The following is a 71,597-nucleotide window of genomic DNA, read 5'->3' on the forward strand; positions in this document are numbered from 1 at the left end:
GATGGTAGAAATGCAACCTCAAACATAGAGTCCTACAGGTCTTATGTGTTATACTTCCAACTAAAATACCAATTTTTTGTCGCCAAGACAAAAAATTAGGGTAATTATGATAGAAAAACATTACATTCATGAGTCGAAAGTGACTTATTTTGTAATTTAAATACTGTCGATCCATTCTCATTTTCTTGGTACGAACCCACCGCTTCATTGGCTAGAACACAGAAATGACAGCCTTTGAGGCCCTAAAATTCTCTCGATCTAGTCAACTAGGAAATTAAATGCTCTTGCGGTCCCATCTCCTCCCTTTTTAAGAAATTCCAAGTCCAAGATTCTAATTTATTTATCTTGACCTGGTCTTTTCTTATCCCCTTCACCCACCCACCCCACCGCCTATCACGTGCCCATCTTCCTAGCTACAAATGAAGAATCGGCTAAATGTAGCTTTCACATCGGAAACATCTCTGGAATCAAAGGTGGAAACTCGCATAGATGGAGAAACTAAATAGGAGTTTTCTACGGACGATTACTGAGGAGCTTCCTCGAACAAGCTTTGCCCCTAAAATTAACAAAAAAAGTCAAGCACCCGCTCTTCATAGCAAGAGCTTTGCTCCTCTTCTAAAGAAGTGAATGCCTGCTTTTGGGGTTTCTTTATTAGTTATGCAATAAAATTGAATGGCACTCCATTTCACTTATCATCAGTTTTTTTTTCTTATTAATTGTTACACTGTGTCACCAGTACAAGCTAATCAAAAACTTAAGTATGCTTTATTTTTTAATTAATTAGATAATTTATACTCATCTAGTATGAATATATTCAGCAAAATTAGAAAATAATATATCTTGGAATCAATCGCCAAAGTAGGACGTCCATAAGATTTTCCTAGTGTTCAACACCAAAAATGATGCTCTATTCGCCTTGCACGAGTACCATTATTAAGGGTACTGGTTGGTGCCTTGCAGCAGCATCCCCAGCTCTAACGGAGGACAAACGGCGCTCCTAAACTCCTCGTCCGACTCCAGCACGCTCATCGACTCGGGAACCAGGCAAATCTCCAGATCCACGCTCCCCCCTCCCTCCCAACCCGAGTACGACGTCACCTTCCCGTCGAACTTGTTCGCGCTCCCGCTCCGCGCCGCCACCGCCTTCCCCCACCCGAACTCGCACCCATACACGTCGAACCGGGGCGAGCTCCCCATCATCACGCTGAACCGGTCGAACATGCTTAGCCGGTACACCACGGGCCGGGCCATCCAGGCCCTCAACTTGTCCCGGATCCCGCTGTCGTTGAGCTCCGCCACGGACCGCTTCAGCAGCCACGCGGCCCACCCAAGGTCGTGGTTCAATAGCTCGCCCACCGTCGTCGTGGCAATGATGGGGTAGATCGAGTTGCCGAAATAGTCGGGCGAGAGGGGCGGGCTCAACCGGCTCCGGTTCTGGGCGGCCAGCCTGCAGCTCGTCTTCTGGTCGGCCGGCAGGTTGCGGGTTCTGGTGATGGACCTCCACACGAGGGCGGAAAGAGCTTGGAAAGAGGAGATGGAGTTGGTGCCGCACGCTTGGTTGGCTCTGGCTTTCAGCTGGGCAATGGACTGGGCTGAGAAGTGGAAGATCTTCTCCCGGAGGGGAGGTGGAGAGAATCTCTCGATGAAGTCATCAGGGTGGGAGAAGGGTAGTTTGATGGGAGGGTTGTCATAGCCGTCGATGAACCAGCGGTCGTGGACAGGAGGGCGAGAGAGGGCGGCGACTCCTTTGGTCCGGGCGATCTGGGCCCATGCGTTGAAGAAGTTCCAGTAGGAGGTGCCATCTCCAACGGTATGGTTGAAGGAGCATCCGAGGAAGATGCCATCCGCCAGCTCGGTGAGCTGGACGGCGAGCAGAGGTTGAGCGTGGCCGTCATGGCCGACGGCACCGTCAAGGGGGAAGAAGGATCGGATGAAGGAGGGGACGTCGTCGGCGGGGGATAGCACGTCGGCGACTGTAGCTTCGTGGGCAATGGCGTGGATGAATTCCGCGCCTTCTCCGTTGCAATCGATGGACCAGAAGATGCCGGTCACCTTCTGGTTCTCATCGCGCGCCTCTTCGGTCACCAAACGGCCGGCGAGGGGATAGAAATGAAGGAGGGCCGTGGAGAGGGAGGATTTGAGGCGGTCAATGATTTGGTCGGTGGAGAGAGAAGGCGGGAGGTTGGCGAAGAGGAGGCCCTTTTGGATGTGATGGGCGGAGAACATGGCGAGATCCCATGGCGTCAGGTGGCAGCGCTTGGAAGGGAGTGGTGGGGGTTTCACCATGCATGTGGAGAGTTGGTGGACTGGAGGTGGAGGCGAAGGCATTATGTTGGCCAACCTGAAGTGCCGGCCGCCGCTGCTATTTTCTGAAAGCGGTTTGCCGGTTTCTTGCCCACCGTTTTCTCTACATCCTGTCCGTCCTCAACTCCTCCACATAAATAACATCCTCAGCCTACGACCGACGGGGTTTCACGTGCTTGGGTTTCGGATCGCGTGTTTGGGTTTAGGTATGGGTGGTGGACCGGATGCAGTTTCTCGGTGATTTCTTATCTAAATAATTTATAAAATAAATTACTAAATCTTGAATGAGATTGACGTTTACACCTCATAAGATATAAAATCCAATAAAATTATCCCTAAATAAGAAGAATGATTCATACTTTTTCTTGAATGATTGTTATATTGCATAAAGTTATTTTAGTAAGTATCAAAATTTTTTGTAATCTGAATCTTATTTAAAATTATCGGCTTGGCTAATATTCTATAAAATATTAGATAAAAATAAATTTTAGAAAGATAAGCCTGCTAAGTATAAGTATAATTTATTCTTAATCTTAAAAAAATATATAATTTACTTTAACATATACTTATAACTAAGTCCGTCAAGCTTGCTCAACTTAGTAAAAAAAGTTAAAAATATCAAACTTACCACGCTCAACCAGTCACCCTACCTGGTCAAGAGAGGATGAGGTAAAGTCGTTTCACTTCGTCTGCTAAAGCCAAGAGAAAGAAATAAAGAAAGAGATGGCTGTTCTACCTGAAATTTCCAAACGAGATGCCTACCTGCACCACGTTCTTCCCGCATACAAATTATTTCTCTTCAATTTGGATCCCCCTGATGCAAGAAGCCAATGAATTCTCATAATAATTAAGAACCAGCCAGAAAAACTGTAAAACCTCTGATGCATTCAGCCAGAAAAATTACTTCGGAAGTGCCTACTCGAGGGAGGAAGCAACTCAGGGGCTTCGACGGAGAGATGAAGACTGACACTATGCCTTTATTGCCTGGTCGACATCAGCATGTAGGCTACGTGCTTCTTTTTGCAGCTTGGACCCAGAAAATCAGGTTGGTATCAAAACGTTCCCCAGCCGGCAAAGTCTTGCACGACTTGGCCAAGGCCTGTGAACTTATTTTTTGGAGTAAAAAATGCTCATATTTTAGTATATAAATACTAACAGTCAAAAAGCTTCATTATAAAGTATCTTTTGGCCTCCACCCACCCACCACCACGCACAATGAATGACGAATGCCTCCATTGGCAAGGAAAGTTTTGCTATCTACTGAATTGTTGGAATTTGATGTGGCCTACACAAAAACAAAAAGTATTCAAGCAGCACTACTTACAAATCGTGAAAAGCAATGTATATAGTTGAGCAAATGCAAATTTTGCCACTATTTTGGTATTCACCTGTACATGTCCATAATTTTTTTCTGAAGACAAAAAAAAATAATCAAAAAGTGCGTTTGGGATTGGTTTTGCATGATTTCCAGATGCACATATAAATAAAAAAAACGGTCCATACTATACATGTTCAGTAATTTCATGGTCCTAAGATGGAATATTTTATTTCTATTAAAACATGGGAAAAATGAAGTCCTCTTGTGGCAAGAAGCAGAAGAATTTTCATCTTTCTGTTTGATGATTCCATTCATTATAGCCACTGTACTGCATGTAAAAGAATGCTTCTCGAACCAGATAGCAACAGATTCTCGTGGTTATTGGAATCCTATCCAATGGCAGAAGCAACCTTTCACTTGATATAAAATTTTGATCACCATAGAAAGATCAGAATACTATAATGAGAGGATCGATTTCGGGTTTGGATTTGGAGGGACTTCACGCCTATGATTTGTACTGTTCATTGTACCATGAACAAGATGTCGAGCTTGTTTCACTCCTTGATCACACATTCCACCCATCCTCTCTAAGCATTAGTTTAGTGAAATTCGAAGCTAAGTTTACAGGGGCTGTGTGATGACTTCTTAATTTGCCGCAGTAAAGCTCGATGCATCTGCCTGCTTCGAAGTACATGGTGAACGTCAGCGAGAACGACAGTCATGGTTGGACCACAAGGAAGTTTTCTATCTGAACTGGACAAATAGAAATTGCCAGTTCCAGTTCCCAGTTCTGGCAAGCCTTAATAAGTTGGGCTGCTTCAGAATTTTAGCTGCAGCAAAGCCTAGTTCAATATCATTATAATGGTAGGCCACCTTCCCACAGGATGTCTCATCAAGAGTGCCTATACGCCAGATGTGAAATCAGCTGGCCAAATCAAAAATTCCATTGCACAACAGAACACTAGAAGATCTATAATGAGATGATTGCTCTCTTTGTTTGGAACAGCATTAGGTGAAAGAGTCTTATTTATCTATGAATGGTGTCACCAAATTGGAGCCACGTTAGTCTAAGCAAAAAATGCGCACAAGATTAATTGCAATGCGCTTTCTTACCATACAAATCTCACCTCATCAAAATTAGAAGGTCGGAACAATCCGAAATCAGGATGACTAATATTCTCTCCAACACACTCAAATGTGCACAGTAAATAAAAGAATTTCTCTTATTGGTCTCCTCTATTGACACCAATCGCACGTATCAATCCATCTATTTCTTCTATTACATTGCATTTTCTTCAATCACCAAGTGCAATCTAAGTTTGTGGAATTGTGCGGGCTGCGTACTTGGTGGCCATACTTGGTGTAGTCAGTAACAAAGCTTAGTTTAGTTATCTTGGGGTGGCATGCCCATCGGTCAACTATGTTTTATATCTTCGAGGAAGAATTCAATTATTAAAGCTATACTTTAATGGTGAACCATAACATCGTTCTTTGCTATCACACACGATGGTAACGGGCATACTTTAGTGCTTTGTGAACAGACAAAATTATGAGCAATACTTGATAAATTTGTGACCGAAGCCACTTTATATGAAAGCAACACTTGATCTATTTTTTTTTTCCATCTTACAATTATAGTGCTATAACGGGCATGTAAGTGGACTTCACTCTAAGATATTTTTAAAATTTCCCCCTTCTCAACTCCAAATGACTCTGCCTCCAGTCCATTGCTTCCCCGCGAAGCTGCTTTATACGCAAGCAAACCTTAATCTACATTTTGTTTTAATTTTTATTGCAGTTTTTAATAGGGATGTGAGCGGAAGGCCTTTCTATCTGAACTTGCTTCTCGTGACTTGAAATACGTTGCTTCTTGTGACTTGAAATACGTTTTTTCAAAGGTACTCATATAACATAGGCCTTTCACCTTCGTTTGCTCGTTTGTACTTGAGGACTCAAAAAGTGGCATGTCTGCTTCCTGAAGAGTGACCTTACAACATTCGTTCAGGGGGTATGAGTATGACTAACCTAGTAGTTTACTACCTCTTCCCTCTCTTAGTGCTTATATTCTCGGCTTCAGGCTCCTCTAGCTTGTTCGAATTTGCGACAAGTACAAATGAAAATGAATTGATAAAACATTTCTGGAAAAAAATTCTATTACTTCTACTTATGCAGTCTTGTATAGCCTATAAAAATTGATCCAATTTCTATCTATTATTATGATATTACGATAAGATTGGGTACCAAAAAAATAAATGGATTCAGAATGAATTCTACTCTTTATGAATGAGATAAGTAGATTTCACTTCTAAGGTATTTTCAAAATGAAATCTGGTAACATACTCAGATGAAGTTCATTAAGTAAATAAAATTACACAGTATTATGGAGGAAAGAGGGTAAATAAGAAGGACATGGAATTGTGTAGGAAAGAGAAATGAAAGAGCTACGGGACACGCTTACGACGGTAAAAATGCACTGATTTTCCTGATCCGAGATTCTTGGGACGAAAATCGGCTAACAAAATATTGCATAATAATTGTTACGCTGTGTCACCAGTACAAGCTAATCAGAAACTTAAGTATGCTTTATTTTTTAATTAATTAGATAATTTATACTCATCTAGTATGAATATATTCAGCAAAATTAGAAAATAATATATCTTTAAATCAATCGCCAAAGTAGGACGTCCATAAGATTTTCTTAGTGTTCAACACCAAAAATGATGCTCTATTCGCCTTGCACGAGTACCATTATTAAGGGTACTGGTTGGTGCCTTGCAGCAGCACCCCCAGCTCTAACGGAGGACAAACGGCGCTCCTAAACTCCTCGTCCGACTCCAGCACGCTCATCGACTCGGGAACCAGGCAAATCTCCAGATCCACGCTCCCCCCTCCCTCCCAACCCGAGTACGACGTCACCTTCCCGTCGAACTTGTTCGCGCTCCCGCTCCGCGCCGCCACCGCCTTCCCCCACCCGAACTCGCACCCATACACGTCGAACCGGGGCGAGCTCCCCATCATCACGCTGAACCGGTCGAACATGCTTAGCCGGTACACCACGGGCCGGGCCATCCAGGCCCTCAACTTGTCCCGGATCGCGCTGTCGTCGTGCTCCGCCACGGTCCGATTCAGCAGCCAGGCGGCCCACCCAAGGTCGTGGTTCAATAGCTCGCCCACCGTCGTCGTGGCAATGATGGGGTACATCGAGTTGCCGAAATAGTCGGGCGAGAGGGGCGGGCTCAACCGGGCCCGGTTCTGGGCGGCCATTCTGCAGCTCGTCTTCTGGTCGGCCGGCAGGTTGCGGGTTCTGGTGATGGACCTCCACACGAGGGCGGAAAGAGCTTGGAAAGAGGAGATGGAGTTGGTGCCGCGCGCTTGGTTGGCTCTGGCTTTCAGCTGGGCAATGGACTGGGCTGAGAAGTGGACGATCTTCTCCCGGAGGGGAGGCGGAGAGAATCTCTCGATGAAGTCATCAGGGTGGGAGAAGGGTAGTTTGACGGGAGGGTTGTCATAGCCGTCGATGAACCAGCGGTCGTAAACAGGAGGGCGAGAGAGGGCGGCGACTCCTTTGGTCCGGGTGATCTGGGCCCATGCGTTGAAGAAGTTCCAGTAGGAGGTGCCATCTCCAACGGCATGGTTGAAGGAGCATCCGATGAAGATGCCATCCGCCAGCTCGGTGAGCTGGACGGCGAGCAGCGGTTGAGCGTGGCCGTCATGGTCGACGGCACCGTCAAGGGGGAAGAAGGATTGGACGAAGGAGGGGACGTCGTCGGAAGGGGATAGCACGTCGGAGACTGTAACTTCGCGAGCAATGGCGTGGATGAATTCCGCGCCTTCTCCGTTGCAATCGATGGACCAGAAGATGCCGGTCACCTTCTGGTTCTCATCGCGCGCCTCTTCGGTCACGAAACGGCCGGCGAGGGGATAGAAATGAAGGAGAGCCGTGGAGAGGGAGGATTTGAGGCGGTCGATGATTTGGTCGGTGGAGAGGGAAGGCGGGAGGTTGGCGAAGAGGAGGCCCTTTTGGATGTAATGGCAGGAGAACATGGCGAGATCCCATGGCGTCAGGTGGAAGCGCTTGGGAGGGAGTGGTGGGGGTTTCACCGTGCATGTGGAGAGGTGGTGGACTGGATGTGGAGGCGAAGGCATTGCGTTGGCCAACCTAAAGTGCCAGCCGCCGCCGCAGTTTTCTGAATGCGGTTTCTTGTCCACCGTTTTCTCTACATCCTGTCCTCGGGTGCTCCATATAAATAACATCCTCAGCCTACGACCGACGGGGTTTCACGTGCTTGGGTTTCGGATCGCGTGTTTGGGTTTAGGTACGGTAGGTGGACCGGATGCAGTTTCTCGGTGATTTCTTACCTAAATAATTTATAAAATAAATTACTAAATCTTGAATGAGATTGACGTTTAAACCTCATAAGATATAAAATCCAATAAAATTACCCCTAAATAAGGAGAATGATTCATACATTTTTTTTTGAATGATTGTTATATTGCATAAAGTTAATTTAGTGAGTATCAAAAATTTTTCTCACTTGATATTTGAATCTCATTTAAAATAATCGGTTTGACTAACGTAAATTTTAGAGAGATAAGTCTGTTGAGTATAAGTATAATTTATTTTTAATCTCCAAAAAAAATTATAATTTACTTTAATTTATGCTTATAACTAAGTCCGTCAAGCTTGCTCAACTTAATAAAAAGAGTAAAAAATATCAAACCTACTACGCTCAACCAGTCACCCTACCTGGTCAAGAGAGGACGAGGTAAAGTTGTTTCCCTAGGTCTGCAAAAGCCGAAAGAAAGAAATAAAGAAAGAGATGGCTGTTCTACCTGAAATTTTCAAACGAGATGGGTACCTGCACCACGTTCTTCCTGCATACAAATTATTTCTCTTCAATTGGAATACCCCCGATGCAAGAAGCCCATGAATTCTCATAATATGAAAACCTCTGATACTGCGATCCATTCAGCCAGAAAAATTACTTCGGAAGTACCTACTCGGGGGAGGAAGCAGCTCAGGGGCCTCGACGGAGAGATGAAGACTGACACTGCCTTTATTGCCTGGTCGACGGCAGCGTGCAGGCTACGTGCTTCTTTTTGCAGCTTGGACCCAGAAAATCAGGTTGGTGTCGAAATGTTCCCCAGCCAACGAAGTCTTGCACGACTTGGCCAAGGTCTGTGAACTTGTTTTTTGAGTAAAAAATGCTCATATTTTAGTATGTAAATACTAACATTATAAAGTATCATTTGGCCGCCAGGTCAAGTATACGGAGCACCCACCCACCCACCACCATGCACAATGAATGGCGAATGCCTACATTGGCAAGGAAAGTTTTGCTGTCTACTAAATTGTTGGAATTTGATGTGGCCGACACACAAAAAAAAGGGGTAATCAAGCAGAACTAGTTACAAATCATGAAAAGCAATGGACATAGTTGAGTAAATGCTAATTTTGCCACTATTGTGGTATTCATTGTACATGACCATAAATTTTTTCTAAAGAATTTTTTTTTTCAAAAAGTGCATTTGGGATTGGTTTTGCATGATTTCCAGATGCCCATATAAATAAAAAGAACAGTCCATACTATACATGTTCAGTAATTTCATGGTCCTAAGATGGAATATTTTATTTTAATTAAAACATGGGAAAAATGATGTCCTCTTGTGGCAAGAAACAGAAGAATTTTTATCTTTTTGTTTGATGATTCTGAAATCCTTTTTGGGTTTGCCTATTTTGGTCCTACAGATTCGCTAGGCTATGCAGTCCATCTCTGGTTGTGAGATGTTTTCAACACTATCTACCAACAAAAAAAAGGAAAAAAAAAGGAGGGGGAAAAGAAACTCTTTTATAGGTTGACCCTAAGGAGCTCTCCCTTGCTTGGGCTACATTAAACTCACAATCAGAACAGATCCACTCTGATGTTGGTCGATATAATATTTCAAGCACTGAAATTTGAAATTCTTAAGAGCCTTTCAGTTCTTGATGCTTCAAATGTTCCATTTTTCTCTTTTTGACTTAATTGCTCCTGGGTTTATTGATCTGCAACCCTCTCCTAAATCATGTGCAAGAATTCCTAAAAACGAAGCAAACCTGAATCAGCTTCTCAGTCATGTTGATATATCATCTTGTGATAGGGTATGCAGATTTTGTGATTTATGAGCATTTGACTTTGACGATCTATATATAGATCAAATCTTTGGAAAATTTACATTCCCTTTAATCAAAGTTGCTGTCTCAAATTAGCTTGGCATGAGATGTTATTGGTGGAATTATGGTAAAATCCGTGGAAAGTGGGATGCAGAAAGCATTTACAGAACAAGTTGATTGGCATCCGTCATCTGAAGGTAACTGGAGAATGGGATACTATGATTATGATAACAGGAAAATGTCACAGTCAAACACCATTTTAGCCCCCTCTTTTTTTTGTACATGACACCATTGTAGTCTACTAGTGTACAATTTCAAATCCTTAGGAGCAAGCCACGTATGGCACTTCTGGGACAATGATGCTAGAGCTTCTTCAAAGTATATGAGCTTTAGCAATTACCACAGCTTCCTAAGGAAATATGGAAGTCAGGAATAGCATTAGCTTGTTTGCTTAACCTCCCTGTAAGAGATGCATGGAACATAGTTTGAGTCCTTCATCCTCAAGGTAAGTTTTCTTTAAATACAAAACCTAAAACTACCATTTTTCATAGTAATGATGATCAATAATGCTCATCTGATTTGTTTGATTTGCTGGACATTTCTTCTACATCTTAGTCAAAGCAGTCATTATAAATCCCTACTTACATCTCTCATGCAAGTCATCTTTGGTATCTGCAGCAGCAGAAATCCAAGCTTGACATTTCAAACTTCTTTGGACATGTTAACTACCATCTCAAATACTGCTAGTTGAACTTCTCAAGTTCAAAATGCCCAACCCATCACCTGCCTAATTTTAACACATCCACCTCAACAATCCCATTATTGCAACAATAATCTTATATGCATGTATATTCTTCACTGCTTAACGCCAGTATATTGCGGATAGTGGAAATATCGATTCAACTCTAGATTGTCTAGTTCTTCAAAGCATACCTTAACACACTAATGAAAGAAAACGAGAGCCTGTACCTTGAAATGTCTATTCTAGACTAAATTCAATGCTATTGAAATCTAGCATCCATAAGCTTTAAATGTTAAAAATCAGCATGCTAGACTCATCTTGGACATCCATGTTAATATTGATGAACATAGCAAACTACATTTATTACATCCTATTGTTAGTTCTGTCTCAGAAACTAGCACCAACAAAGCAATGTGGTACCAAACATAGCAACTAGCATGATAAGAATTTAACAAATCTTTTAATCAAATAGTCTATACTTCTCAATGTGAATAAACATTAAACAAAAGTTCTATTAGAAATACAAACACAAGCTTGAGCACTATAATTGTAAAAGGAGTCTTTTCAATGTGGGTTGCTCGATAGGTCTCTCAGAAGGTCTATATTTGTTAAGTGAAATCCATGAAAGCTGACATTAGACATTTCTCTCAGGGGCAAATGCCTTTGATAACTTCTATTCTAAAGCCCCTTCTCTCTTAATGGGCTTAAAAGGCCGATCCTGCATGAAGGTTAAATGCTTCTTGATAGGAAAGCCTTTGAAATTGTGCTTTCAGAGTTCTGATGACTGCTAGGAAAGGGTTTAGATACATAGGGTTATTATTTCCTCAAGAAAAAACTGTCAACTCCATTAAGGGCGATTTCAATGATCGATCACCTGGGGCTAAATATGTAAGGCATTCTTTCGATAAATGGATTCTCAGCTAAGTCATTGAGTTGTTTGTTCCCCCCCATCACAAGGTATTCTTTCGTTCTCTCCTCCAACTTATTTATACTATATATTTTATTGTCTTTAACCATTTTTTTTTCTCTTTCTTTCGAAGCATGATCCAGGTAATGCAGAGCGGGAAAACTTTCTCATTTCAACATTAATAGAATATCCTTAATGTGAAGGCACGTGTGTATTTGCATGAGAAAATTTAAAGAATAGCATATTACCTGTGATTATGAAGTCAGTAAGCTACCAGCGTCATCTGATCCCACAGTGCTGGCTGTAGAATTATCTGACTCTAACTCAACGAGTTTTGTTGCGGCAATTTCACCATAACTTGTATTCCCATGAACCCTGCAAGCCCCCAAGAAGGCCTCCCAAGTGCCCTTGTCATCTCTCAAAGCTGTACTTTCAATTGCTTCATATGCTTCTTTTAATCTCCCATCCTTTGCAAGCAAACCTCTCAAACAAGCATAGTGCTCTTCCCTTGGCTTCATCGTGTAATCTAGAATCATCGAATTAAAGTAGCTTAATCCATCATGTAACATACTGGACGAACTACATGCAGAAAGGATTGCTGTGAAAGCAACAGAGTCCGGACAAACACCTGCTGCTTGCATGTCATTAAATAGTTGGAGTGCGGCATGCCCTTCTCCACTGCGGCCATAGGCCAATATCATGGTGGTCCAAGACACCACATTTTTAATGAACATTTGATCAAAGAGCTGCCGACAAATATAGGAGGGAGCCCCACATATGCTGTACATGTCAATCAGACCGCTCAAAATATGATCATCCAACTCAAACTGTCTTTTAACTATATATCCATGGATCTGAGTCCCAATTCGAAGAAAACCCAGTTTGGAAACAGCTCCGAGAGCACAACTGATGGTCCTCTCAGTTGGTACAATGTGAGAACTAACCATCTTCAGGTATGTCTGCAAGGCGCCATTCATATCTTGCACACGAGTGTAGCCTGTCATCAATGCGGTCCAGGCCACAACATTAGGTTCGATGGTTTGACTCAAAAACCGATCCGCACAATCCATCCTACCAAGCTTGGCATAGAAATCTACCAGTGAGCTGATAGTAGCTTTGCTTAATTTACCAAACCTTCTCATCAAGTAGCCATGGACCTCGGAGCCATGCCTTAGCCGACCACAATGTTTCAAAGCTGACAAGATGCTAACAAGAGCAACATCATCTGGAGACACACCTTCATCGATCATCGCTCTAAAATAATGAATCGCCTCGTCAAAGTTCCCGCTTTTGTAACTATGGGATATGACAATGGTCCAAGAAACAACATCTCTGCGAGGCATTGTGTCGAACAGCCGGTGCGCTGCCTCAGGCAATCCACATTTGAAGTAGCCATCTAGTAGGCCAGCAGCGACGGAGCTATGGGACTCCAGTTTGAGGCGTAAGATGTCATTGTGCACGAGCCTCAAGTTTTTGAGGTCTGACAGCGAGGAGCAGGCCATGAGGACATGGACTACTGTCGCTGGGCTCGGCGCGATGAGTTCATCTACGATTTGGTAGTACAAGGAGATGCACTTCTGGTAGTTGCTCTTCCGCAGTTGAAGCTCGATTCTGGACTCCCAGAGCTTGGTTTGAGTTTGGGAGGATGGAAGCGGGCGAGTGCTTTGGCTTTGGTTGTTGTCGCAGTTATGTGCATGGACAAAAAGCAAAGAGTTATAGGTGAGCGAAGGAACAATAGTTAGACCGCAGGCATGGGAGGTCCTGCGAAATCCATGGCAATCGATCTTGAACGGATTTGGAAGGAGGGCGGTGTGGCGAGAGAGAGCCGGTGGAGGGAACTGGGGATGGTGCATCCTCGGGCCGCCTTGGCCTTGTCTTGGGGGCTCCGAGTTTGGGAAGACGACACTGCTGTTCAAAAATATCAGTTAAATTAAATTTTTCAATAATTTTATTGGATCTGCAAAGAACGCCGCTTGAGAACTGGAGAAGGTCCATCCTAGGTGGAGGACAGCGGTGACAGACGACGCCATCGCCGTCGTCGTCCGGCGAGAGGGCGAGTAGGAGAAAGGAGGAGGAGAGGGCGGAAGGCGAAATCGAGTTCGGATTAACTTGTCGGGAAAATTAACTAAAGATTCGTAGGTAGGGTTTTTTTAATATATATATATATAATATTTTATATAAAATTAGGAAATATGGCGTTTAGCCAATATATGACTGGCACCCCAGGAGTGCTTTCTAGATCAGGCATGTATTTCTGAAGATGAACAAAGCTACTGCTTAGGTCGCTTTATTTGCTGCTCATCATTTTGAAGAATTTTTATGGACCTTTTGCTTTTTTTTTTTATGTAACTTTCTTGCTAGTAATATAGCTATCCATGCTCATGCAAAATGAGCGTGAATCGGTGGTTAAAAAAAAAAAAAATCTAGATATTTAAAATATTTTTATCTCAATAGATTAGCATGTAGCCTCTAAGTACCAGCCTTCTTCCTTTTTTTTAATTTTTTAAGAAATGATATTTTATTATTTTTTTTTTTTGCTTAAGCGGGTTATTCATACCTCACAGGTACGAATACACCCTAAAGAGTCAGAATACAAAATGTCCCGAAGAGCTCCGGGCATCTCTCTCTCCCCAGCCCATAGGGTGCCTCCAGAGTGGCTCGCAACAAACGCGGCCACCCAATCGGCCGCCCCATTGGCCTCACGATATACATGCATAGCCTGTAGCGTAACACCCTCCCTCACCATCATCCATATGTCACGAAGCAGAGGATGAGCATCTCCGTGACCGACCGGGCCCCTACGAATCCAGCTGATCACCGTAGCCGAGTCGCCCTCCAGAAGGACCGAACTCGCCCGAAGTACTCGCCGCACATAGGACAAGCCCAACCAGGCCGCTCGCAACTCTGCCCCTGGGACAGAGATATCAAAAATCTGACGGCCCCCTGCTGCCACCACATCCGACCTCGGGCCCCTAACAACAAAACCGGCCCCTCCCTCCTACCACCGTCCAAGACTAAACCATCAAAATTGACCTTGAGGAAACTCGGGGGTGGGGGCTCCCAGGTAAAGAATACCCTGTGTGGAGCTGCCGAAGCACTATGGGATCCCCAGATGTCCCGAGCTATCAAAGGTCTATGAGCTGGCTCTGCCTGGATAATCTCTGTCGCCTGAGCACAGGCCCGCTCCATCACAAACCGTAGGGACAGCCGACGCTGACAAAACACCCGGGCGTTCCTGGCCAGCCATATCTGGTACGCTGTGCAGGACGCCCTAATAGCCGATCCCCGCATCTGAGTAGAACCCGCCCAAAGCCGAACCTCCTCCAAGTAAAACTCCCTACTCCTCCAGGTATCCTCCGGTATCCCAGTCAGCCTCCAAACACCTCTCGCCCATGCACAGTGGAATAGAACATGATCCACCGACTCGTCCACCCCACAGTCCGGGCATAAGGGTGAAAGGCCCATACCTCGTCTACACAGCTCTGAGCATGTCGGCAATCGCGCCCAGGCCACCTTCCAGAGGAAAAGAGCAACCCTCTGGTGTAGCCCAAACCTCCACACCCAACCACAATCTAGCCCCGACTGTGAACCTGGCTGAATAAGCCGGGTAACATCGCCGACCCCAATGCTCGCTCTACTGGTGGTGCTCCAGACTCTGACATCTGGACCTCCTGACCCCGGAAGGGGAATCGACCAGACCCGCTCTACTAGATGCTCTCCAAACAGCTGGCCCAGCCTGTCACTATCCCACTCGGCTCCTCCTGGTCGGAGCAGATCGGAAACTCGGAGACCCTCCCCCGCCTCAGCACAGAGAGTCGTCGGCCATAGTCTCAAAGGAAGTGCATCCACCCATGGGTCCGCCAGCACATCAATACTCCGTCCATCACCGATCAGCCACCTCGAATGCGCTAGGACCATAGGCACATGCCTCTCAATCTCTCGCCACATAAAGGATCTCCTCCGCCGGGCTATCCCCTGACCCTCAAGGCCCGCCCGGCTGTACCTGGCTATCATAACCTGGCTCCAGTGACCATGCGGCTCCAGGACAAACTGTGCCGCCCTCCGTGCCAATAGGGCCTCGCGTCGCACCAGGGGTGACTGCACCCCCAGCCCGCCCTCCCGCAGTGGTAGACACACCCTCTCCCAGGCCACCAGATGTATCCCATGCCCCCCTCCGTAGGAGCCCCAAAGAAAGCTCCGCATGAGCCGCTCAATCCCCACCAGCACAGTCTTCGGCACTACTGTATGAGCCATCAGATAAAAAGGCATGGAACATAGAACTGACCTGATCAATGTCAACCTCCCCATCATAGAAAGTGATGATGCCCTCCATCCCTCTAATCTGCTCCGCACCCTCTCCAGTAGGGTAGAGCACTCTGCCACCCGTAATCTCCTCCCTGTGATGGGAACCCCAAGATACACCAGAGCCCCTGTCTGCTCCTGTATCCCCAATGTCGCCCTGATCTCCCGGCGCACCCTCCCCACAGTGCTTGGGCTGAAGAAGATGGCGGACTTGTGTAGATTGACCCTCTGCCCAGACATCACACAATAATCGGATAGCACGCCCTGGAGGGCTCTGGCGTCCGACACCCTCGCCCTAGCAAGTAGAAGGCAGTCATCTGCAAATAGTAAATGAGAGATAGGTTGGGAACCCGGGGCTGGACAGTAGGGTGCCAGCCCCCGATTCCCACAAGCAGTGTGCAAAGCTCGGGAAAGCACATCAGAGCAAATAATGAATAGAAACGGGGACAGAGGACATCCCTGACGTAGCCCCATAGTAGCACGAAAGAAGGGCGATGGTGAGCCGTTGATCAAAATGGAGAAGCTAGGCCCATGCACACATCCAAGAATCCAATCAATCCAAACCTGGTGGAACCCAAAACTCTCTAGTGCCCGCCGCAGAAAATCCCATCGGATCCGGTCATAGGCACGCTCCATATCTAATTTCACTGCCATCAAGCATTGCCTCCTCGAGGCTCGCTGCAGATCCCCCATCATCTCCTGGGCCAGCAAAATGTTGTCTGAGATGCTCCTCCCTCCCACAAAGGCTCCCTGCTCCTGACTAATGATACGTGGCATAAGGTGCCTCATCCTCCCCACCATGATCCTCGCCACCACCTTATACAGGGTGTTGCATAAACTAATGGGTCTGTAATGACTCGGTTCCGAAGCATCGGGACGCTTCGGTATCAAGGTGATGAAGGTGGCCTTCCAGTCATCTGCCATGCCAGCTCGGCTAAAGTAAAGCTGTACTGCCTCCACCACTGCCCTCCGAATAATGCACCAATATCTACGAAAGAAAAATGGAGGGAAACCATCCGGACCAGGGGCCTTGTCCTCTGCGAGCCCCCAAACTGCCTCCTGCACCTCCAACTCCGTCACTGGCTGAATCAAGGCTGTGTTCTCTGACTCCTCCACTCTGAACTCCGACCGTGGGAGAACTCCCGTCTCAACTATCCCCCCCTCCTCAGTCCATCTAGACCTGAAGAACTCAAATAACACCTGCCTAACTGCCGAGTCCTCCTCCACACGGTGGCCCGCCCCAACCCTCAAGGAGCGGATCATATTCCTCTGCCTTCTGATGACTGTGGATCGGTGAAAAAAGCTAGTGTTCCGGTCACCATCCTTAACCCACTGAATTCTGGACTTCTGTCTCCAAAAAATCTCCTGCTGCCGCAACAAGGAATGATGGGAGGCCAATGATCGCCGCAGGTCCGCCAGATCAGCCTCCGAAAGCACCTCCCCTCGATCCTCCCGCCCCTGGGCGTCCGATATCGCTGCCTCTACCTCCTCTAGCCTCCTGAAGATATTACCGACGGTCTTCCGGTTCCAACGCCGAAGACGGCGTTTGGTGAGCTCCAACCTGCGTGACACCCTCTGCATAGCGTCACCTCGTACTGGCACCCTCCACACCTCCCTAACTATCTCCCAGGACTGGGGATATGACAACCACAGCTTCTCAAAGCGGAAGGGGCTATGATGCACAGATCCCGACACTGTCGATATCAAGAGAGGACAATGGTCAGAAGCAATCCGAGCTAGATGACTAACCTGGTAGGCCGGAAAACGCTGAATCCAATCTGGGGATGCAATGGCCCTGTCGATCCGCTCCCACACTCTAGCTTGCCCAGATTGATAGTTACACCAAGTAAAACGAGGTCCAGAGTAGCCGAGGTCCACCAGCCCATTCCTCTCCACAAACTCTCGGAACTCCCTCCTGTCCACCGAATCAGAGTATTGTCGACCTCCTCTCTTCTCATCTGGGCCTAAGATATTTTATTATTTACTATTCTGATTTGGCTAGGCGGGAGAAAGCTGACTCAACCCTTTTTCTTCCTAACTTTTTTATTATTTTTCTTCAAAACAAAAAATATTTTAATATTTTTTCTGAAACATTTTTTTTTCCGATCTCCATCCACCTTTGCACGCAAGTGGCGTCTACGACAAGAAGTCTAACGCTGTCGTTGTGCTCGCCGTTCAGGACATCCGGCGGCAGCTGAGTTGGAATGGGATGTTTGTCTAAAAATTTTCGTTTCTTCAATAGGATGGATATGCCATATTAGTTAAGAGCTAGCCATGCCAAGAAACTCTGTTCTGTTCGAGAAATGTGACCGATTTTGAAAGATTTGGATTGGTTTGAAAAATGACCAATTAGCAGATTATTTAATCCTTTTAGGCTCTCAGGGGACTAAGGATTGGACAAGGCCTGATCAATTCGTCGAAAAACCATTCAATGTCATTGAATTCAGTTGTGCTTTTTGCCTAGCAAGGGCAAAGATAATCAAAACCATAACCTCCATATCTCAACTATTTGGAAGGATCATCATTCACCAGTAGTAAGAACAAAATTCCTGCTCTAAAAATTCTTCCATATATTGCGATACCCACTAAAATCTCCTATTGAACTAAGTGATGGGCCTCAAATTATTTGATATATACCTATTAAGGAATAAATTGACTATAAATTGACAGTAATCATTTATCGAGCCACTATTTCAGTAGACCATCTAGACACGCACGCACAAATAAAAAACCTCCATTCTGCAGTAGAGATACCAACATCTTTATGTCAAAGGTGCAAGTTGGCTTGTCCGTGTCTAAGCGAGATGTGGATCCATCAATAGCTTATTTTTGACCATCGTCCAATATATATATATATATATATATATATATTCTGGGGGTTTAAAATGCAATATAGATGATTGAGATTTGTATAATAAATCTGCTCAATTGGGAAAAAAAAGCTATTTGGTCTATTTAGGTAACCATTCAGCTGTGCTGGATTTTCTACTGAATTGGGCGGCCTATTTGAGCATATATCCAGATAAACCCAACAACCAAGTTTGCAGAAGGGGAAAAAAAAAAAGGTCTTCAGTATTGGTTGCGACTTAGATTGGGATTTGGATGAACCCTTAAAAAATTATCGGCTAGGCTGGTCGACAGGTCTGATTCCAGAACACCCAAACAGACCCATAGACTAAATTCATTTCCTATTTCTTAATCATACATGTATGCAAAGAATGGAAATTTGATTCTCAATTTTATCAGAGTAGTTATAAAACCCATTTCGTCTGCTTTTCCTCAGAGCTCATTATCCATAATTGAGCCAGTCATGATGCCCGATTCTTAAAAGGATATATCCGACCCCCTGATGAGAAAATAAATCTCTTCTCTTAAACAAGCTTTAATAGCTTAACTTACCTTCTCGAAGGGACGAAGAGCAAGATTCTACATCAGTTACTTGTTGCTAATCAAAAATGTCAGTCTCTCATAGCTGGGTTTTCTTTCAGTAACTCCACTGCAAACACCAGACACAAACATCTGCCTTTTTTTTATCTTTTCTTTTTCAGAAGAGACCAGACATGACAACTTTGTCCGTCCAGAAGCATTGCACTCAATCAGTGCATTGTAGCACTGTCCAGAAATATCTGATAAAAATCTCCCAGTGGTTTAAGATATGATGTAAATTATGGTAAACCAATTGAAGATTCAGGGAGTTCAAAAATTTCGACATCTTTCTTAGACTAAACGCATTTCCTAAATTCATGATCTAGTATTTTGGAGACTGAAATTTGATTCTCAGATACATGAATCCTTATAGAAGTATTTTCTTTGCTTTGGTTTTATGGAAATCTTATTTCCCTATGCCTCTTGAAAGGGAGAGGTGCCTTTGGAAACGCGGACACAGATGGTGCATGGCTATCATTAGCTCGTGCCATAAGATGTTGGGTTTAGTCTCACAAGGAGCGCAATCCTCATATTTAGTTGCTGGAGTCTATCACTATGCCTGACTTCTAATTTAGGATTGGTTCAGCTGTGCCCGAAAAAAAAAAGATTGAATCAGCAGCAATAGAAAAGATAAAACCTAAGGTTATTTTATCTCTTCAATATGCTTTAGTATCGTAATTTATTCTTAGGGCCCGTTTGATTCGCGGTAATCTGATATAGAAAAATAAATTTTATAACAAATTACCGTGTTTGGTATAAAAATGGATGAAAGAAATGGTAAAATAAATGATGGGTCCTATCTTTATTTTTCTAAGAGAGAAGATAAAATAAATAGCACCGGGAGATGATATTTGTTTTTCCACATTGGATTACTAAGTAAAAGTAACATAAAATTATTATTTTTTAAACTAAAATAGCCTTACTCATATTATATTAATTATATTATATAATTAATAATAATTATGTTAATATATTAATATATTGATTAACAATATCTATAAATATTATATTTAATATATTTATTAATAAATAATTAAAAATATTTATTTAAATATCAAAATATACTAAATTTATTGATAATAAGAAATGTATTTTCTAAAATATGTATAATTAATTTACAAGTATTTACTAATTCATATAAATATATTTCAATATTCAAAATAGCCAATATTTACAGCATTTCTATAAATGGGTCATAAATAGCCAACAAATGGATTGATAAAAAAATGTTATTACTTGAATTATTTATTCAAAAGCAATGTTGGAAATTTGGCAATATTTCTATATAAGATTACTTCTAACCAGATATAGTAATCTTTTTCCAATACCATTTTTGAAGTACTTTTTCCACCAACTAGATGTGGTAAAATTTATTTTTTCCTCCAATCATTTTTAGATAAATGATTTTTAGGAATCATTAGATTACCCCACAATCTAACATACCCTAACCAAATGAACCTTTGAAGGGACAGAAAGACTGCAGATTGTGTCCCAAGCGTCCCAAGTAGTAGTTATATGGAACCTGCAAAATCTGTACAAAAATAGAGGAAACAAGTAAGTTCAGGCCTTAGTGCTATGTATGCCCGTTTCGTTTTAACGCAGGCAAAGTGAATCCATCGTTACACGAGATGCGGAAAAGAAGGGGAGCTTTCCCATTGAATTAAGCAATTTAAAACAACACCATAACTTCTCTATGACAAGCCTAGGGCTCTAATAGTGTACAAGAAATGTTACTTGCCACTATCTTAGATAGCTCCAAAGTTTGCTTTCATATAACTGTGCTATGAGCCGTGAAAGAAAAGAAAAGCTTTTCTAATTATACACTCCATAATCTAGCTTAGAGTACTGGATATCTGGATGGTTGGGAGAGGGACATGGAAAATGACAGTTGTCTCTACATAAATGGAGATTCTACAAATTTACAGCCACTTGCTCGGAAGGAAGAATCTTTGAAACAAGCCAAAAGACCTGGCTGAAAATTCAGAAACTAAGCATTCCAAAATCTTGGAATCAAAATCTGGCTTAATCTTTAAAAGAAAGAGACTAGTATTTCCATGTACCTGCAAGCAAGGTACGCTGTTTCGGTACCGGACTCCGAATTAATGTCATTCTATTACTGTATCGGTATGCCCAATATACAGATCGATTCAGCATACCAAATATTGGTACATCCTTTGTACCATATGTTGGTATCGAATCAGAACAGTACGGTACATTTCGTACCATATAGTTTGATATGATATAATGTATTTTGCCGGTAAGTATTTCAAATGTTGCCATCAATGTGAGAGTGCGAGCATGATAGGTTCAATGAGCTATGCATGTGATTTGAAGCCAGACGGGAAAGACAGGAGGAAGTGAGAACGTGGAGAGGGTCTCTGTCGTGTCCATGAGACCATGGGAAAAATGATGACATCATCATGAGAGGATCTAACGAGGGACAAACTACCTTAAGAAGATGATCTAGGGACCTAACAATGAATGTTATTGACATAAGGAATCAAAGAGTTTCATTCAATTTAGTTTCAATTACATTTGAATATATTTTAAGGCATATTTGTTTGGAAAGAGTACGAACTCCGGAATTGAAATGGAAACGGATAATTTCCGCTCCAAGCTATTTGGTTGGGAGAAGTCCCATTTCCATTTATATTATAGAAAAAAATAGAAGTGCTCCAATCCTCCAAAATTTAATCTTAATTTTTATTTTTCTAAGTTTATTTTTAAAAATTAATTTTTCAAAAATACCCTTACGTTTAATTGATTTTTTTTTAGAAAATTACTTAAAAATATTTTGATTCCGCCAAATATATTGGAGAATATAGCATTTCTGATTTCTATTTTAATCCATTCTAATGTCTTCCAAATCCAATGGTGAACCAAATGCACTCTTAATATGCATTTGAGTTAGTCCCCTCAATCCATGCCCCGAGGCGAGTTCAAATAATGCCGAGGAGAAGACTTGCCCAACAAACATTTGTTTCCGTCTATTAAGCTTTTAGATTATTAACCCTAAATGCAATGCATCTACAACTGGAACGATTTCTAATCTTGAATTCCAAAAGGTATTATGAAGAAATCTGTGATATTCCGAACTCTGGAATTGCATTAGATTGGGGGGGTTCAAACGGGCAGAGTGGAAACTTCTCTCACCTCAATTCTCCCAAGAATAACCGACTAACCGATTACGGCAAGTTTGACAAATACTCAAACACTGAAATGGCAGTCTAGCCAACCAAAAACACTACCATTTTTATTTATCAGCTGGGTTAGCTTTCAGAAACGAACTCTGGCCAGATTGGGATCCACTGTAGAAGATAGAGCTAAATTGACTTGACCTGTCAGCAAATCTCAGACAAGGAAAGATTTCAGCAATTCCAATAGCAAGAGCAAGATAATCAGAAACATATAAAACTAGTTATTATCCCAATTATTTGGGATTGGCTTTGTGCATGCCCATTACCAAGCAAACAGTAAGAGCAAGATGGATGTCCTAAAGAATTTTCCATGTACTGGTGCACCCATTAAATCTTCTAATGGTGGACCCAAAATCCCTGGAAGGCCTCAAATTTGTTTCGTTCTTCCTTTTTCTAATATAATGCTAGATATTGCCAACACTAACTTAGGAACCCTCATTTTGATTATGAGAGCTTTATTTTTATCTTACATTTTATGGAAGTTTGTTAAAAGTTGTAATTAAACTTCATGAATATTTGCCGGCATATGTTTCTAATATGTAGACTATGAACAATAATGTTGACCGTTGATTTATGTATCCCTTTATATGTTTCGGCCTTTATCTCTGTTGTCCATTCTCTAAGACTGACTATTTAATATCTAGCTATAAAACTACAAAAATATCTGTGTCAATTAGATTAAGACTTCGAAGAAGAAAAAAAATTGATGGTTGGAGCTACACAATTGTCATCAACCGTGAAGAAAAAGAAAGACTTTTCTAATTGGGGTTCGGGTTGTATGTTTCGCACGAAAGAATGATCGATCTTCTTGTGCGACGTCAACCATTGAATTACATCCTGCATGGATCTCAAAGCACTCCAGCCTTTTTTTCGATGTGCCTGCATAGATCTCAAAGCGGTCATTGCATAGTCCAGCCAGTGATGTTACGAACGAAGGTGAATCATTCTTACGCGCGGAAGATACAACCCGAACACTGCAAATTATATGTGTGTGAACAGCATCTCTGATTATTTGATGATGGGAAGGTCATAGAAGAAGACAGGCACATCAATGGAGATTCTTTGGATCGACAAGCCACCTATGAGGGAAAGAAAAGTCTCTAAGCTACAGACAAAGAAGCTTTGCTAGAAATTTGGAAAGTAACAACGCCAAAGTCTTGAATACCATGTCTAGCCCCACCATGGTCAAGCATGGAGCACTATTTCTATCATATGTCCACAATTTCTTCCAGACATGGTTCCACCATTTGCATGTGGCTGCTCCAACTTCATTTTAATTACCTACCATGAAGTTTTCCTTCCACTCTTGACTTCCGAGTCCTCAGAAAATTTATTTATTGGAATCCATAGAGAACTTATCTGCTTTGTACCAGAAAAAAAGAAAAAGAACTTATCTGCTCCCAAGAACAAAAACAGGCTTATCCAATGCAACCACACCCTCTCTATTCCAGAAGCAGCAAAGAGTGACCATAGAAATATTATTGGTTCCATGGGAGAATCAGCTGATGAATTCCCAACAAGGAGCTACTGGAGATGCAGCAAGGAAGACTTCTTCCCGGAGAAGTCCTTCGAGAGCTGGGCGGCCTACAGAACGGCCCTCAGCCAGACCCACCACCGCTTCAAGGACCGCCTCCTTGGTCGATCCAGCGATGCCGCCGAGCTCGGGGAGCTCCGAAAGCAGAGCGAGAACGACATGAAGCGCTGCCTCAACTGGTGGGACCTTACTTGGTTTGGCTTTGGCTCGGTCATTGGTGCCGGGATCTTTGTCCTCACGGGCCAAGAGGCCCATGATCATGCTGGCCCTGCCATCATCCTCTCCTACGTTGCCTCCGGCATCTCCGCCATGCTCTCCGTCTTCTGCTACACTGAATTCTCAGTGGAAATCCCCGTAGCAGGGGGCTCATTTGCTTACCTTAGAGTGGAGCTAGGGGACTTTGCCGCATTCATAGCAGCAGCCAACTTGATTCTAGAAAGCATAGTCGGCAGCGCGGCGGTTGCCAGATCCTGGACTTCATACTTGGCAACCCTCTTGAACCGCCCCCCGAACTCGTTAACAATCCACACGCACCTCGCGGAGGGCTTCAATTTCTTGGACCCGATTGCAGTGATCGTCCTTGCAGTCACTGCAACAATCGCCATGAGCAGCACGAAGAGGACCTCTTACTTCAATTGGGTTGCTTCTGCTGTCCACGTTGTCGTCATAGTATTCGTCATGATTGGTGGCTTTGCCCATGCCAACACCAGCAATCTGAAACCTTTCCTCCCTCATGGCGTCCAAGGTGTCTTCCAAGCAGCTGCAATCGTGTACTTCGCCTATGGCGGATTCGATAACATCGCCACCATGGCTGAGGAAACAAGAAACCCGTCGAGGGACATACCACTAGGCCTTCTTGGTTCCATGTCGATCATCACGGTCATATATTGCCTGATGGCCCTCTCACTGAGCATGATGCAAAAATATACGGATATCGATACACATGCGGCATACTCTCTGGCCTTTAAGAGTGTCGGGTGGACATGGGCGCAGTACATCGTCGCGCTTGGTGCTCTCAAGGGGATGACCACCGTCCTGCTCGTCGGCGCCCTCGGGCAGGCTCGGTACACCACTCACATAGCTAGGAGTCACATAATTCCACCCTTTTTTGCTCTAGTCCACCCGAAGACTGGGACACCGATCTATGCCACTATTTTGATCACCTTCTTCGCTGCCTGCATTGCCTTCTTCTCGAGCCTGGATATCTTGGCGCCTATACTATCTGTGAGCACTCTCTTCATCTTTATGATGATGGCCACTGCGCTGCTCGTGAGGAGATACTACATGAGAGGCGTCTCCTCTCGTTCGCATCTCGTAAGGCTGTCGAGCTTCCTGCTGCTGATAATTGCTTCTTCCGTGGGGACTTCGGCTTACTGGGGACTGAGGCCTCATGGATGGATTGGTTATCTGATAACTGTTCCTCTGTGGATAGTGGGCACTCTGGGGATCCAATGGTTCGTGCCTCAGTGCCGGACGCCGAAGGTGTGGGGGGTTCCTCTGGTGCCATGGCTGCCGTCCTTGTCGATTGCAACCAATCTGTTTCTCATGGGCTCCTTAGGTGCTCAAGCATTCATTAGGTTTGGGATCTGCACTCTGATAATGCTGCTTTACTATGTGCTCTTTGGAGTCCATGCTACTTATGACATGGCCCATGGCCAATATGAAAAACCAACTTCAGTAGAAGCAGTGAAGAATGAAGATGTGAAGAAATTAGCAGAAGGGCCTTGAAACAGGGCAACACTGAATGGTATTTATTTCCTTGTCTTTTTATCTAAATCCAAATTGCAATATGATGTTTGTATGGATAGTAATCTGGAACTAGAAAAGAACATTGTCGATGGAAAAAAATGTCGAAAAAAGATATGGCAAAATGTGCTGAAGGATGGCGACAGTCAACTTTGTGGAAAATAAATAACGCAAATGACTCTTGCAAATTAATTGATAGGGAATTTGAGCAATTGAACTTGTGGGAACTGAAAATTCTATCATTTTTCATTGTCTCTAACAGCAGGAACGGCAATGACATAGCTGAGATGGGTATCCAAGTCCATTAACAACTAAAAAGAAGCTGCCACTTCCTCGCCAATTCTTAATACAAGCAAAGTATTCCATAATTTCTCCAAGCCAAAATTTGCACTCAACAATACTTCTATGAGACAGCTTTGTGATAGTCTCCTCAATCAAAGTAATGATGATGGTAAGCAAACATAACCAATTTATTCCATTTAATCAGAATTAGTTCTGCAATTCCCTTTAAGTAGTGCCGCACACATATTTGGGAGTTCCACTGAGTCAATTAATCAAAGATTTATTTTATTTGTCATACTATAAATCAATTATAAGTTTATACGAGTCCAGGGGGTATCAAGTTAATTCCGTACGCATAGTGCAACCAAAAAATATAAAACTAGCAGTAGTACGCACAGGCAAGATATGTTGTTTCGGTACATCCTTCGTACCATATACTGGTACCGAATCAGAACAGTATGGTACACTTCATAGGATTCGATATGGTAAGACGTATTTTGTTCAATGCGAGAGTGCGAGCATGATAGGTTCAATGAACTATAAATGTGATTTGAAGCCAGACAGGGTCTATGTCGTGCCCGTGAGACCATGGGAAAAATGATGACATCATCATAAGAGGATCTAACGAGGGACAAAATACCTTAAGAAGATGATCTAGGGACCTAACAACAAATGTTACTGACACAAGGAATCAAAGAGTTTCATTCAATTTAGTTTCAATTACATTTGAATATATCTTGGAGCATATTTGGTTAGAAAGAGTAGGAACTCTGGAATAGAAATGGAAATGGATAACTTCCGCTCCAAGCTATTTGGTTGGGGGAAGTCTCATTTCCATTTATATTATAGAAAAGAACGGAAATGCTCCAATCCTCCAAAATCTAATCTCGGCTTCCATTTTTCTAAGTTTACTTTTAAAAATTAATTTTTCAAAAATACTCTTCTATTTAATTGATTTTTTTAAAAAATTACTTAAAAATATTTTGATTCTAATTTTAGTCACGAACCAAATATGTTGGAGAATATAGTATTTCTGATTTCTGTTTCAATCCATTCCAATTTCCGTTCTAATGTATTCCAATTCTGATGGTGAACCAAAGGCACTCTAAATATGCATTTGAGCTAGTCCCCTCAATCCATGCCCGAGGCAAGTTCAAATAATGCCGAGGAGAAGACTTGCACAACAAACATTTATTTTCGTCTATTAAGCTTTTAGATTATTAACCCTAAATGCAATGCATCTACAATTGGAACGATTTCTAGCCTTGAATTCCAAAGATATTATGAAGAAACCTGTGATACTCCGAACTCTGGAATTGCATTAGATTGGGGGGATCAAATCTCACCTCAATTCTCACAAGAATAACCCTGACCAACCGAATATGAGGTGCCGGCGCACGCCCAACTTGTGACGTTACGGATTACGGCAAGTTTGACAAATACTCAAACACTGAAATGGCAGTCTAGCCAACCAAAACCACTTCAATTTTTATTTATCAGCTGGGTTAGCTTTCAGAAACGAACTCTGGCCAGACTGGGATCCACTTTAGAAGATAGAGCTAAATTGACTTGACCTGTCAGCAAATCTCAGACAAGGAAAGATTTCAGTAATTCCAACAGCAAGAGCAAGATAATCAGAAAAATATAAAACTAGTTATTATCCCAATTATTTGGTATTGGCTTTGTGCATGCCCATTACCAAGCAAACAGTAAGAGCAAGATGGATGTCCTAGAGAATCTTCCATGTACTGGTGCACCCATTAAATCTTCTAAATGGTGGACCCAAAATCCCTGGAAGGTCTCAAATTTGTTTCCTTCTTCCTTTTTCTAATATAATGTTAGATATAGCCAACACTAACTTAGGAACCCTCGTTTTGATTATGAGAGCTTTATTTTTATCTTACATTTTATGGAAGTTTGTTAAAAGTTGTATTTAAACTTCATGAATATTTGCCGGCATATGCTTTTAATATGTAGACTATGAACAATAATGTTGACCGTTGATTTATATATCCCCTTATATGTTTCGGCCTTTATCTATGGACAATGACTATTTAATATCTAGCTATAAAACTACAAAAATATCTGTGTCAACTAGATTAAGACTTCGAAGAAAAAAAAAATGATGGTTGGAGCAACACAATTGTCATCAACCGTGAAGAAAAAGAAAGACTTTTCTAATTGGGGTTCGGGTTGTATGTTTCGCACGAAAGAATGATCGATCTTCTTGTGCGACGTCAACCATTGAATTACATCCTGCATGGATCTCAAAGCACTCCAGCCTTTTTTTCGATGCACCTGCACAGCTCTCAAAGCGGTCATTGCATGGTCTAGCCATTGATGTTACGAACGAAGGTGAATCATTCTTACGCGTGGAAGATACAACCCGAACACTGCAAATTATATGTGTGTGAACAGCATCTCTGATTATTTGATGATAGGAAGGTCACAGAAGAAGACAGGTTCGTCTGCACATCAATGGAGATTCTTTGGATCCACAAGCCGCCTATGAGGGAAAGAAAAGTCTCTAAGCTACAGACAAAGAAGCTTTGCTAGAAATTTGGAAAGTAACAACACCAAAGTCTTGAATACCATGTCTAGCCCCATCATGGTCAAGCATGGAGCACTATTTCTATTATATGTCCACAATTTCTTCCAGACATGGTCCCACCATTTGCATGTGGCTGCTCCAACTTCATTTTAATCACTTCCACAGGGCGATCTACCTACCGTGAAGTTCATTTTCCATCCAGTCTTGACTTCCGAGTCCCAGAAAATTTACTTATTGGAATCCATAAAGAATTTATCTGCTCCCAAGAACTAACAGGCTTATCCAATGCAACCACACCCTCTCTATTCCAGAAGCAGCACAGAGTGGCCATAGAAATATTATTGGTTCCATGGGAGAATCAGCTGATGAATTCCCAACAAGGAGCTACTGGAGATGCAGCAAGGAAGACTTCTTCCCGGAGAAGTCCTTCGAGAGCTGGGCGGCCTACAGAGCGGCCCTCAGCCAGACCCACCACCGCTTCAAGGACCGCCTCCTTGGTCGATCCAGCGATGCCACCGAGCTCGGGGAGCTCCGAAAGCAGAGCGAGAACGAGATGAAGCGCTGCCTCAACTGGTGGGACCTTACTTGGTTTGGCTTTGGCTCGGTCATTGGTGCCGGAATCTTTGTCCTCACGGGCCAAGAAGCCCATAATCATGCTGGCCCTGCCATCATCCTCTCCTACATTGCCTCCGGCATCTCCGCCATGCTCTCCGTCTTCTGCTACACTGAATTCTCGGTGGAAATCCCCGTAGCAGGGGGCTCATTTGCTTACCTTAGAGTGGAACTAGGGGACTTAGCCGCATTCATAGCAGCAGCCAACATGATTCTAGAAAGCATAGTCGGCAGCGCGGCGGTTGCCAGATCCTGGACTTCATACTTGGCAACCCTCTTGAACCGCCCCCCGAACTCGTTAACAATCCACACGCACCTCGCTGAGGGCTTCAATTTCTTGGACCCGATTGCAGTGATCGTCCTTGCAGTCACTGCAACAATCGCCATGAGCAGCACGAAGAGGACCTCTTACTTCAATTGGGTTGCTTCTGCTGTCCACGTTGTCGTCATAGTATTCGTCATGATTGGTGGCTTTGCCCATGCCAACACCAGCAATCTGAAACCTTTCCTCCCTCATGGCGTCCAAGGTGTCTTCCAAGCAGCTGCAATCGTGTACTTCGCCTATGGCGGATTCGATAACATCGCCACCATGGCTGAGGAAACAAGAAACCCGTCGAGGGACATACCACTAGGCCTTCTTGGTTCCATGTCGATCATCACGGTCATATATTGCCTGATGGCCCTCTCACTGAGCATGATGCAAAAATATACGGATATCGATACACATGCGGCATACTCTCTGGCCTTTAAGAGTGTCGGGTGGACATGGGCGCAGTACATCGTCGCGCTTGGTGCTCTCAAGGGGATGACCACCGTCCTGCTCGTCGGCGCCCTCGGGCAGGCTCGGTACACCACTCACATAGCTAGGAGTCACATAATTCCACCCTTTTTTGCTCTAGTCCACCCGAAGACTGGGACACCGATCTATGCCACTATTTTGATCACCTTCTTCGCTGCCTGCATTGCCTTCTTCTCGAGCCTGGATATCTTGGCGCCTATACTATCTGTGAGCACTCTCTTCATCTTTATGATGATGGCCACTGCGCTGCTCGTGAGGAGATACTACATGAGAGGCGTCTCCTCTCGTTCGCATCTCGTAAGGCTGTCGAGCTTCCTGCTGCTGATAATTGCTTCTTCCGTGGGGACTTCGGCTTACTGGGGACTGAGGCCTCATGGATGGATTGGTTATCTGATAACTGTTCCTCTGTGGATAGTGGGCACTCTGGGGATCCAATGGTTCGTGCCTCAGTGCCGGACGCCGAAGGTGTGGGGGGTTCCTCTGGTGCCATGGCTGCCGTCCTTGTCGATTGCAATCAATCTGTTTCTCATGGGCTCTTTAGGTGCTCAAGCATTCATTAGGTTTGGGATCTGCACTCTGATAATGCTGCTTTACTTTGTGCTCTTTGGAGTCCATGCTACTTATGACATGGCCCATGGCCAATATGAAAAACCAACTTCAGTAGAAGCAGTGAAGAATGAAGATGGGAAGAAATTAGCAGAAGGGCCTTGAAACAGGGCAACACTGAATGGTATTTTATTTCCTTGTCTTTTTATCTAAATCCAAATTGCAATATGATGTTTGTATGGATAGTAATCTGGAACTAGAAAAGAACATTGTCGATGGAAAAAAATGTCGAAAAAAGATATGGCAAAATGTGCTGAAGGATGGTGACAGTCAACTTTGTGGAAATTCCCCAATAAATTACGCAAATGACTGTTGCAAATTAATTGATAGGGAATTTGAGCAATTGAACTTGTGGGAACTGAAAATTCTATCATTTTTCATTGTCTCTAACAGCAGGAACGGAAATGACATAGCTGAGATGGGTATCCAAGTCCATTAACAACTAAAAAGAAGCTGCCACTTCCTCGCCAATTCTTAATACAAGCAAATTATTCCATAATTTCTCCAAGCCAAAATTAGCACTCAACAATACTTCTATAAGACAGCTTTGTGATAGTCTCCTCAATCAAAGTAATGATAATGGTAAGCAAACATAACCAATTTATTCCATTTTATCAGAATTAGTTCTGCAATTCCCTTTAAGTAGTGCCGCACACATATTCTACGGGCAAAATTTTGGGAGTTCCACTGAGTCAATTAATCAAAGATTTATTTTATTTGTCATCCTATAAGTCAATTACAAGTTTATACAAGTCCCGGGGGCATCAAGTTAATTGCGTACGCATAGTGCAACCAAAAAAAAATAAAACTAGCATTAGTACGGTCAGATGATGATTAATATAATTATAACATTAATAAGGCAAATGTTCTATATTATAAGAATATTTGAAAAATGTTATCCGATTCAAGTATGATTCGCACATATTACTAGATATCGGTCAAGTCCAACTGAAGTCCCCAAAACATGATTATTGGCTCCAACTCAGAGTTAGTAATAAGAATCTTGTAAATCCAACAAAAGGGAGAAAGGAAAATGTTCATGGATTCCCATGGATTGCAGTTCTTGGCGCAAGAAGAAAAGTGGAGCAGATCGGTGTGGTAATGCAAGATAGAGAAAAGAAATGCAAGACCAGGTTGAATTAAAGAACAAACGGCGCAAAAAGTTTCTTAGTTTACTAGGCTCAATTTTGTTTATTTCAACTTCATAATGCAATAAAATTTAATGGGAGTTCTCGTCCATCATTATTTTTCTGGTGAAAATAAATTTATGAGAATTTCAATGTAGCCATGTTATTCTATTGGTGAAGGATAAGCATTTCTTAAACTTACATCTTATTTTTTTTAAAAAAGAAAGAAAAACGCACCAAATCTAAAAAGTATAAAATGAGGCTGGATAGACTCCTCTAAATAAGATTAGAGTAGGTTTTGGCAATTTGTAGTGCAATAAGGAAGGCTTCAAACTTGAATTGGTTTGTGAGGGCATTCAAGATTAGCTAAGCATGGGTGACAACTATTTTCCTTCTCTCATTTATTTTTATTTTATTTCTTTTTTTTTTGTTGGTCTTCTTCTCTTCGAGAATAATTATCAAAGGCACCAAACACTTGAGAAAACACTTCCCATGGCACAAATGTGGAACCTCTTTCCAACAGAAAAGAAATGTGATCAATAGGCCCCATTAACAATCTATAACAAACCCTTAGCATGGTAAGTTTGTGACCATCATTGCATTGGACAATGACATAATGTGACAAAATAGACAGCAATATATCATGTTGTTGAGCCTCCATCAGTAACATGATATGCTCAATTTATGTTGGTAGTAGTCTCTCATAAAACCACCATGTCCAACGCCTATCACTATGGACCCTAACTGATAAGCTGCAGTTGTCGAAGTAGCACAGACTTTATGAACATGACCTTATCCTGTTTAAGGCTGGAGCATTGGGCCTACCCTATTTGAAACTTCTGCTAATACCTGGCCAGGCCCATTTTCATCACTGCCGCTGAGTCTAGGTACATTGAACAAAAGAAGGTCTATCTTAATAAGGTTATGTTGAGGCGTCACCTAGACCTCATGGGTTATGGGCTGGATTTGTAATAGCTTAGAACTACATATAAAATGGCTAATTAGAAGATATTCTTTGGGTTCCGTAACTCTATATAAGTATCTAGAATTTTTCAGTAAATAAGCTATTACTTGGGTTTATCTTGGGTTAAAACGCTTTATCTTGGGTTTGGGATTTATCAATTCCAAGTCTGATTCTTCTCTTTTCATCTACAACCATGCTGGTGTTCTCTGTTATTTTTTGGTCTATGTGGATGTTCTCGTTCTTACAGGAAATCAGCCAGCGTTTGTCTCCCAGGTGATTGATCATCTTGGCTAGCAATTTTTCCTGAAGGATCTTGGTCCCTTGCACTTCTTCCTTGGTGTTGAGGTTATTCCAACACGTCAGGGTTTGTTTTTAACCCAGCACAAGTATATTCGGGATCTTCTTGAGCGTGCTCATATGAATGGCTCAAAGTCAGTTCATACTCCCTTAGCAACCAAGCCGTCGTTGCAGCTTGATGATGGTTCTCCGTCGACAAACTGCTCTATCTACAGGAGCTTTGTTGGTACCCTTCAATACTTGGCTCTCACTCATCCAAACATTAGCTTTTCCGTGACTAAACTTGCTCAGTTTATGCATCGTCCCACGGAAACTCATTGGGTTGCATTGAATCGCTTACTTCGGTACCTTAAACAAACAATTTTCTATGGTGTTTTACTCCGGTTCTCCGCCTCTCCTTCCATTTTTCTTCGAGGCTACTCTGATGCAGACTGGGCAGGCAATGTTGATGATCGCACTTCAACTTCAGCCTATGTTATTTTTCTTGGTTCATCACCAGTCTCCTGGAGCACTCGTAAACAGAGGGCCGTTGCTCGATCTTCCACAGAAGCGGAGTACCGTGCCTTAGCAACGGCTACCTCTGAGCTTGCTTGGTTAGTTTCCTTGCTTGGAGAACTGGGTGTCAGGCTTTCTAAGCCGCCTGATCTCTATTGTGATAATATTGGTGCAGCTCATCTCAGTCTTCATCCGGTTCTTCACTCCAGAATTAAGCATATAGCTATTGATTTGCACTTCGTTCATGATTATGTCTCCCGTGGACTGTTGTCTGTTTCACATATCTCTAATTCTCTACCCAGGATCAACTCGCTGACCTCCTTACAAAGGCTCTTGCTCAGCGGCGATTTCAGGAGTTACGATCCAAGATGGGCGTTGCTGATGGAACGTCTCTCTTGAGGGGGCGTATAACAGAAACCTCTCAGTCTGAATGCTTGTCCTGAGTTCTTCCCTGTGTCTGTTCTAACAAACTTGATATTCTTGTTATAACGGTTGTGTGGTTATAACAACCCCATGTAACTGAATTGAGTCTATATATACTCTCTCCTGTAATACTTTAGAGTCAAGGTTAATACAAGATTACCTTCCTCTATAGGTTTTGGCAATTTGTAGTGCAATAAGGAAGGCTTCAAACTTCAATTGGTTTGTGAGTGCATTCAAGATTAGCTAAGCATGGGTGACAACTACTTTCCTTCTTTCATTTATTTTTATTTTATTTCTTTTTTTTTTTTGGTCTACTTCTCTTTGAGAATAATTATCAAAGGCACCAAACACTTGAGAAAACACTTCCCATGGCACAAATGTGGAACCTCTTTCCAACAAAGAGAAATGTGATCAATAGGCCCTATTAACAATCTATAACAAACCCTTAGCATGGTAAGTTTGTGACCATCATTGCATTGGACGATGACCTAATGTGACAAAATAGAGAGCAATATATCATGTTGTTGAGCCTCCATCAGTAACATGATATGCCCAATTTATGCTGGTAGTAGTCTCTCATAAAACCACCATGTCCAACGCCTATCACTATGGACCCTAACTGATAAGCTGCAGTTGTCGAAGTAGCACAGACTTTATGAACATGACCTTATCCTGTTTAAGGCTGGACCATTGGACCTACCCTATTTGAACTTCTGCTAATAACTGGCCAGGCCCATTCTCATCACTGCCGCTGAGTCTAGGTACATTGAACCAAAAAAGTACGCGTCCGCATACAACTCATACTCGTTGCATGAATCTCGCAGAAGATCCTAATCCTTTCCGGGCTGGATTTGTAATTGTTTAGAAGCACATATAAAATGGCTAATTGGAAGATTCGTAATTCTGTATAAGTATCCAAAATTTTTTGGTAAATAATCGATATGCGACTAAATATACAGCCACATGTCTTCACATATAGTGTTTCTTGTTTCTTTGGTTATAGAGATATATTGAGCCTTAAAAAAAACCAACCAAGCCGGGCTCTTTGGAAATAAAAATGAAAACAAATTTAAAATTTAAAAAAGGAAGAGGACCAATGGTAAGTTAAAGATCCCAGCGGCTTGACATCTTTCATATATCAACGGGACAAATTCAAATATAGGACTTGGATTACCAACTCCCTGCCATTCAAACGAGCTCCAAAAGAACTACTACAGATTACGAGAAATTAAAATTAGATGTGCATAAAAACAGGATAGTTGTAAGTAAGTCCACAAATACAGGGAGTGAAAGTAAGATCATTATATGACTTGAACAATGTTGACACCAGTGCCCTATAATTTACATAATAAAACAGAGTCTCATTGTCGCAAATGTGAATTATTAATCGAAGTAAAAGCATGCATTAGCTGGATAAATTTAGTGATTGCAGGAAGGAACTAGCACACTAGCATTATTAAGTCATTGGCAAGGGAGAAGGCCGGCTCTTTTGCATCTTCCAAGGTATTCAAATAGCAGCTCAAAAGGAGTGTTAGAGTATTTGGATTGATTCGGATTCCCTATTGTAAGATATGGTCTACTCTCAAGATCCAAAAATCCTTAGCTAAGGTATGTGCAATGGTACTGTAGATATTCACCTGGGGAAGTTTAGAGAAGAAGCTATAAATTAAGGTGCACCAGGCAAATTAGTATGCAATCAAAAAATAAAATAATAATAATAACTTTCTGGTCTATTCAACTGTGTTCATCAGCTTGGGAATTCAAGTCAGATTAAGTGTGCAGCAACTTTCAAGTTCTTCTTTTAAATTTGAAATATCTGAAAAAAATTAATGGAATTCTGCTCCAATAGTTTCCATGCAAACAGATGTTTTGCATTGTGTATCAAGCCTTATTTGTAGATCCTCAGAGAGGAGAAACAAAGGCCGAAAACTTTGGTGCAAAACGAGTATTTAAATGCATTTACAAGTACAAGCTTGAAGAGTAGATCAGAGCTTACAACTTTGGACAGGACATATCTGACCATTTATATGGATCAGGTCAAACATGGTTCTGGCAATTGGTTGTGTTGGTGGAAAAATGGACCACCCCACAAATGTAATTATAGCACCCAAATCCATCAGCAAGCTCGAGCTCATCCCAAGTGATGGAGCTCTTCCGCTCTCGAGCTCATCCTAAGTGATGGAGCTCTTCCGCTCTCGAGCTCGTCCAAGTGATCGAGCTCATAGGCCGAGCACAGCAGGCCGAGCACAGAGAGCCGAGGCCAGAGAGCCGAGGCCAGAAGGCCGAGACCAGAGAGCGCCGACCAGGAAGGCGCTCGACTAGAAGGCGCCGACCAAAGTGCGCGCCAAGAGGTGCCCAACCAAAATAAGCTGCTCGGTTAGAAAGTGCCGACCAAAGACAGCGCCGAGGCGCTCTGCTAGAAGGTGCTCGCCTAAAGGGCGCCGACCAGGAGTACTCAAAGCAGCCCCGCCACAGGGCGCCCCATTGGGCGATCAGCTCGGCTCGACACCCTTGCCGAGCCGATGCCTTAACCAAATGTTCAACCTCCGCCTAAAGTCCAAGGGACTTGACAACTCCTACGGCTTGCGACCTGCCACTATCTCCAAGCCATCAAGGCATAAGATCTCCTCAGGCGTTCGGCACGACCTGCCATTAATGCATGAGACTCCCTCAAGTCTCCGATGCACTTAGGCATTTAATGAACACGGCCCAAGACGATCTCCGGATCACTGAACCATCAGAACGTATGGCTCTCCCTGACCGCCGGTTCATTCGGTAATAAATGCACTTACCATCCACGGACCCCAGGCCCACCACAGCCGGCGGTTCAACCACTCCAACAGGTCCGATCGACCGTGACAACTCCCTGATTCCGGTCTGATCCGGTCCCGTTCCCCATTACGCCATTAATGGGCCGAATCGTGCCCAATTATTACAAAACAGGACAAACCTCCTGTCACCTTCCAGGTAACAAAAATCCTCCTATAAAAGGAAACCTGGAGGGAAAAGGGAGGGAGGACCAAAAACCAGAGAAAAAACCCGGAGCTGGAGAGAACCCTCCTAGACCGGGGGAAAAAGGAAGAAAACAGCACAGACACAATTGAACACGAGATTCTCTTTGTCTTCTCCACATACTCTCTCCCCTGCTCTCTCCACATACTTGCCCCCTCTGACTTAGGCATCGGAGGGCCGGCGCCGGGGAGCCCGGCCACCGGTTTTCTTTGCAGGACTTGCACACCCCCCCGCAGCGGATGACGCAGCCAGCCGGCGCACCGCCGTCCGCCCCCTGCAGCAGCGGAGCTCCTCCTTCCCCGGCTTCACGGCGGCCCCCGGGTCCAATTTCCAGCAACAGTTGGTGCTAGAGGAAGGGCCCGAGTTCGCTGCCATGAAGCTAAGAAGCAAAGGGGCTTCCAACGCCTCTCGACGTCCTCCACCAAGCCCAGAATGTTCCGTTCGACGACACTCGACGCTACTCGACGCCACTCGACGCCATTCGACGCCATTCGACGCCATTCGACGTCATTCGACGACATTCGACGCCATTCAACGCCATTCGACGCCTTTCCACGCCATTCGACGCCTCCTACGACAACACGCCCTGATCTGAGTGGGGGCACCCTGCTGAGTTGACCACAAGCCAAAGAAGGCCGCTGAGTCGACCTAAAGCACTATAACTCTAACTGCATGAAAGGTTTATTCTTCTTCCCTAACCACGGTTGGGATGCCCTGATACCTCGGGATGATGAGTACCTGCGTGGACTCCCTGAAGATGTCCATGAGTTTATGGTGCGCTCTCCATCAGCGAGCTCGGCTCGTTCTCCTACCCTGGCCACGGTCAGGATGCCCCGAGACGTCGGGACGCCCCGGTTACCGGGAAGCTCGAGGCGTCGAGACATGAGTAGCGGTCCTCTCTGACCGGACGAGCTCGGCTCGTGCTCCATCGACTATTGAGTAGCGGTCCTCTCTGACCGGACGAGCTCGGCTCGTGCTCTATCGACTATTGAGTAGCGGTCCTCTCTGACCGGACGAGCTCGGCTCGTGCTCCATCGACTATTGAGTAGCGGTCCTCTCTGACCGGACGAGCTCGGCTCGTGCTCCATCGATTGTTGAATAGCGGTCCGACCGGACGAGCTCGACTCGTGCTCCTACCCCGACCTCGGCCGGGATGCCTCGAGACGTCGAGACGCCCCGGTTCATCGGGATGCCCCGATACGTTGGGATGTTGTCTTTATTGGCCAAACGAGCGCGGCTCATTCTTTACCAGCTTCAACCAACGAGCTCGGCTCGTTCCTTCATCGATGGATTTCTCTGTCGACGCCCTCCAAAAACGGAGTCCGAGCAGAGAAGCGTCTTCAGTCGCCTCGGCGCAAGGACGCACACGGTACAAGGTACCCATTCATTTAATGTCTTTACATTATTTTATTCTTGGACTCTTCTCTGCCGACGTCCCCAAAGAACGGACTCCGAGCAGAAAAAGCGTCTTCAGTCGCCTCGGCGCAAGGACGCACACGGTACAAGGTACCCATTCATTTAATGTCTTTACATTATTTTATTCTTGGACTCTTCTCTGCCGACGTCCCCAAAGAACGGACTCCGAGCAGAAAAAGCGTCTTCAGTCGCCTCGGCGCAAGGACGCACACGGTACAAGGTACCCATTCATTTAATGTCTTTACATTATTTTATTCTTGGACTCTTCTCTGCCGACGTCCCCAAAGAACGGACTCTGAGCAGAAAAAGCGTCTTCAGTCGCCTTGGTGTAAGAACGCTCACAGCACCAGGACGATCGATGACCGAACTACTTCCTTCGCCCGAGCCAAAAAGCAGCTCGGACTCGGAAGTCGGGGGGTTGTGTTGGTGGAAAAATGGACCACCCCACAAATGTAATTATAGCACCCAAATCCATCAGCAAGCTCGAGCTCATCCCAAGTGATGGAGCTCTTCCGCTCTCGAGCTCATCCTAAGTGATGGAGCTCTTCCGCTCTCGAGCTCATCCTAAGTGATCGAGCTCTTCCGCTCTCGAGCTCATCCTAAGTGATGGAGCTCTTCCGCTCTCGAGCTCGTCCAAGTGATCGAGCTCATAGGCCGAGCACAGAAGGCCGAGCACAGAGAGCCGAGGCCAGAAGGCCGAGACCAGAGAGCGCCGACCAGGAAGGCGCTCGACTAGAAGGCGCCGACCAGAGTGCGCGCCAAGAGGTGCCCAACCAAAATAAGCTGCTCGGTTAGAAAGTGCCGACCAAAGACAGCGCCGAGGCGCTCTGCTAGAAGGTGCTCGCCTAAAGGGCGCCGACCAGGAGTACTCAAAGCAGCCCCGCCACAGGGCGCCCCATTGGGCGATCAGCTCGGCTCGGCACCCTTGCCGAGCCGATGCCTTAACCAAATGTTCAACCTTCGCCTAAAGTCCAAGGGACTTGACAACTCCGACGGCTTGCGACCTGCCACTATCTCCAAGCCATCAAGGCATAAGATCTCCTCAGGCGTTCGGCACGACCTGCCATTAATGCATGAGACTCCCTCAAGTCTCCGATGCACTCAGGCATTTAATGAACACGGCCCAAGACGATCTCCGGATCACTGAACCATCAGAACGTATGGCTCTCCCTGACCGCCGGTTCATTCGGTAATAAATGCACTTACCATCCACGGACCCCAGGCCCACCACAGCCGGCGGTTCAACCACTCCAACAGGTCCGATCGACCGTGACAACTCCCTGATTCCGGTCTGATCCGGTCCCGTTCCCCATTACGCCATTAATGGGCCGAATCGTGCCCAATTATTACAAAACAGGACAAACCTCTTGTCACCTCCCAGGTAACAAAAATCCTCCTATAAAAGGAAACCTGGAGGGAAAAGGGAGGGAGGACCAAAAACCAGAGAAAAAACCCGGAGCTGGAGAGAACCCTCCTAGACCGGAGAAAAAAGGAAGAAAACAGCACAGACACAATTGAACACGAGATTCTCTTTGTCTTCTCCACATACTCTCTCCCCTGCTCTCTCCACATACTTGCCCCCTCTGACTTAGGCATCGGAGGGCCGGCGCCGGGGAGCCCGGCCACCGGTTTTCTTTGCAGGACTTGCACACCCCCCCGCAGCGGAGGACGCAGCCAGCCGGTACACCGCCGTCCGCCCCTTGCAGCAGCGGAGCTCCTCCTTCCCTGGCTTCACGGCGGCCCCCGAGTCCAATTTCCAGCAACAGGTTGAATCCAACTTCAAGAACTAGTAAACGTCTACAGGATACTCAAAGTTGTATAGTCTTGATAATACGTGAGTCAAGTTTGTGAATGAAAAACTAGAGGATCGAGTGGAGTGAATGCCTTGCTCCATTAGAGCTTGTAGTTGATAAATACATTCATATAACTCAAAGCTAGTGAACTTGTCATTACATTAGGGATACATGTTCATAAAATTCTCCACAAACCATGTATAACTCAAACAAAAGAATAAGAGAATAAATCGTGACAGCATAAGAAACGTGGATTTACAATAATGATACCTATAGAATGTTAATTATCTTTGACACTGAAAACATTAATAATAATAACAACAATAAGCAGCAACTACCATTTTCTGGCAACTACTTCAAATCAGGGACTTCTATTAGTTTCAGACTTGGTCTATGTAATAGAGATTCGTATCTTGAAGGGCTGCACGGCCCAAGTTTGATAGGTTTCAACAGACACGAGGCAACTTAACGTGTAGAAAGAACTAATTATTCTCTAAGTATGGTCCTTTATTCATCTTCTTGATTGTGGATTAGGTTTAGCTCAAATGTTTTTGTAAACACAAGATGAAATCAAGATAGGAACTCTAGAACGGTAGAAAGTTATGGGACTCGTTTCCTAAAAAAACGAAAATTTGTGGATTGAGAGTCACTAGCAATACAAAATCAATCGGGTATGTCGATCGGATAGATTGCTGATCAAGGAAAGCAAGTTCAGTGCCTTAGTAAAAGAACTAAAATTTTCTAATGGAATACAACAATGAAGAAATTGATTACATAGAAGAAATATGATTGAATACAACAACTGATGCTCTACAAACATGAATGGCTATCAAGCTGAAGAATAGGATATAAACCAACAGGAGTTTAGGATGCTCGGTCGATTTTCTCTAAGGTAGAACGGGATATCATGTCGGAGAATTCTAAGTTAGATCATGTACAAATTGTTAAACAAACTTTTATGGGTCTCGTATTTTTGACTATTTACTATAACTGGTAAAGGACTGACTCTTGGATATAAAGAGGACCAAACATTGACGTCACTTGTGCTTCCATCTGATGTAAAGGCGATTTAAATACATGAGGTGACCTCAGTTAACAATCATCAATAAACCTGTCCTTGCCTTACCCTGCCAGTACCTTCCATACATTATTGCACGAGCTTGTACCTCAATAAACATTACATAAACATTAGGCACGAGCCTGGCCATAGGTGGGTCGGGAGACTACAGTAGGAAACTAAACCTATTAATTCATTCGCCCATCTCTTTGCAACCACTACTGCCACTCCTGCGATAACTAGGAACAAGCACAGGAAAATGGAACAAAGCCCGACCTGAACATGCATATGATATCATTTGCATGGCCTCTTCCAATTGTTTTTATTCGATGTGAAAATTCATAAATCAGCTGAGATCTATATCTCAAAGCCAATCTGAAAGCCAATAAATACTACTTTTCCTCTCCTTACTGTTCGCCATTGTAACATCAAGTTCAAAGGTGGGTTGGCATTGACCGAATTCAGCTGCAAAAGCTGATGTGCGCCCATCAATTTGTTAGATTAGAGGACCCACAAGCTATTATATCTGATAAGTCTTGTCAAGGAGAGAGTCGTTAAGCATCCAATGCCTCGGATATTCTAGGTCCCACAGCGACAGTAAATATCCAAGGCATGCATTAACTCCCAGCAATGAATCAGCGAATCTTATCTTCTTTTTTGATGGAATCAGCGAATCTTATCTTCGAACCCTGCATTCACTGGGATTTACGCGATCTGGAGTAATTTGAGGGATGGCCATCCTTGCTGGGTAAGAATGCTTACGGATCCCTTGCATTGCATGCTTCACCTCTCATTACCTCTCACCATTATTCATAAGCTCAAACTCTAGTTGACATCAAATTTGCTCGACGGTCATCTTCTAAGCCAGATTGAAGCTACGTACCAAAGCTAATGGGTCCCGCATCAATTTGCTTGAACAGAAAGAGTGATGGGACATGCAAGCCACAATAACTACGCCTCATGGGTCATGTCGAGATAGAACTCACAGATATCTAAACTCTCTCATACGGTCTACATGTCCCAGTATGGCTCCTTCAAAGAGACCAGGTCTTGTTGGAAAGAGATTTAAATATGGTTATCTCTTGGATTAAGTGGTCTTCTTCTTCTAAATGTGCAATGCAATCTGCAACTCATTTTTTTTAAAGCACACCAATCTATCTCCGGAAGCTAACAAGGTTGCAGCTTGGATTGCTGCGAATGCATGGGCCTATGATCTTGGTATTCTTCCATTGACCCCTCTTCCACTTGAATTACAAATGCTGCTGTGCGTATGTTGGTTCGGACATTCATACTGCTCAATCGGGACTGCATACGTCACTACACAAAAAAAGAAAATTTCTGACTCTTATTTGCCGACGCTTATTCCAAGCATAGGCAAAAAAAATTTTCCGCCAATATTTGCCGACGCTTTTTAAAAGCGTCGGCTAACGACGATGCTTAAAAGCGTCATCGAAGTTTATATGTAATTGACGACACTTTTTAGCGTTGTTAAATAACAACGCTTTTAAGCGTCGTCGGAAGCCAAAAAACCACCTCATTTTAGTCCCACATCGGCGGATCTGAAAAAGAAATAACTGTTTATGTAGCCAAACCCAACCACTCCAAACGGATGGAAAGAAGGTACCGATCGAGGAGGTTGTTTATATTTCTCTTTATGCTCCATCAGCACTATGGTTTCGGTTGTTTGTACTCCATCAACATTAGTGATGGAGGAGAATATGCAGACCGCAAATGGTATTTTTTGGCTAAAAAAGCAGTAGTGACGCGCTTTAAAGCGTCGGTAGATCCTCTCTTCCAGCGACGCTTTGGAAAAGTGTCGGCAGATCCCCCTCTAGCGACGCTTTGGAAAAGCGTCGGCAAAAGTTTTTCCCACTCTTGAATAGATGACGCTTTTAGAAGCGTCAGAAGATATTTTAGCAACGCTTTTTAGCGTCGGGATAGGCTCCAAAAAGCGTCGAGAATACTATATTATCCTGTAGTCGTAAAATGCTTGGTGCTCAGGATGGCCTTTTTGGTCGCTTTCTCTTGTTGTCTCCGTTTGGAATTTGCTTTCAGGAAGGTCTGCTGGATTCTAGTCGGTTATGGTTGTGCAAAAGAATTGCATCATTCTGTTCTCATTTTCTGTATGTGCTCTTCTACCATCTTTCAGTATTGTAGGTCTCGTTCCTCCTTTAATGACGGGTTTCTCTTTCCAGATTTTCTACAATACTTGTCATGTTCTCCAACAACCTATAAAATGGGCTTCTTTTCTTTTTTTCCTCAATGCCAATCTTGGTTGGATTGTTTCAGCTCCATATTATCTCCCCTTCTTTCCTATATAGGTTCTTCTACTATCTTCTATTAATTTATTTTTACTAAAACAGGCGTTTCATATAGTTCGAATACAAATACATCTAATAAAGTCAGAAAATAACAAATCTCAAATTCACATGCCAAATAAGAAGCCATTCAATTCGCAGCTCCATTAGTCTCTCTGAACACATATCTGGCCTAAAAAACTACATCGTCACTCACCATAGCCCAAATATTTCGAAGCAGTAGGTGTCCCTCTCTACCGCCACTCAGGCCACCTAAAGAACCACATTTTTTTAAATTTATTTTTGGTTGATGCTTTGTCTCCTTCATTTTATCACAAAAAAAAAAAAAAAAACGGTCCGAACGAGGCATGCGCATGCACTACGTGTGGAGGCACGAAAAGTGCTGGGTGCGTGGGTCCAGGTTTTGACAAGCCATGTGGGGGCTGGAAAAAACCCCATTCATCGATCCTTATCACGTCAGTAGCAGCACTGTTTTAATGATGATTGCTTTGAATGCAGCGCAAGAAAATTGGCGAGAAGCTGCGCTGCCGACCTTGGCAATCTCATGCACTCCCCCAACAACATCCCCTGCTGGACCAATAAGACGCCGACAGCGAGACCGGCAAGGAGAGGCCGCGTCGCCCGTCACCTCTCGGGGGAAGCCAGGCGTCCCAGGGCGACCACGTGTCCACCTCCGACCACCCGCCGCTCCACCACACGTGCGTGGACCACTGTGTCAGCTGTTTTGGTCGTCCACACTCGTGAATCGGTTTGTACGGCCCGGCGACGTGGCTGTCCCAAAACCCTTCTCGCGGGCCGTCCGCCGATTCGCCGTGTCTCCCGGGTCGGCCGACCAATGAATCCGTGCCAACGAACCGGCAGCCGGACCGGTGGGTCCACTGACTAGGTTTGGCCGAAACTTAACAGGGGGATTAATAATAAGTTAATAACACCGTAGACTTTGCAATCGTGACCGTTTGATATGTCACGGTGGTGGGCCCCACGACTGCATGATCTTCCACACGGAGATTCCAAGCATGAAGTCTACCGTCGTTTCTAATTGACTAAGGATATGAGGATTCATGTGATTCAAGAGAAAGTGGAGTGATTTAATTATCAGTTCACATGTCAGCGTCATCTCTGATGGCAAACAAAAGGGTGAATACGATGACTGCATTCTTAGATTAAGAATGAACTGCATTCTTAGATTAAGAATGAACGAGACATATTTTATGTTGGCTATACCAAACTAGCAAACTTCTTGTCTGTATTTTTCTATTTATGCAAGCGAAAAGTAGTTTCTTTATGTTAAATTATGATGGACCGGGAGGGAGCTCGAAAAAATACAACATGATAGAAGATTTACCTTCGCCATCTAAGAGGTGATTTTCTATTTCCTATTGAAACAAGGAGGTTAAGATCGGAAAACGTGATGGAGCGAACTGCTGGTTTTCATATACAAGATATATCCATACATGCCATTATAGATGTATTTGTCCAATTGATACGTCCAACAAAAACAAAGTAATCGAACACTTGATGCAAAACAAGTCCATATTGAATAAATTAAAGGCGAAATAAACATCCTGAGACTTCGCATGCCTTACAATCTATCCTCGCCGAACCACTCCATTTCATTTCCTCATCTTCATTTATCAGCACCGTTAATTAAAAGACGAAACTTCATATGATTCATCGGCAGCAGGAGCTATATAATTGTCTTCTTAGTATACAATCACCTATGTGCTTCTGATATTATGAGAATAGAACATTTTGGCCTATCATTGGCATCAAGGACCACTATGTCGAGAGAACCAATTGAGATAGTCATTTGAAAATGAAGAGGAACGCAATTCTAGCCATAAGGAGTGCCCACTTGTATGATATTTCCCGCAGTAGTTGAAATTAAAAATTCAGACCTGATAATTTGTTGAGGAGATGAAACAAAGGAAATTAAAATACAAGGAGATGACTTCTCGGAAAACGAAACAGATCAAAGATATCATAATGCCCGACATTGTAATTCAATTATGGTACAAAAACATGCACGCAACTGTGATTACTGACTCCAGCTATAGATCCATGATCATATGCCATCTTGTAGGCCCTACAAGCAGATTATGCCAGCCATATCACCCACTGATGTAGTAGGCTATTAGTCAACCATTCAGAAGGCACCTAGAAGATATATTCCTGGAAGGGCGACATAAGATTATTCTTTTGAACAAGAGATATGATGCGGAGCTGGTAGAACGCAACTTGATCATGCAAGTTGCTTTAGAAATTAATGACCACTTGGGTCTTGCATGCAGCATGTTGGGCAAAAATTAGCCTAATTCGGATCTTCTCCGGTTCACATAAGGGGTTCATCATGTTTCAGACATTGCTTTATTAATTCTATTCGGATAAGATTTTGACTTATGACAATAAGATCATTTAACTAAAATATAGCTGAAGACAAAAATCATAGTATATGTGTTATATCAAAAGATATTTAACTAAAGATGTACTGAATCATTATGGAATAAGTTATTCTTATGGCATAAAGAAATCTCAAAGTTAGAAGACTCAAAAGGGGGGAAGAGAAATCAAGAAGAGTTGGTTTGTTTTGCAACTTTTCTCTTTTATGAGAAAAGTTCTGATTTTAATTTTTTTTGGGTACATCGGCTGCTCATACTAAATGCACATGAGTACAACCAGCCGTGTCAAAAGAAAGAAAACAACTCAGAGGAGGAGGAACAATAGAACTCTGAGTCCAAAGAAACCTTAATTTAAATCTTTTAATGGTGCACTCCCTCCTGCTTGAATATGAATAATTTATTTCGAATACTTCTTTGATATTATAATTTCTCATAAGTAAAATATTAATTAACATGCACGACCACTAATAATCTTCAATGGTATGGTTTGCTCTCTCTCTCTCTCTCTCTCTCTCTCTCTTCTCAATCTAGTAGTTGAGCAGAATTTCCTTTGGAAACAAAGCCATGATAATTACAAACATATCATCAACAATCAGTAGGTAAGGTGCATCGCACATGAGAAATTTTATTTTTGCTACATGCCCAAGTACAACACGAAATGGACTTTCAGAATTATGATTAAAGCTTTATATCAACAAGATAACCACTAGATGCATTGAGAAGTGACCTGAAAACGTTGCTGTTGCTGGAAATTGGACCCGGGGGCGACCATCGGCTGAGAGGGGAGGAGCTCCGCTGCTGGAACGATAGGTGGCGGTGCGTCAGCTGATGGCGTCCTCCTGGAGAACCTGCAAGAAGCCGGTGGCCGGGGTCTCCGGCGCCGGCCCTCCGATGCTTAAGTCCGAGGGGGCTAGTATATGAGTGGAGTAAAAAAGGAGAATGTTTGTTCTTGTCCCCTTTCTCTTTTTTCCCAGGTTCCCTTTTATAGAAGGATATTATATTACCTGGGAGGTGACAGGGGAAATTGTCTTCTTCGTGATAATTGGGCACGATCATGCTCATTAATGGCGTTGTGGAGGATGAGACCGGATCAGACCGGATTCAGCGAATTGTCATGGTTGACCGGACTTGGTGGAGTGGTTCAACCGCCGGCCGTGGTGGGCCTGGGGTTTGTAGATAGTAAGTGCATTAATTGCTGAGTGAACCGGTGATCAGGGAGAGCCATACGTTTTGATGGTCCAGTGATTCGGAGATCATCTTGAGCCGTGTTCATTAATGGCTGAGTGCACTGGAGGCCTGCAGAGACCACACGCATTAATGATCGGGTGTGCCGGATGCCTGCGAAGGTCACGTGCCTTAATGGCTTGACGACGGTAGCAGAGTACGATGGAGTTGGATATCTAGTTGTCAGATTCTCTCTAAGGAATCAGGCTGGGGTCGAATATTTGGACAAGGCATTTTAGGGCTCGGCACCTGGCCGGGTGCCGAGCCGAGCCAGTTGCTCAGTGGGGTGCCTCTAATTCGAGCGTCGCGAGGTCGGCGCGTTCTAGTCGGCGCTTTCTGGTCGGGCGCCTTTCTGGTCGGGCGCCTCCGGGCTGGCGCGACTTGGGTTTTCCCCCAACAGTTGCAAAATGCAGTTGTATATTTTGTGTTTAGGGTTTCGTACAATGTAAGTCGAAGTAGTTGGGATGTTCATATAATATAGGGTAGATGCGAGAGCTTAACACAATAAGATGTAGCAACAAATAACAAATGGGGTGTCTTTTAATTACCAACTGCAACCTATTAAGCTTATGCATGCACATTGCAGCATTGGCATGGACCGTTCTTAGCCATAATGAAAGAAAATTGCAATCAATGTCACCCTATTTCCTTACTAAACTATTTCTAATATTAACAAACCACTACACGTAATTCACTTTTGGTAATTTTTTAAAAAAAACAAAAACAATTAAATCATATAATATAAATTCAGGACACAACATACAAATTACTAAATAAACAAGAAATGAAAATACATGACATGAGATAAATAGTAGATCAACTGGAAAATATATAGGAAAAAGGAAGTGTGTAAAATAAATATAAATATGAAATAAAGAATATAAATTTCAATAAATTATTTTCTAGCAAAAAGAATTATGTTTGAAAAGAAATAATGGTGTATCTAACATTCAAATCAAAAAATTGTATTCTAATATTTCTCAAATACCGGTAAAGATAAGCATTAGTCCATAGGATCAATTTCCATCAAGGAGATATATATAGAAAAGTGAAGGATAAGCATCATGGACCATACAACCAAGTAAACTTAACTAAAGCAATTAACATATCCTTTCTGCAAGTTGTCACATCCTCGCCACAATTCTTTAAAAAGCTAAAAATACTTCATAATCTCTTCTTTTCCCATGCTCAACAAACCCTATGCATATAGCAATATATGATAAGAATTTTTGAAGAAGGTTTATGTCCGGAATGCCATGAGAAAAAAATCAAGAAAAAGATTTATACAAATAGAAATTTTAAGGAAATACTTCAAAATTGAGAAGTCTAACTTTTTTAAATGATTATTGTTAAAAGCTGCTTGTGCAGTCATTTAAAAAGTTGATTCTACAACATAGCTCAAGAGAATTTATGTGACTTGCAAGAATTAGTGAAATACACAAAATATTGGTATAATCTTCGGTTGCCATGCCGGAATGACCCATCGTAGTGCTACTATAGTCTAAGCACGCTTAATTACAGAATACTGATAGGATCCGATGCGTTAGTGCCGGTATGATCATACCTCCGGTTGCCATGCTAGAGTGAAAAGAATTTGAGCAAATTTTTATCTGGATAATCAACATCCACATCATTTTTTTTACAAAAAAGAATATAGTACAGAATTACAGTGACCAAACTCAAATGGAAGGTTGAACTCCTACTCTCCTAGCTCTTATATGGTGCATGCTTCCTATGATATCATAGCCCTCTCCAGATTTGATGGCTCAGGCTCATCATGTATCTATAAATTGTACTACCAGGCATGTTTGCCAAGAAGAGTGCTTTCTCAATGTGCTAGCTCGACAGCAGAAACAAAAGATTTCTAATGAAGTATGATGGCATTCGCAAATGTTTTGACGTTCATAGAGGGTGGATGTTACTTTTGCATGACCCACTAGCTGCGATGAAGAAATTAAGCCCTCTAATGACATCCAGCTCTAAAGAAACATTTGCCTCCTACTCCATCATGGCTTTTTATCAAGGTTTTTGGACCTTTTCACTGGAGAACACCAGAGGAAAAGCAACATCTTGAGCCGAACCCCCTCTTTCTCATGCAACCGCCCAATCGCTTCCATCGCCCGGCGCTGGTGCATGGTACAGCGGTGGATACTTGGACTAGATGGGGACGAACATGTTGCAATCCAATCAAATCACTCCTGGTCACGAGATTTATGTCGATGGCGGTGATCGTGGGGAGGCCAGAGCCCCCTTGCCCAAGATTTTTCGCACACCAAGATGGCAATGTTCTATATATTTGTTAACGTCTAATCTTATCTCGTGAATGGATATGTTCTGGATTTCCTCCGACAAAGTCTTGGTAAATTAATCGTTCCCCTGCCTTCACATCCTCTCTCTTATGGACACGCTCTCACTCCGAGGTCTTATGGACAGGTGGCCTCGACCCTCCCTATAAATATAGCCGAGCAGCCCTCCTTCCCTCACAGCCTCGCCCTGCTCGATACCACACCTCCCTTCGTGCGAAGCCCACCTCCGAAGCTGCTCTGTTTTCCTCTGTTTTCGTTGCTCGAGAGCCATGGTGGTCTTAACCAGTGCGACACTCGAACAAATTACCCTACCGGTTGCACCCAAGCTCGGCACGTATTTCTCGGGTACTCCCGTCATAAACCTTGCGCAACCGGGCTTGGAGACCCTCCTTGTGAGAGCCTGCGAGGAGTTCGGGTTCTTCAAGGTGACCAACCATGGGATCCCCGTGGAACTCATGGCTAGGCTGGAAGCCGAGGTTGTGAAGTTCTTCGCCCTTCCTCAGACGGAGAAGGATCGAGCAGGGCCTGCCGACCCATTTGGTTACGGAAACAGGACCATTGGTTTTCATGGAGATATGGGCTGGGTGGAGTACCTCCTCTTGGATGTCACTTCCAAGCCCATGTCTCACACCTCACTAGCCTTTCTCGAAGAACCTGCCGCAAGCTCTTTGCGGTGAGAACAGTGCTTAAATAAAATATAGCGTGTTTATGAAAGTCTTCATAAAAGCTGACAAATTTTGAACTTTTTGAGTCGGCGTTTCTTTGGCCGTTTTAGTTTTTTTTTTTTTTTTTTTTTTAATCCTTTCTCGGTGGGTTTTGTTGCAGCTCTGCTCTGAGTGATTATGTCTCAGCTACGAGGAAGCTGGTCAGCGAGATTTTAGAGTTGATGGCTGAAGGGCTGAGGATTCAGCCGAGAAATATTTTGAGCAAGATGGTCACGGACGAGGAGAGTGACTCGATGCTTAGGTTGAATCACTACCCTCCGTGCCCACACCTTCAAGGGCCGGACTGTTGCCTGACTGGATTTGGAGAGCACACGGACCCACAGATTATTTCAGTTTCGAGATCGAACAACACCTCAGGGCTGCAAATATCTCTGAGGGATGGGAGTTGGGTCACAGTTCCACCGGACCAGGACTCCTTTTTCGTCAATGTTGGCGACTCCTTGCAGGTCATGAGCCATCCTTTCCACACTCTCATTCAGCTCAATATTCTAAACTTGATGGGTTTTTTTTTGTTGCTGTTGTTGTCGTCCCAGCCAAACCACCTCTAGTCTCATTCTCCTACCAATAAGCTATATTCCCTTTTCTCCTCCAACATATTAACATGGAAACTTATAGTCGAACCATGTCCTCTGTTCCTTGCAATCAGCAGAGTTTTTCCCCACTCTTTCATTACTGCATAACCAACCATATATAGAACTCAATGGTACGCGAAACTGGATAAAAGAAGGCTTGTTTTCATTTTTTTAAAGGTTACATGGGATCTGCGATGGTGTTTTCTTTCCCCCCTTTGGGTTCTGGGTATATATATCATGTCTAATGGTTACACTCTGGGCTTGCTTCAGGTTCTGACAAATGGGAGATTCAGGAGCGTGAAGCACAGGGTTTTGGCCAACGGCTTGAAATCCAGGGTCTCCATGATCTACTTCGGAGGGCCACCTTCTGGAGAGAGGCTGGGACCCTTGCCACTGTTGATGAAAGAGGGAGAGCAGAGCCTCTACAGGGAGTTCACATGGTGGGAGTACAAGAGCGCTGCCTACAGAACAAGGCTGGCTGATAACAGGCTGGGGCAGTTTGAGCGGTAGGAGAGGTCAGTGCTGCCATTTGATGCGTTGGCTTTCCATAGATGAGCCATCGCACTGGTCAAAAAGGCAGTCTTCACAAAGTCACCCTCGTTTAGTTGTTAACAAGATAACGATGGAAACAAAATGATGTCAGCTTTCTCCTTGTTTAATCCTTTCCACCCTGCTCTTGCTTTCCTCTACGATGACAACCCTTTACTCTTGCATGGAATCACGAATGTAAATGGATCGTTAATGTCATGTTCGAAATGGTTGCTGCCTTTGCATATCTTTCTAGCTCTGTTTTCTCTCCAGTGAGCTTTGCTTTCTTTTTCTTTTTTTTTTTGGTAAAACTGATAGAATAAACCATTCCAGAATAAATATATCCATAGAAATTAGAAAACAAAGTATTTGGTAATTGAACAGAAATTTCTATCAAAAAGGCAGTCTTCACAAAGTCACCCTTGTAACGATGGAAATAAAAGGATGTCAGCTTTCTCCTTGTTTAATCCTTTCCACCCTGCTCTTGCTTTCCTCTACGATGACAACCCTTTACTCTTGCATGGAATCACGAATGTAAATGGATCGTTAATGTCATGTTCGAGATGGTTGCTGCCTTTGCATATCTTTCTAGCTCTGTTTTCTCTCCAGTGAGCTTTTCTTTTCTTTTCTTTCTTTTTTTTTTGGTAAAACAGATAAATTAAACCATTCCAGAATAAATATACCCATAGAAATTAGAAAACAAAGTATTTGGTAATTGAACAGAAATATCTATCAAAAAGGCAGTCTTCACAAAGTCACCCTTGTTTAGTTGTTAACAAGATAACGATGGAAACAAAAGGATGTTAGCTTTCTCCTTGTTTAATCCTTTCCACCCTGCCCTTGCTTTCCTCTACGATGACAACCCTTTACTCTTGCATGGAATCACGAATGTAAATGGATCGTTAATGTCATTTTCGAGATGGTTGCTGCCTTTGCACATCTTTCTAGCTCTGTTTTTTCTCCAGTGAGCTTTTCTTTTCTTTCTTTCTTTTTTGGTAAAACAGATAAATTTAACCACTCCAGAATAAAGAGACCCATAGAAATTAGAAAACAAAGTATTTGGTAATTGAAAAGAAATATCTATCAAAAAATTCTATAATATGCATATATGTAAAACGTTGAAAATAATGCACTGCACAGGACGGAGCAAGTCTGGCTCCTTCGCAACTTTTGAACATAATGCGATAGAAAGCACAACCTTAAAAGTAGTAAGGGCTTTTGGACTGAGCATCCTACAAGATTTTTTTCTATTTTACTAAAAGTTCATTACCCTTGCTACTCCATTATTGCAGGCAGGAACTCAAACATGAGTAAAGCTTGGAGAAATGGTCCCAGCGAGGGCTTAGGCAAGACAAGCATTTTGCAATTGAATATTTGAGATGTTGTTGTTTAATATTTATATAGTGTTGATGAATTTTATACAGAAAATTAAGTGTTGTATGAAAGTTAATAGTCTATCTCGTTAAATCTTTAGTCAAACATCATGATATTGGAAAGTTGTGAGAGCATTGCTAGCTATTATTAATCTAGTTGGTTGGCACTCCTTCCCATTTGAAGTCTAGGGTTCCCAACCGGTGGTGACATCCTTACCATATTCCTCGAAAACAGAAAGTAGAGTATTATTCTTATTATTTTGTGATGTAATTTAGATTGCCTTTTTTTGAGTTAATAGTGTTGTGGGAATCATCAATCAACTCTAGCTCCCTTAACAGTTGGATGTCATTATTTAATATATTTATTTACTAGAACTTGTTACGATTGCAGGATCAAATCCAATTCTCTTATATCAACAGACTTTTTAAATCAACTAACTGGTACCTCTAATTTAATTATTAGGGTCTAACTATGGCTCATCAAAGTTGTAGTCTTCTTCATATTATTATTCTAAATATTATTATTTGTCCTGAACACATTTATGCAAGTGGTGTACATGATTCTACTTGTTTTGCACATAAAGTAGGCATAAAATAAACGGCATCATCATGCCCATTATGTACATGATTTTATACATGTATTGACATGGCTATGCATAGTTCTCTTTGTACACATAATTCACAATCATGGTGCCATTGACATGGCACATCATTTCTTTTTCAGAATTAAATGGTCAGCAAAATTAGAAGTTGGAATTATTTCTTCTTCTTTTTTTTTTGCACAATAAATCTTGTTCTTTCTTGATAGGTAAATCAAGATCAAAAGATAAAATTGTCCTATACTTCCTTTGAGTACTATTACCAACCGCCGAGTCATTTCTTGCCTAATTCTCCATGCTATTCAGCAATTTAGGATATATATAGGAGGTAAGTGAGTATCACGAGCGGATCAAGCCATTCATTCATCGAGCACCATATAAGAGTGGGAAATGAAGCATGGAGTAAATTATGCAAGTCAGCTATTTTTTTCTTCAAATTGGAGGTCCATAGAGTTGGTGAATTGTGACTGAAAAAAATATTATGTTTAGTCAGAAAAATAATAGCGATGAGCGGTTGGATTTGGAGTGACAACCGATAGCTTGGAGAAGCTTTTTTTTTTTTAATGTAAAGGAAGATTTAACCTGCCAATTTTATTAGTTGACATGATATTTACAAGATTATGATAGAAATCTGAGATCCATTCTTTCAACATTACTACGATTTATTTATTTTTTTAGGAGCCTGAACTTGGCCAAGTTTGTTACCCATTAATAATCTCTTTCCACGTGTGCATGAACAAGCATCTTTCTGATTGGATGGATCGGATCTTGGTCTTGCCAAGTATAGTATTGCCTTCCTTTTCCTCCCGGGACAAGATCTGTGTTGATGGGATTTTGGTCTAGCCAAGATTGATATCCCCTCTTTTAACCATTTCCCTGCGACTTAGATTGATTGGATCTTGCTTAAGTCCTGTTCGAATCCCATTGGCCCCTCTCACTCTCTCTCTATCTGGCTGTCTGAAATTATGACCCAAGCCATAAAGATTGACACGGAGCAGCCTTTTGGAAAGATTCCAGCTAAGGGGACTCCTCGGCAACTGCGATACATGTGGTGAATCCCCAGCCGCGGCCGTGGGCAAATGAGAGAAGGCTCGTGATGTGGGGCTGGGATCCAGCCGAGCCACGAGGCCGAACCCGAGAGGCAGGACTGGGTCAAACCAGAGTTATTAGGTGGAGGACATCCTTGGGTACGATGGCCATCACCTCATGGGACCTGGGATTAGGTACGTCAATTAAATTCTACTGGCCTACCCAGATTTCGTGGCGTCCCTCCTGTTGATGAGGAGGATTTATGGTAGGGTTCGTTTTGTTTGGAGATCTGAACCTAGCCCTTTTTTTGTTCTTTTTTCTTCTTTTTTTCCTGACGCCTTTCTGTGAATTCCAGCTGTTGGGTGTACCAAAAACTTTTAAGTAGCAAAGTTTGTGCCGTTAGTTTAGATCTAGTTAGTCGAATCCAATTGAAAGCGATGTCGTTGGAAAAATCTAAGATATACAAAGGATGGACGAAGGGGCAGAACTGATCATGGTTATTGGAAGTAGCTGGAAGCTGAGTGAAAGGACAAGATGCTGTGCTATGGATGGTAATATTTTGAACACTAAAAGGTGAAAAGCCATTTGAATATCGTTTGCGATAAAAGAGGAAATAATAGATTGATGATGTCATGTTATATGGAATGCTGCATCTTTCCTTCTCCCTTCATTTTATGTCACTGCCAGTCCCTGATGCAACTTCCACCAAGCTGCTACGGCTAGTTGCAACCCTACTCCATATCCAAGGGGTTCCAATTCCAATGGTAGAGACTAAATAATAATGGAAACTAAAATAGAAACTAAATTTATTGTCCAAAAAAAATAATGGAGCTTATTTTTTAAAAAAAATAACATCAAATACGAGATAATTATGGTAGAGAGTCTTTAATTGTGTCACCATCCATGGCGATTTAAATCGTTTTCCAATGTGTGGAATTAGCAGGATAGGCAGTACCATGGGCATGCACCTTTTATGCAAGAAGAAAATAAGAGCATGAAATGAAAAAGTGATGAATGAACAGAATAGGAAGCACAGAGCCGTAGTTGGGTATAAGTGGAAAGATTTGCTCCATCAGCCAACAGAGCTAATCCAGGTATGTTGAAGTCCACTCCATGCATGAACCTTCTATAAGAAGGAAAAGTGCATGAATGAAACAAACGGAAATGAATGAATAAAATAGAAAGTGAAAGCGTAGTAGAGAATTGCTGGATACTAAAGATGAAATCGAGCTAAGTCGAGCCAAGTAGCTAGAGGCTCGAGCTAGATTTAATTCAAAATACTTGGGCTCCAAACTAGACTTAAGATCGATCGAGCCTTAATATTCAAGCTCGAGCTAAACTAGATAAAAAAAGAACAATGCTCGAAATCGACTCGAGTCAAATGCTAATCAAGCCATACTCTAGCTTGAGTTCGGGCTCGAATTCGAGCCTTGGTTATAATTAAAAAAAATAGTTAGAACAAAATATAACATAATTTTATATTTTAAAATATTTAAATTAATAAGATATATTATAATTAAAATATATCATTATTATTTATATATATATATATATATATATATATATATATATATATATATATATATATATACTCAACTAGGCTCGTGAGTCTTTGAGCTAAGTATTTTGCTACTTGAGTTCAATTCGGAAGACCATTGGAGATACTCGAGCTCGACTCAAGCTCGGCAATAGTTGAGTCAAGTCAAGCTCAGACCTGAGTCAAGCTCGAGCAGCTCACGAGCTGCCCGACTCATTTACATCCCTACTTGATAGCTCTCCTTCTCCTAAGTATAGGTTAGAAAGATTGGCTTCATTAGACATGATAACTGATATAGTATAAATTTGGCGGAAGCCTCATCTTTTGAGTGATGCTAATTAACTTAATGTTAAGGGATCTTTACTTCTATTTTTGCTGCTAGAGTTTTATTTGGCAGGATGAGATTGTCACGGGTGTTGATCAAGGTATACAGTAGCTAGACATAGAGGTCTAGATGATTTGGGAAAAATTGAAGGCAGTGATGGAACCTTTAACATTTGAAAAACCAGTATTTAAATTGGTCATCTCATCCTTTTCTTTAGAGGGCAAGCCAAGCCCTCCTAAAATCAAGAGATTCCCTACAATTTTTAACAATATTTTGATAAGTTCCTACTTTATGCATGCCCATTGCAAGGCCTATTGTATAACCAGCCATAGCCATGCCATCCCTTAGGCCTGGATCTTGTTTATAGGTAATCTAATACCCAACTAACGTTGATCAACTTTATCCTCTTTTAACTAATATATCTTTAGTTACATATAGAAAGGAACTTATAAAATAAAGTGGCCTCATAGCAGTATCCAGTTAATCCAAAAAAGAAAATGAAGCGAACACTTATTTTCGACTTTAAGTAGTTAATTTCTCTACTTTTTTGGTGCCTATTTTCTCTACTATTATAACAAAAACTCTTAGAGGAAAAGACTATATCCCTTCTTGACTTTTATTTTTAAAAATATCTCTAGTAATGGAGCATACTAGCTATTTTTGACCTTTTAGTATTGCCCCTATTGTCTGACCTAATCTAAGTAAGAAATCCACTCGAGTATAGCTCTTTCTCTCTCTCTCTCTAAGTCTCTCTCTGTATATATATATTGGTTTTTTTTAATATTAGTAGCTAAAATTTTTCATATTTTTGTACTATTTCTATCTTTTCTACATGTATAATTTAATCTTTGAAATCGTTTATTGCTTATACATTTATCAGTTGAGTTAACTAGATAATGTAATACTCTTCTTACACTCTTCTAATGGTATTAATTTCATCTAATAAATAACCAAATTAAAGATACCATCCATAATTTTCATAATATAATTCATATCAACTCATCTAATAAATATATCCAAAGATAATGACACAACCATCCAGCAAACTCAATAATTCAAAAACCATCTTTCTTCGTGCTAGGGTTTGAGGCAATACGACTGTGGACAATCCATTCTTGACTTTTGAGTGAGATGGAAAGTTATAAGTATTTGATGGCCAATTTTATAGAGTTAGTAATTTGAATTTTTACTAAATATAAAAAAATATCAAGGATATTAAATATCAGATCGGTTAGAAATAAATAAAATATTAAAATATGCGTCCTCGTTGACGTCTTTATCCGCGACTTGACTTTTTTTTTTTTTTTGTGTTTGAAATAGTCAAGCTGTCACCGTTCTTCTAGATTTTCGACGGTCTGTCCCTTCTCATGACCCCGTGACGTCTTTCCCCTTCTTTTCTTCCCCTTTCCCAAGTGTCCATTCTAGGTTTTCCACCGCTCAATCTGGACCACCTCTTAAGAGTCATCCCTCGCACTCATAAGGTTACATGCAAGGCGAAGTCCATTGCATGTACGTAGGCTGCTAGCGTAACTTCAACATCTAAATTTTTGGATCTTATGACGCTGAATTCAGGTCGAGTAAGGAAAGTAAAAAAAAAAAAAAGCATTCAATGATATGGGTTATCCAGACTTCTTGATTATTCGGTGCATGCACTTCCCCTCTGTATGCCTGCCCGCAGCCGGCAACCCCAACCAAATTGTTGGCAAAAGAAGGGAAAAAAAGGGCACATGTGCTCTGCCACCCTTCCTCTGTTCTCTCGCCAGCTTGTACCTCCCCATCCCTCTCTTCACTCCACTCCTCTCTCTCTCTCTCTCTCTCTGTCACCCCTCTTTTCCTCTTATCTTGCACTCCTCATGTTACTCCTTAATTTCATTACTAGAAGTTCAGACAAATTTTCCATCTTCCTACAAAATAAATGGTTGATGGCACTCCTGCCATTATTAGAGAGAGAAACTAAGCCAGGGAGATGGTAGTTTGCTTAATTTGTTACCGAGTATAATTGCATTTAGGGCCCGTTTAAATAAGCATACAGAATTAGGCTGAAAATCCTATAGAAATCAGATCTGTTTGTCCATTTAGCTTGTATTTTTAAGAGCTTATTCGAACCTAATCCATAAAATTAGAGCCTATTTAACCTTAGCTGCAGAAAAAAAACTATCCCATAAGCTTAGGGCTGGGTGGTATTTGGTGGATATAGAGTCATGCTTAAATGGACAGCCCAATTCTTTAATTCTATATAATTTTCAGCCCAATCTTATTGGAGTATTCAAACAGACCCTTACTTTGCATTTCTTCCTTGGATCTTAGTGCTTTAATGATATATTTTAGAAGAATCCAATGTGGTCATGGACGTTTTGATATTCAGTGGCCTAATTTAATCAGAATACGTTTGTCTGATGCTAAGATAAATAAAAAGCTGAAACAAACTGATGATGAATGTAAGTTCGCTTAATTTGGGCTTAAGCCTAGGCCTGGTAGAATCGGTGCGTTTGTCTGAAACTTTTCAAGCCTTTATTTTTAAGGCCAGGTTCTCTATAGGCCTACGTCCCAATCTTTTTTACTTTTTTCCCTGTAAGGATGGCCCAACCCATCCCCAACATTCAAAGATCATTTAGCACTAGGGCTGGAATGGGCCCGGGCCGGCTAAGGGTCTGGCTTTGGGCTAGTGCCGATGCTGCTTGGCCTGGTCTGAAGTCCTAGCCTGCAACCAGTCCGACCCTGACCTGAATTCATTATTGAGAACTTTTGCCAAGAGTTTTGGGTTAGGTTTGAGCATTTCGGGCCAATCAAATCAAAAGGGTCAATTCTAGTCGAACTTAGCCTTTAGCTGGAACGGGCTTATTCGGGTTGGTCCAAATTGGACTTTGGGCTGGACCAAAACTCGAGCTTGACCTTGGAAAGAACTTTCAGGCCTAAGCCCGTTCAAACCCTGAAAATGTTTGGCCCGGCCTCAAAACATGTGACGGGTCCTGCCCAGCCCGATTCAATCCTACTCACAACCCTCTAATGAGCAAGAGAGACAAAGATCGTGTTATTTATATTTGTCCTAACACGAGCCAAGTTGGACTCGCCTTATATCTATTCTCTCTCCTCTGGATTGCATTCTTTCTCTCGACTTCAATGGCAGTGCTCATGTGAGATTAGTATGAGCAGCCGATGTAAAAAAAAAAAAGAGCCAAGTTGGTATGACGAACCGTGTTTTTATTTTTATAGATCAGTCGAACCGTGTTTTAACTCTATCTCTTAGAGTTAAGAGTTGCTTCATTCATATGGTTTGAAACTACCAGCTGACTCAAAACCAACCAGAAATTGTCCAAGGCAAAAAAACATCCAAACTGAGTGCATAGATGGTACAACTATAAACATAACAAAATGCATGCATTTTTTCTTTTTGCATGGTTGTGTCTAAGAAAAATCATCATTATCACTTGTATTCTTGATGTTAGTTTACACCAAGTTAATGGTAAGGATATTGCGCTACTTTAAACAAATTGGTTGTTTGGATTTTAATGCAGATGGATGGCTTGACAAAGACGAAGGAGCTTTTGCTTGTTCTAGCTGCAAATAATCTACCGGGGGAATTGGATGCAGATATGTCCAGCATCTTAAGAAGTGGATCATATCCTTTATATGAATTATTGATCCGTATGATCATTAATAAATAGTCAGATGTTGGCATTAATTTCTTCTCAGAATAAAACTGTAAGATTTTTTTTTTGAATTCATTTTTTAAGGTTGATTTCAAAATGAAAGGAACATAAAAAGAAACAAAAAATACCTTAGTATTGAAGAAGAATTTTTCTGGTGGAAAATTACTTTTTCTACATGGTTGACACCATTAGAAACTAGATATGCCACCTTTTATCTTATACATGGAGTAGCTGTGGGTTATCATCTAAGCAATTCTAGAATTTTTTTTTAACAATATCTGTTTTCCGTAAGAAATGTTGAGAAATGTTAGAAGAATATTTAGCCTGGGTAATTTGCTTTTTGATATGGTCTGCCGGGTAATTTACTGATCCATGCGGTGAGAGCCATGTCATAGTGTTGTTTGAAAGAGCTTGCTTGTTCATGCACAAAGCTGGTTTCCATACCATGTTCCATCCGATCCTCGTCCCTCTTCCAGAACCAAACGCAAGGGATGTGATGTTTGAGGAACTTTTGCCATTGGTTCCTGGAGAAGCACAGATTCCATATGATCTTCTGGTGGAAAAGACAAAAGCAGATTCAGACATCTGATTAGCATATATGCAAGGAGGCGACCATGAACGATGTTAACGTTACTTTTGGAAGAAAAGCAAGAACGAGTCCATGAGGATGGCGGGTATTCTTTCTTATGATTCTCTTTTTGTAGCCCCTGAAAACCATCAAGGCTTGTCGCAATTATTTGATGTTGGCTTTATATATTCTCGTTCTCCAAGTTGAGTTGGGATTCACTTCATAGTTTGACATCCTTTTTATGACTGGCAGTCAATCTAACATTAATTCTCCATATTTTTCATCCGAGTTTGGGGCCAGCAGCGGCGGTGTTAAATTTTAAGATTGTCACGAAAGTGGAATAAGCGTGGAATAATCATATTATTGCCAGTGACTGATCTTTATTAGTTTTTCAATCAAAATTTGTATCATTTATTTTTCAAGAACAGGTTTTTAAAGTTTTTGCACCTCACCTCTTGAAACCAATCCATGGAGCATCTCCAAGATTACATTTACCACTCATATAATTTCCCAAGTTGTCCTCTATAATGAATCCTTGATGTAAGAGTTGGCTTGGCTGTGTTTTATCTTGTATCCAATTTGGCCAATCCAAGTTCCATAATCCAGGCGTTTTGGATGAAGGTTTTTGAACGTTTGATCTTTCATTAACAGGTGCATCAGGAGGCAATCCATCAGTTAGCCTCTTTTGCTTCTGGCATTTTGCTTCATAACTTGGTCTTTGATAAGGGTTTTGAAGAAGCGCATGATTTCCTCCTATTCTGTTCAGGATAGCTGGGATCCATCAGGCAGCTTCTTTTGCTAGAGTCACAACCCAAGATCTTGAGGTGGCTTTGAAGAACACAAGACCAGGAGCCCATCTCCATGCCCACTGCTGCGAAAAGTCTAACCAGGACTATGACAGTCAGATTCTTCCTTAGGCTCATACACCATCATTTCCAGAAACAGGACTGCATGGTGCAGACTCAATCCAGAAAACCATGTTGAATCATCAAACTTCCATGGTTTGTTAATAAACTGGAAATTGTCAGACAAATTTATGTCCGACTGCTGTCTTGATCTCATAGAGTCTATAGTGCATCAGCCCTTAATTTATGCTTGTCTGTCGCCTCTGGTGCTTCTAGGGTAAAATGTATATATAGACATGTTGCTGTTCGTACTTAGAAAGATGGATGGAGAGCCATGGAATACTGGAGAATCATTAAGCAGCAACATTTTTGGTATAGATCTTTTTTTATTATTATTGCCGGAGTTTCTGGTGTGCAGCTGTTCTAGGAGTTTTCTTCTTGATTTCTACTCCTCAGACGTTGCCCACCTGTTATGCATGTGTTTTAAGCAGCAAATTCACGTTAAACATTTCATATTTTATTTATAAGATCATCCTTTCACGACAATGATATGTGGGATATGAAACATCAATAAAGAGTATCATGGAGAATTACTAGACAAGTAATCATGAGTAACGTTAAGAGTGAACTTTCTTTTTTTTTTTTTGGGAACAACCACGCAAAAGCTTCCGTCATGAACTCTCCTCTCATCTGGTGCACTATAAATGTATTAGGCTACACATTTTATGCAGCAAAATATGATCTTAAACCCTTTAATACCGTTTGGTTACATTGGTCCGATCATAACAAGATGGGCGTTCAGGGACAGTTGGGCTAGAGGAAAAGGCTCGAAACTCGGAAAAATTTGTAGATAATTCAAAAGAATTCTTGATACTGACAAAAAGAGAAAAACCCAACAAATATGAAATTATAAGTTGCCTAAACATTTACATATTTTGCCATGTGAAAACAAGCATAGAATAATCTAATCAATAAGCAACAGAGAAAACAATGCTAGTCATAACTTATGCTATTATTAATTAAGATGCAATGAAAATTCTTGAATTGGTCTTTAATTACTCCTGAATAAATTAAATCTATGTACAATTTGCGAGTAATTAGCAATAGTTCTTGATTAATTTACCAAGCTTCTCACTGAGGTCAACTCAAAGATCATTCAGCCAAGGAAAGCCATCAAGCATAGTTGAGGAATTTTTCAAACAAATCATATTTCTAGCATGCTTGCTAGTCCACAAGGCTGTAGAAGACTACTAACGAGCACTCCACATTTTTAAACTACTTTAATATTTGAGAAGACTTGATTCTTTTCATGACAGGAAAAGAACAAACCACCAAGCATGATGGTAGTTGAGGAGGAGCTAAGGGGCAGTTCTGTGATAACCACACTAGCAGGATGGTAGTCGGTTAGAAGGACAGCTTCAACCGATGTTCCAGACTGATGCAGCGTTGCAGCCTAAATCTGAGACCATTCCAGCTCAACAAAAGGTAACCTTAAGTTTCAAGTTCAAAGAAGAGATCAAATTATTGCACATTCTATTATCCTTTTATCTATATCTGCTTTCTTTCCTACCATCCATACAAATGTCACTTCCATATTTTCTTTCTTCTTTTCCTTTTGACGTATGTAAATAAGAAACCAACCAACAATAAAAGAGCTAAAGAAGCAGCAACTATACGTGGAAGAAGGGAAAAGAGAAGAACACTAGGAACCAAACAGATACAGATTCTTGCAACCAAGCAATCAATCATCAGAGCCAGGTCAGCCCTTGTGCATTTGTCCTTGCTCGAGCCTCCGCAAGCGAAACAGCCGTCGCCAACATCATTTGCTCTTCAAAGCTCTCTGGAAGAAGGTGGTTTGCAGCCATGTTAACACCTGGGAATGATGCTGCAGCAGCCCCAGCATCTACCATGACATCAGAGCCGGCATAGCTGGTCCCTGCCTCTGTCACCTCAGACCAATGATCGGTTGAACACTCACCCTCCTCCCTTGGTACTTCTCTCCCACTGTCGGGTGAAACCTCATTCCAGAACCCTGGAGGATTTTTTCCTATTACCCTTGTCATCCCAACAGGCAAGCTGCTCGACTGTCGAACCATGTCAAAAGCCAAAGCACCACTGCCAGCCATGCTGGCAGCAGAGTCTCCATTCATGTGCTGATGCTCAGCTAGGGATGCAACTGCACAGGCCAGCCCACCAGGAGATACTTCTATAGGAGGTACAGCAAGGGAGTTGTAGCATTCTTCTACAGATGGTTCGGGCAAAACGTTGCTACCACAAGTTGGATTTCCTGGAGCTCCTTGCTCCTATTCAAAAATAAATATTAAATCAGATAAAAAGACTGATTGGAGATCTAGAAGAGACACCAGAGCACAACTTTCATCACTACGACAGCATTATTTTTTCTTAGCTTGGATGCATTTGAAACAAAAGTACTCCATCATGTCATGACATATTTTACTATGGAGGCAATACCCATGATGTTCCAGATGAATAAACCATAGCAAGAAATGAGGCATATGTTCAATTATGCCTGATATTTCCATGAGGCCAAGTCTGAATGCCTAATTTCACCCAATGCTGTGAAGCTTCATCAAGATGATCTAGCTAATGAAGGGTCAGTGCAATTGAATAAGCAGGTAAACTGCAAAAACTTTGAAGTGCATTCAAACTTTTTTAACTATTATCAGCTGATGCAATCCTGCATCTAAAAATGCAGGTGACTCAAAGGTTCGTTAGTACAGTTAGATTATGGCAGGCACAATTCCAAGTACTTCAGTCAGTGGAGGCATCATCATTTTTAGTGCTAAAACTAAACAAGTTTGAGCTAATAAGTCTAGCCAAGTGATAGCTGGAGGCAAGCATCCCTGATGACTTGGTGCCTATCATTCCAAGGATCCAGGATAACAACTCTCGAATTTTGTGTCCTCAGTGGCAGCAATTTCTTTTATTAAAAAAAAAGAGGTAATGATCAGGTGAGATCTTATGAAAATACCTGTAAACTGCCCAACTTAATGCTATGGGGACGGAGGGAGCATTTCCTGCTAGTCTACGAGAAAGAGATAAACAAAAACCGCCAACAGTTTGTAATTTATAAAAATGATAGTGAAATCATCCGATGGAGAATTCAAACAACAAAAAAGGATCCAATAAATCATTATTTAATTTTACAGTGCCATATCGGACAAAATAAGTGCAGGTTTAAAGGTGGCTTAAAGTTGGTACATGAATTTTATTTTTTTAATAGAACTGGCCATAGGCCTCTTTTTCTGCCTCCACTACTACTACTGATTTTCTCTTTCTTCTTCTCTTAATTATTTTCCAACTTATGCTGTCTTCTCTTTCTTTGCACTTGAACCTGCGACCATTAGGTTAAAAGCCCAATGCTCTACCAACTGAGCTATACACCCGATTTGACAATCAAGGTTGGTGCGGAAAAGAAAAGAGGGCGGCCTGGCCCCTTTTCTTCTTATCATATCACAAGGGCGCGGCTCATTGCTTGTATATCAGCTATCTACTGATAAACAGGTCTGAGATCAGAACGGATGTTTTGACCTAACAGCAGAAAGGAAGCTTCAAGGTGCTAAGAAATTGAGATTCAAACTCACATCTGAACCTGTTTCTGCTAATTTAAATCTTCTGGTCACTTGACTCCTTCGAAGCTACTTCAAGATTATATACATAATAAAAAAAATGCCCTTTAAAAACCAATTATGTACTTGCGAAGACCCAGCCTTCCTACAAACCGGGAGGTAATATCTAAGAATCACTATAAAACGCAGTTATCAACCCTTATCGAGAGATCTTAGGTGGAAGTTTGAAGGCCCTCCTTATATTTCATATTTCAGATAACAATAGCCTATTAGATCTCAGCTTCTCTACCTTGGAGAGGATTAGATGTGAAACTCTCAAACTGGTTGTTTTTAAGAACTGTGTAACATAATATATGGATTTGGATTATCAGCAATGAAATATATAAATATAATTGGATTATGCAATAGACATAATTTCATGTATTCGAATGACCATGAAATGGAGCACAATTAGCTTAGCATCAAAGGTTACATAGTAAACATTTCCAAAGTTCCTTTTCCAGATCCATCATCATCCCTCCCTACGTCTGGTTTCCTGCCTACTATTAAAGACAAGTTGAATTCAAACCATCCAACCAATTACGTAGCCTAAATACCTAAGGTTTTGAAACATAGAGACAATCTTGAGCACATTACTGATTCACAATTCACAGACTCTCCTTCTTGGTCACAAATAGGCATTTGTCAAGCCCTGAAACAGTTTAGGCAACTCAAAAGCTTAAAACTGTACCTCAAATCTTCAAATACATAGAGCGGCAAGCTATATGTTTGATGAATATGTATCCTAATAGAAAACCAGATGCCTAGTTATAACTGCTTACCAACAGAAACATGATCAAATGATATCTATATGGTTACGTGCAAGAAATAGAGCGACCGTCTAGAACTGATGCTATATTGGGTTAGTAGCTTAGGATCAGATTTAGATAAGTTATATATATCACTTAGTAGGGACCTTGATAAGACGCAATTTTTAGATGTCCTAGATGCACTGAATGAGCTTCTTCTGAAAAAATTATGATGGCTTGAAAGTGCTAGAAAGAAATAATAGATGGTTGTGTCATATTTTGTCTATTTCTCTGCTCATAAAACTGGTTAAAGGTAAGTTCAAAATTCGGATTCAGATGAAGTCCAGCTTTATAATGGATTAGGTTATTATGGCCCATGGATGGAGGGAAAAGGCCATCCTTAACACATTTAAAATATTCAAAATTCTGGTTCCCTTCTTCCCTATCCCTCCCTTCCCTCTTCCCCAACCCCGCCCCCTACTTTTTTTCTTTTTTTTTTTTTATCAATTGCAGCTTGCAGATTTGATTGTCCTAGATCATGTTCATCGCGTAGAGGTTTCCCTTCATCAAAATCTGAAATGATAATCAGATCTAAACAAAAAATTTTAGATATCCATTTCAGTTTGCAACATGTAGTTGAGATGATCCTTCAGATTATTTCTAGAGCAAAACAAACCCATAAGGACAGTAAACAGAATATTAAATTGACAAAAATGATGGGAAAAGATACAAGTGTACTTCAAAGCATTTATCCTGCACAATGTAATTACCATCTAAAATGCAAAATATGATATTGCTTAATAAAGTTGTGACAAGCAATGAGTTAATATAAACTATTATCCACACAAGTTACATGGCAAAAATTGCATTAAGTTTTACTCGTAATTTTTTTCATAATATCAGTCAATTAATCCAGGCATTCACATGGAAATGATAAGAATACAGAGATATGACAAACCAGGCTTCTTTGAAGGTTCAAAAGATGGATTTTGACATGGGAATCCCATGTGAATTATTGATATGATGCTTTGATTCAGAAAATAAATAGAGTTGTTTCTAATATTTCAATAATTTTACAAGCATAGAAAACTTGGTTCGTAAATGACTTAGACAATCATGCCAAAGAAGACCGTCTATGTAAAATCAAACCATCTATAGCATATGACAAAACTTTGCTGTCCAATAACATGAATAGGCATATCAAGGCACTGATAAATAACTAAAAAAATTTCAACACTACTTACCAATGCTTTACGAAAAGTGACAATATCATTTTCCCATTTATTTCCACCAAAGTTTAATTCAGTATCCATGGTAATTCTGATTTATCCTCAGACAATCACTAATGCAGCATAAAAAAAAAAAGATACTTCGCAACCAAAGAGTGATACAAAGCATCTCTCCTCAGCTAGGGGGAAGATTTAACATTTCACCAAAAGTTTTCAAAAGAATGTAATCATAAAAGGATTTTAAAAAGAAAATAAAAGAGAGAAAGAGAAAAATCAACAGGTGTAACATCACCAATACAGCAAATAACTATTTATGAACAAATAATGATGGGAAAAGCAATAGCAAACAATAGCATCATTACCATCAAGCAATATCATCAATACATGATCCGTAAGCACTTCACATGTAGGCCGCAGAATTGGGAACTTAAAAATTATTTAACACATTAATTTTGTTAGCATGGTAGGATAAAAAAATGACACCAATTTAAAATTGAGAATTCTTCTTTGGTTCGGAAAATACATTGCTGTATTATGATATTATCAATAGCTCAAAGTTCTTAGGAAAAATGTAATATATATATGTATATTATATTACATCACCTGAATAGAAAGCCAAATTGCCTCCATAACCATCATGTCCTCAAGCTCCAGGTCAAAATTGTCATCCCTGCATTTTTTTTGAAGTTCTTAAATTAACTTAAGAAGGATAAAAGTTCAGAATATGCCTAGAATCATTAGGCCATATGATAAGAAGTGCGCAGCCACCAAAAGTAAAAGAACTATTGAAAGACATAGATAGCTTTCTATTATAACTATTGACTGAGGTGTAATACACCGCACCAACAAAATAGCTGAAACTAACCAGAAATCTACAGAATGCAAGGGCATGCATACAAAGATCTTTTCCATGAGAGCACGGAACAACAAAAGTGAATAATGACTCTAATCCACACCAGAAACAGCAAGAGACAGTTGGCAGGTTCAAGATACATTATAAGAACTCTATAGACAACAGACACTTAAGCTGCAGTTAATTTCTAAGTAACCAAAAAGTGGCTAATGTTAATATAAGTGACACAACCGTGGTCAACCAGAATTAAAAATGGGTGCCAAAATAATATGGGAAGTATAAATAAAATGGGTGACTCTAGAAATACATGCAAGTTACAACACAATTAACTCCAATATAAATCATTAAAAGCATAAAAACCAGTAGCACAATAAGGCAGAAACAAGTAGGGCTTCAATGGTCCCCTTCTCATTCATTGTGTCAACCATGCAATGCAATAAAACACATTTTAACAATTACATTTACCTTGATAATGGGCTGTTGCAATATGTTAAATATCACATACCAAGTCTCTTAATTGTAAGAACCAGCCATTCAGGATATTAAGATTGGTCATAAATTCCAATTGCATATAATGGAAATTCTGTTTTTCCATTTACTGGGAAAATGGATTCTTTCCAGAAGGAACAGCTTGAGACTCTTGAGAAAGTTTCTCAGGGGAAGCCAGAGAGTGAAAAACAAGTTTCATGGAACTAAGCATACAAATTTTATAAAGGAAGCACCTAAAGGACATTATGTTTGCATCAAGAACATGAAATGTTATCTAGAAACGAACAATGGCTGATGTAGTCTGGGATTAATCTAATCATGACATGTAATCTATCAAACAACTATTACTATATGGCTAAGCTGTCACTCTTCTGCCCACCGCAAAATTGTAGCTTGTAAGAAACACCGACATGAACCAAATGAACAATTGTCAAATTATAGGTGTTTTCACTCTTCCAGCACCAAAGTATAAACACTTGTAAATGGAGTTAGCTTATATAGTCCTTCTTGGCATGTTCCTGGTTTTTATTTATTTGCTGTTATTATTAATAAACCAATGACTATATTGCAACAAACTAATTGGCTCTCCACTGTAATCTAGTATGATCAGCTAGAACTTTCATATCAAAAATATATATTCAGCTGAAATGGACAAGCCATTACCATTTCTTCATAGGAAATCATATGTATATGAAAGAATATTGCACATTTTATTTAATAAGACCTGGTTGGATTATGATGACAAATCTCAGACCTCATCAGAATGGCGCATGAGTATAGAAGGCCTAGCAAGCATGGAGGTAAACAGAAAAAGTTGGAAAGGAGCTGTCGAAGAAGTTTGGTCCAATAGAACTTCCACTTTAATCAACTTCCCAGGTCTGTGAGATATTTATGCAAGCTGACCGGTTTATCTAAAATCCGTGTATGGCAAACTTCCATGTGCATCTATTCTTGATGTTTAAAATCACAACCCTCATTTATAATAAACTTGTAGCCCAGAAAGTAATTTCTAGTGGAAATGGAAGCATGCTGGTAGCCAAGGGAACAAGGGACAATGCAGCAAAATAAATAGCAAAAACAAGATTGAAACGGGATCAACACAATGATGATATCATAGTGCTTCACCATACCAAGGAATTTGAGCGTGGTTCAAGAATGGGACCACAAGCTAACAGGTCACTATTTCAAAAACACCTCCACAAAAAGGTTTCTGAGATGTAGAGAGCATTCAAAAAAACCTCAAACTACCGCAGTTAAAAACAGCACAGAGATTTATTTTGAAATTAAGAAACATAAAGGAGTACGAAAGAACTCAAACAAGAATTTGACATTTCACTTCTTCTTGAATCGAGCACCTGCTGGAGGTTTACCCACTAAAGACGTGAAATGATAAAGCCTCAGCAACAAGCAGGTAGTAGTAAACTACAGACTCTCATAAGAGAGGGAGATTATTAATTACTTAATAATCCATTATTCAGCTAGGAATGCAAGTCTTAGGGCTCCAGAAAAGAAACAACCCTACAACCAATTTGAATAATTGAATCGTTTCTATTTCCTAAGAATGCTATGATAGAAGATGTCCATCCTAAAATATGCGCATATGTGATTGGATAATTTAGTAACTGAAACTTCCTTTCACTTTGTCAGCAGCAAGACTTACAGCTAATCTCAACAGAGCCACAATGAACAACAATGGACTTCACTTGGGGCACAAATTGTCGTCTTGCATGATTAATTTGTTAGCTACAGCTCATTTGAAACAACCTAATGTTAGTATAGCTCGATGCACATGACAGGATTCAATTTCACGAAGTTCTTCAGAGGGAGCAATGAAAGATTAGCCAGTGGATATAGAACACATCCTAGTAAGTTAGCCATATGCTGGCTATAACTGCTCTATCTAACCTACCTGTTCACTGTCATTGCAGACAAGCTCCAAGTATACAAAATAATTTCTTGAGCAGAGTGAGAGAAATGGAAGATAGAAAAGGGGCTCAGTTGCTTAGTTTGTTTGTGGGCAGGGACAATATTTAGGGGGCAGTTCCATTAAGTGATTCCGGATACCGGGGGTTGTTGAGCATGTGCATTTAAAAAATTGGAGGACAATAATATATTGAAGATCATGATGAAACATAAGTATAGCATGTCAACAAAAGATTATGATGTTAAGGCCAATAAGTGGGCATAACAGAGCTAACTTTTGCTTGATAGTTTATTTTGGCAGTTTGCACTAGCTTTCTTGTTTTTGAGGCTCATTGAGAATTAACGTTATCCATATCTGAAACTGGGTAATAGTTAAAGCATGACTGCATGAGCTTGAAGGTGCATAGTGCATCCCCACTTTCCAGATACTCCATAAGGAAACTTGGAGAGTCCTATTCTTTAGACAATTAGACTCTTTATTCTCTGATTTTAAGAACTAAATAAACCTTGATTACAATAAAAGAATTCAGTTTTTTAAAAATAAAAAAATGATTGACTTGAGTTTCTTCTAGAAAATCATAAATAGCTAGCTCAAAGAATTTGGTTCAAAAAACACCAGTGACAAGAAGGCTTGTTTGGGCACAAGATAATTTCATATGCAATTTGGTTGGAAATATGGATTAAGTTTTTTTTCCTCTCAAAATAAGTGAAGATTCATTGAAAGATCTCGGTAGAACATCCAGTTCCGTGTTATTACTAGTCCAAGGTGGCCACTTCATTTTGAAGGAAAGTTATTCATGTTTTACTCTCTCTTGTAATCTGTATCTTTGTCCTATGGATTTCTGTTCTATTATATTTCCATAAGGGATTTGGATGAAGACTATATTAACTTCTTTCACGAATTTATATGGATTTGTCATGCATCTGTCGATCCTAACTTCACAAGCAAGCAGCCTACATCAATATGACATCTGCTGATGAATTAAAATATGATTTGTTCAACTCTGAAAAATTATATAATAAAAAATCCACTTCAGCAGTTCAGCCTCTATGAGTCCCTATCAAATCCTAGAAAGTGGAAATCTGGGCAAAAGGTGGGCCCTCAATAGTCTAAGAAGACCAGTTTGTAATAAGAGACGCCGAGAATTGGTTACACCATTACCATTTTAAGCCATAAAGTGGAGAGGAATTGTTCAAGACATCTAGACATGCAGAGTCAACATCTAGACTACAAGGAAAGGAGCCAAGTTTTGACATACAGAAGTCTTCATCTTTAAGGCAGCAAATATAAAGAAAATTTGACATGACAGTAAGTGGTTTCCATTTGCAATAGCAAAATCAATACTAGATGGTTGTTTAGAATAAGTAATTGTCAGATACCAAAACATATATGCCAAAAAGTGAAATGCAAAATTAGAAGAATCATCATTGTTATAATGTAATGGTCCCATCACCTCTTCAAGAATCAGACAATAGTGAAACCATATGTTGATTAAATGACAGTACTAACTAGACGATCAACCAAACAATACTATAAATTATAGAAAATTCAAAACAAGAATGAAATTGCATCATATCATACCGATTCTGCCTCGAGTGTGAAGGCCTTGTGCTATCTGGTGAAGAACATGAGGCTTGAGATGAAACAGACTCATTGCCTAGTGTT

General features: G+C 41.6%; 6 protein-coding genes across 11 annotated transcripts in view; 3 read left to right on the forward strand and 3 right to left on the reverse strand.

Moving 5' to 3' along the window:
- Window positions 1-683: 683 nt before the first annotated feature.
- Window positions 684-2,464, reverse strand: LOC103715960 (uncharacterized acetyltransferase At3g50280-like). Its single transcript, XM_026808036.2, has one exon. The coding sequence runs from the start codon at window positions 2,326-2,328 to the stop codon at window positions 934-936; it is 1,395 nt and encodes a 464-aa protein (XP_026663837.2). The 5' UTR covers window positions 2,329-2,464; the 3' UTR covers window positions 684-933.
- A 3,471-nt stretch (window positions 2,465-5,935) lies between these two features.
- Window positions 5,936-13,554, reverse strand: LOC103715948 (uncharacterized acetyltransferase At3g50280-like). 6 transcript variants are annotated; one of them, XM_026808047.2, is made up of 3 exons: window positions 12,051-13,554; window positions 11,671-11,948; window positions 5,936-8,801 (listed from the first exon to the last, which is right to left on the reverse strand). In XM_026808047.2, exon 3 carries the CDS (start codon window positions 7,874-7,876, stop codon window positions 6,374-6,376), a length of 1,503 nt encoding a protein of 500 aa, XP_026663848.2. In that variant the 5' UTR covers window positions 7,877-8,801; window positions 11,671-11,948; window positions 12,051-13,554; the 3' UTR covers window positions 5,936-6,373. The 6 variants fall into 6 exon arrangements, 5 of the variants coding, with proteins under 5 accessions (XP_026663848.2, XP_038985109.1, XP_008801973.1 ...); XR_003387332.2 differs by having other exon boundaries at window positions 7,320-8,497; window positions 8,620-8,801; window positions 11,671-13,554; XM_039129181.1 differs by having other exon boundaries at window positions 11,671-13,554.
- A 10,012-nt stretch (window positions 13,555-23,566) lies between these two features.
- Window positions 23,567-26,138, forward strand: LOC103715963 (cationic amino acid transporter 5-like). Its single transcript, XM_039129182.1, has 2 exons — window positions 23,567-25,628; window positions 25,890-26,138. The coding sequence occupies exon 1, from the start codon at window positions 23,582-23,584 to the stop codon at window positions 25,607-25,609; it is 2,028 nt and encodes a 675-aa protein (XP_038985110.1). The 5' UTR covers window positions 23,567-23,581; the 3' UTR covers window positions 25,610-25,628; window positions 25,890-26,138.
- A 2,505-nt stretch (window positions 26,139-28,643) lies between these two features.
- LOC103715964 (cationic amino acid transporter 5-like) lies at window positions 28,644-30,806 on the forward strand. The gene has a single exon (XM_026808049.2). The coding sequence runs from the start codon at window positions 28,810-28,812 to the stop codon at window positions 30,580-30,582; it is 1,773 nt and encodes a 590-aa protein (XP_026663850.2). The 5' UTR covers window positions 28,644-28,809; the 3' UTR covers window positions 30,583-30,806.
- An 18,561-nt stretch (window positions 30,807-49,367) lies between these two features.
- LOC103715949 (gibberellin 2-beta-dioxygenase 1-like) lies at window positions 49,368-51,380 on the forward strand. The gene is made up of 3 exons (XM_008803753.3): window positions 49,368-49,981; window positions 50,134-50,479; window positions 50,876-51,380. Exons 1-3 carry the CDS (start codon window positions 49,578-49,580, stop codon window positions 51,113-51,115), a joined length of 990 nt encoding a protein of 329 aa, XP_008801975.1. The 5' UTR covers window positions 49,368-49,577; the 3' UTR covers window positions 51,116-51,380.
- An 11,165-nt stretch (window positions 51,381-62,545) lies between these two features.
- Window positions 62,546-71,597, reverse strand: part of LOC103715950 (E3 ubiquitin-protein ligase GW2-like) — a 10,992-nt gene continuing 1,940 nt past the window's right edge. Inside the window, exons 7-9 of the mRNA XM_008803755.3 lie at window positions 71,514-71,589; window positions 67,270-67,336; window positions 62,546-63,362 (exon numbers count right to left, since the gene is read on the reverse strand). Coding sequence (XP_008801977.1) covers window positions 62,808-63,362; window positions 67,270-67,336; window positions 71,514-71,589 — 698 coding nt within the window. The 3' untranslated portion in view covers window positions 62,546-62,807. The remainder of the gene's footprint in view (window positions 63,363-67,269; window positions 67,337-71,513; window positions 71,590-71,597) is intronic.

The sequence above is a fragment of the Phoenix dactylifera genome, chromosome 8 (assembly GCF_009389715.1).
Source record: "Phoenix dactylifera cultivar Barhee BC4 chromosome 8, palm_55x_up_171113_PBpolish2nd_filt_p, whole genome shotgun sequence".
Classification (NCBI taxonomy): Eukaryota; Viridiplantae; Streptophyta; class Magnoliopsida; order Arecales; family Arecaceae; genus Phoenix; species Phoenix dactylifera.

What these genes read in the sequence shown, in the direction of transcription:
- LOC103715960 (XM_026808036.2), bottom strand. Translation starts at nt 2,328, where the DNA reads ATGCCTTCGCCTCCACCTCCAGTCCACCAACTCTCCACATGCATGGTG.
- LOC103715948 (XM_008803751.4), bottom strand. Translation starts at nt 13,275, where the DNA reads ATGCACCATCCCCAGTTCCCTCCACCGGCTCTCTCTCGCCACACCGCC.
- LOC103715963 (XM_039129182.1), top strand. Translation starts at nt 23,582, where the DNA reads ATGGTTCCACCATTTGCATGTGGCTGCTCCAACTTCATTTTAATTACC.
- LOC103715964 (XM_026808049.2), top strand. Translation starts at nt 28,810, where the DNA reads ATGGGAGAATCAGCTGATGAATTCCCAACAAGGAGCTACTGGAGATGC.
- LOC103715949 (XM_008803753.3), top strand. Translation starts at nt 49,578, where the DNA reads ATGGTGGTCTTAACCAGTGCGACACTCGAACAAATTACCCTACCGGTT. An exon ending in CCTGCCGCAAGCTCTTTGCG is followed by an intron (nt 49,982 to 50,133) that starts GTGAGAACAGTG and finishes GTTTTGTTGCAG; the next exon opens with CTCTGCTCTGAGTGATTATG. An exon ending in ATGTTGGCGACTCCTTGCAG is followed by an intron (nt 50,480 to 50,875) that starts GTCATGAGCCAT and finishes GGCTTGCTTCAG; the next exon opens with GTTCTGACAAATGGGAGATT.